We start from the raw sequence: 72,089 nt of genomic DNA, 5'->3' as shown, positions 1-72,089 counted from the left end.
TGGTCTGATCTAGAAGCCTCTTGTTATGTTCTTGTGAATCCTGTCAAATTTCAGAAGGGAGGCCCAGAAAGGGAAGCAAGAAGAAATACCGACGAAAGAAGAATGGCAGACAAAATTAATGGACTACGCAGAATTGGATAAAATGACAGGAAGGATTCGGAACCTGCGGGACCAGAGATTTACAGAAGACTGGAAGAAATATACGAACTATTTGAAGAGCAACTGTAATCAACAAATTACGCTAGTAGGACTACAAGAAGTTTTGTAAGGAGAAATATATGAAATATTGCAAAGAAGAGAGACATTTGTTATAATATTTAAATGTAATAGTGACAGTAAGAAATGTAAACTAAGAGATAAGATTGGGAAATTTTCAGATGTGATTGATGGAAGTCAAAAATGTGTATAAGATATAAAAGTATGTTTAATAATTGTTAAAAAGTTGTGTGTGTGTGTGTGTGTGTGTGTGTGTGTGTACAAAAGAAAAAGAAAATTTCAGAAGGGAAGTTTCAATGGTCTTCCCACAAGGCCAACCATTACAGTTTTGGGGTCCACTCATCCCCCACTCCCAGTTCACTACTGGGAAATCAAAACAGGATGAACTGATAAGACTTAATAAAACATTTTACATGTGTTGAATTAATGAGTACAGGGTGTTTCCTGTCCACTGGGCATTGGACATATTATAAAGGCTTTGTTCAGGCTTTCGCCCTCTCTGTGTGTGCCTGTTCCCACACACAATCCAACATTTTTATAAAGGAGCATAGAATGGAAGTTAATTGCAAGACATCATATTTCTTTTAGTTATAAAGCAATTCAGTAGTTATTTATTTACATGGAACCACAGAGCTACTAGAACTAATTACTGCTTAAAATGTAGGCACCATTGCATAATAAAACTGATTTTTACTCTCAATGATCTACAGTTCTCGCAAAGCAAAATGTTCCTAGGCCTTTGTAGGAAACAGTTGGGCTGTGGTAGGGCGGGATGTACAAGAATATTTAATAATACATAGTAGGATATAGTCTGGGTTGAGTATTCCCTTCCCTAACATTTACTTAATAACAGCTAGTTACATTCAACTGGATGGTAAGCAGTATTTTCCAAAAGGTTGTTATTGCAGAAGGCATTGCCAACTTTCCACAAATGGACTTATATAGCACAGGATAATTATGTGCAATTTCATTTTTTAAAATGAAAGATAAATAATGTGGCAATGCTGCCTTGTGGAGCTCTCTCTATTTCTGCAAAATGTATTATTTAGATATTGGTGCATTCTCTGAGTCAGATGCTTTATGCAGCATGAAAAGACATATTTAAAAATAAATTATGTGGTTTTCCCCCTGCACTAAACTGCTTATTCATACAAAGTGATGAGCTCATCAAGGTGCACCTCTTTGTTTAAGCTGCATATTATATTTTCCGGTACAGAGGCAAAGCATGGATAAAGGAGTATGAGAAAATCAGACATCATATTATAGTTACCTGGCTAATAATAGTAGTTCTCATTATACTCTATTTTGTCTATCATCAAGATTTGCAATATAGAATAAAAAGAACCCTGGGCATGACAGTATTAGACAAGTAGAATATATGCTACATTATTCACAGACCTTGGTGTCATTATTTTCCAAGGTCGGTTAAAGAAGCCGTCCCAGTTTCTGGCTTGATCCCTAAATGTCCTGCTTTTCCTTAGGACATCCCAATTTTCACTGGGGGCAGTGGCGTAGCGTGGGGGGTGCAGGGGGGGCCGGCCGCACCGGGCGCAACATCTGGGGGTTAGGGTTAGGGGGCGCAAATCCACGGGTTAGGGGGCGCACATCCATGGGTTAGGGGGCGCAAATTACTTGCCTTGCCCTGGGTGCTGACAACCCACGCTACGCCACTGACTGGGGGAATATGCTGGAGAAATGTTGGAGGGTATGGAGTTATGCTACCCCTGAGCCAAGGAGATAAGCAACTATACAACCTTTAGAAGAAATCTGAAGGCAGCCCTGTATAGAGAGGTTTTTAAATGTTTAATGTTTTATTATGTTTTTATATATGTTGGAAGCTGCCCAGAGTGGCTGGGGCAACCTGGTCAGATGGACTGGGTATTATTATTATTATTATTATTATTATTATTATTATTATTATTATTATATAAAGGTAAAGGGACCCCTGACCATTAGGTCCAGTCGTGGCCGACTCTGGGGTTGCGGCGCTCATCTCGCTTTATTGGCCAAGAACTCCTAGGTCCGTTACATATTCTGACATTACAGTGGTACCTTGGTTCTCAAACACCTTGGTACTCAAAACAACTTGGAACCCAAACACTGCAAACCCAGAAGTAAGTGTTCCAGTCTGCGGATTTTTTTTTTAAAGTCAAACATGCTCAATTTTGAGTGTTACGCTTCCATTTTGAGTGCCACACTTCCGTTTTGAGTGTTATGCTGAGGTCTGTCTGTTTTTGCTATTTATTTTGCAGTTTTGTTTTTGCGGGTCTTTTCTGTTTGTTTTTGTGACTGTGTGGAACCCAGTTCAGCTACTGATTGATTGCATGACTGCAGTACATTGTTTATTGCTTTCATTTTATGGATCATTGATCTCGTTAGATAGTAAAATCCATGTTAATTGCTGTTTTAGGGGTTCTTTTTAAAAGTCTGGAACAGATTAATCCATTTTGCATTACTTTCTATGTAAAAGTGTGCCTTGGTTTTGGAATGCTTTGGTTTTGGAATGGACTTCCAGAACGGATCAAGTTTGAGAACCAAGGTACCACTGTATCTGAAATGACAAGATGTGAAAAGTAGGTCGCTACTGCCTACCAGGAGGAGTGAGGTAGCAGGGAGGAGCAGGAGATTAGCTCCACTAGTCCATGTGCACCACACCAGTGGTGGACCCTGGAGTCTCAAATTTCAGCGGTGTTCTGTGTGACACCAAAATTTAGTGCCCTCTGCCTCTCGTGTTCCATTCAAAAGCTTAGTTGCGTCCAACCAGAGAAGAATGACAAACCAAGTTGATGGACTATGCCAAAATGGCAAAATTAACTGGGAAGCTCAGAAATCAAGAAGACAATAACTTTTTTAAAAAAATTGGGAAAAGTTTATACGAGGCCATTGTAAGCAGGTTAAAACATTGGCAGGATTTTAACCACACTTGTAATGTAACAGAATGTACAGATAATTTAGAAAGACAAAAATTGGAGAAGTGTTTATACACAGTTGAAAATATTATTAATAGAACCCCTGGAAGGGATGGAGGGAAGTAAGAAGATTCAGATGAATCTTGATATTTGGATTCGGAATTGGTTTTTGTTGTAGGTTTATATTTTTGAAAATCAAATAAAAATATATTTACAAAAAAAGAAAACAAAGCTTAGTTGTGGCACCCCCAAGACTGAGCACCCAGTGCGACCGAACGATCGAGCTCCCCTAAATCTACCTCTGAGTACCTGCCAACCTTCCCCTCCCTCTTCTCTCTCTCAGTAAGCAACAGTGACTCGCCTGCAGGAAGTCAGTATAGCTGCTCTGTTTCACTCAGTGACCCACTTCTGTTTATTGATCGACTGCAAATCATCCAGCGATCTCCAAACAGAGCGAGATTCAAGTTACAAAAGTTGGGTGTCTTCCCCCCTTCTCTGCCGAGCAGTGGCAAGAGCTCTTGGGGTTCTAGGGATTCACCCAGGGTCTGTGTTCCTTTGGAGAATTGAGACATGGTGGAGACTGTCGTAGCTTTAAGAAATGTCTTTTTATTCACCAATTTACACATTCAGTCTGCATGGAGGGAGTCCAGATCTTGTTGTCGTTGTTTAGTCGTGTCCGACTCTTCATGACCCCATGGACCAGGCACTTTTGTCTTCCACTGCCTCCCGCAGTTTAGTCAAACTCATGCTGGTATCTTCGAGAACACCATCCAACCATCTCGTCCTCTGTCGTCCCCTTCTCCTTGTGCCCTCCATCTTTCCCAACATCAAGGTCTTTTCCAGGGAGTCTTCTCTGCTCATGAGGTGGCCAAAGTATTGGAGTCTCAGCTTCAGGATCTGTCCTTCCAGTGAGCACTCAGGGCTGATTTCCTTCAGAATGGAGAAGTTTGATCTTCTTGCAGTCCATGGGACTCTCAAGAGTCTCCTCCAGCACCATAATTCAAAAGCATCAATTCTTCAGCGATCAGCTTTCTTTATGGTCCAGCTCTCACTTTTGTACATAACTACTGGGGAAACCATAGCTTTGCTTGGTCATTTCAAAGGAGCTTGTACCTCACAGCAGTGAAGCCTTGGAGTCCAAGGCATCTCTCCCAGTCAGCTCTGCAGCCAGCCTGCCCAAAGATGGAATCCAGCCCTTTTTTCTCCTTCTCCTTGCCAGAACCCCTTGCTACCAGACTCCCTTTTCCTGTCACCTCCAATACACAGTTACCCTGGCAACCTTCCAAACTCCCAGTCTCTGTTCACACCTCAGGGACAGACAGGGTGATGGGAGAACATCTCCTTCCTTGGAGGTATTTAAGGAGAAGTTGGATGGCCATCTGTCATGGATGCTTTAGCTGAGATTTCTGCATTGCATGGGGTGGGACGTGGTGGCCCTCAGGGTCCCCTCCAATTCTACAATTGTACAATTCACTGGGACCCAGTTGAATGCCTAGAACCAAAAGTAGAAACCCACTGAGGTCAGCACAGCATGTAGGCAGTTCGGATGATACATTGTTTTCACAGAGTGATTACAGTACGAATATTTCTGCTCTAAGTCAGTATCTAAGAAGCACAGAAATGTGTCTCTGTTAATTCTCCTTGACCACTCCTTGACTTTCTAGGTAATCAAGATGGCTTCCTATTGTTTCTTAGTGGCCCTACCTCAGCCAGCTCATTTTGCATAGGCTAGCCCAGGAATTCTCCTGCAGCTTGCATTCTCCCTTCATATCCTAAATAATCAAAATTCTAGCATTTATTAATATCTAGGGTTTAGGGGGTTCCCCACCCCAAATCTATAACAATATAAAATAATTTATATGTATTAAAGTACTAGCACACTTCTGGTCACAACATTCCCCTCCACACAGGTGACAGAGAATTCAAATAATGAATTAAATTAGAATCTCTAAGCAGCACCTGCAACATGATAAATACAATATAGATTCTTGTTTTTTAAAAAAAGAAAACAAAGAAAAGCCTTCCTTCACTTAAAACACAGGCCAAGACGTCATACAGAAAACATCAGCATAACTTTGGCAATGCAGCTGAATAAACTCCTCCATTAAAGCTGTGCAACAGCTTCTTCTACATTAATTCAAGCTGTGTTGCTCCAAGCTGGAAAAGGAAATTCCAGACATGTAGTTGCCTAAGGCCACAGTCAGCCTGAACCAGAACTTGTGATGAGGAGGTTGCAGAAAAGTCAGCGAAAAGAAAAACAGACATATTTGGGTGATTGACCAGCTCATGTTGTGCTGCTCAAAGACACCATTGTTCCTGGTGGCAAACTTGAAAGCTGGTTCCCAGACTTTAAACCCACACAGGATCAGGCAGCTGTATGTGAATAAGTCTTTTAGACGACCCAAAGAGGAGGCTATTTGAGAGTAACACATTTGACAGAAAGAGCCCCCTTCAAGCAAATATCCCAAACTCAAAAGCATTAGAAGAGGCCAGTCATATTATTTGAAAGACTGTTGTGGGGAAGTATATTGAGGAAATGGAGCTGGGGCAATATGAATGCTAATAAACAACACAGACCACGGATACAGATGGTTTTTATATTGATTAGTGGTGGTGGGGGGGGGAGTTAAAAAAAAGTGTGGGGTTTTCGACTGTAGAGCATGGGTAGCCAAGAGGTCCCCTCCAGCTGTTTTGGAATACAGATCCAATCCTCCCTGGATACTGGCCATGCTAGCTAGGTATGATGGGAGGTGGGGTCTCCAAAATCTGCAGGGGTACCACTTTGATTCTCCAGTTGTAGAGGCAGCCCAAGGAACGGCTCCCCCTAAATGTAAGATAGACAGATAGTGCATACCCTCCAAGTATCCTGTTCTAAGTGGGACATTATGGATGGACAGAAGGCGCCTCGACTTCTGATCCCAACCCTGGATGACTTCCAAGGCCACGCTGGTCCGTGCAGCATCTCCCAATGCTCCCCTGAGGCTGAGGAGGACAGCAGACGGAAGGAGGAACGGTAGGGGCTGAGCGAGCGAGCGGGCAAGGAAGGGATCAGAAGCAGAGAAGGGGTGAGTGATGGGGCAGATGGGATGGTGAGGGAGGTGCCCCGAATTGCCCTCCCACCCAAAATGTTGAGGGTATGCTAGATGGAGAGTTAGATAGACCTGCAGGTATATACATTAGACGATAGATGATAGCTAGATAGACAGATAGACAGACAGACAGACAGACAGACAGATAGATAGATAGATAGATAGATAGATGATAGATAGATAGATAGATGATAGATAGATAGATAGATAGATAGATAGATAGATAGATAGATAGATGATAGATAGATGATAGATAGATAGATAGATAGATAGATAGATAGATAGATAGATAGATGATAGGTGATAGATAGATAGATGATAGAGTGGTACCTCGGGTTACAAACACTTCAGGTTACAAACACTTCGGGTTACAAACTCCGCTAACCTGGAAGTATTACCTCGGGTTGAGTACCGCGGCAGCAGTGGGAGGCCCTATTAGCTAAAGTGGTACCTCAGGTTAAGAAAGGTTTTGGGTTAAGAACAGACCTCTGGAACGAATTAAGTTTGTAACCCGAGGTACCACTAAATAGGATCACTGCAACATCAAACTACCTACCTTAGGTTTATCACCTCACGTTGTCTAAGAATAGTTCCACCCTGCTACACTCTATGCTGTTACAAATACTGACAGGTTGGTATGAAAACAATATTTTACATCTGCCTAGTGACTACTCCTTTAAGGGTTATGAAGGAAGCAAGGCAGCATCTTCTATTTCACGCTTTCAGTAAAAAGTTTTCCAAAGTCAAGCATCTTGTACGGCCTTTATCCTAGACCTAGAGATTCTGATCCAGGTGTAATTCAGCAACAAAAGTATGAAGACATGCCAGAATTGACTATTGATTTTTCTTGCCTCCATTCTGTTGGGCTTCATTGTGGATTTTTTTTAAAAAAAAGTTTTCATTGGCATGCACGAGTACATCAAAACCTTCTGCCTCAGAGAAACCTCAACCTTTCAGAAACTGTTGTCCCTGATCCATGCCTTCAGAACCCTGGAATATTTGTGGAAATTCAGCAAACATCCAGCTGGAAAGTCCAAACAGCTCCACACATCTGCATTTCCCCCCACAAGAAAATACAGAATGAAAGGTACCCCCTTTGTGCTTTTTGTTCTCTGTTACCCACCTGGAAAAAAAGAATACCCCCTCCTAATTGCATCAAGAAAATATCCCTCTAGAATTTTTTATTATGATCCAGAGAGGAGGGACCATTTTAGAAGCCACCCTGACAGCCTTTTGGGCTAAAGGGTGGGGTATGATTGCTGCAGATAAATAAACTTACTATTTTCAGTAATCGGGACTAAAACTTATTTATGTCTTCCCCAATATTTCCCAGGCTCAGTTCTTCAGTCCTGTCTGCCCTGTGCCATTTTGCATCTCTTCTATGTCCTGCTGAGTTAGTATTCTTCCCACCTGCTCTCTGGGACCTATTTTGACATTCCTGCAGTATTTTTGCCACAATGGGACTTAAGAATGCTGGGTGCGTGCTAATCCTTTTGACACAGCTGACAATGGCTGCAAGCAGCCTTAAACAGCTGAGCGCTGATTTTGAATGTAGGCATCGAAGTGACAGCAGCAGCTGCATGCATCCAGTCCCAAACTCACATAAACTCTGGGATGAGAATTACAACGGGACAGCTGTTGATGCAATCTGAGTTTGCAGTTTATTGAAGCCACCAAGTAGCATCAGACTTTGACTTTTCACTCTGGTGGGAGCCGAATGTGGCAAGACGTTGAATTGTTTTCACTGCCAGAAGATAATCGATTGCTTTAATAGCCGCTTTGCGCCTCATGTGTTTATCTTTCTGTGGACGTTTTTAATCATTTGGTTTTATCATATTTGTTATAACTTGTGTTACAATCTTGAGCTCTTTCAGAGGAAAGGAGGGATGTGTTTTAAATACATTATAATAAATAGACAAGTCTGGGAATGTGACTATGAAATCCCCTTTGCACGCAATGATTTCTATGCAATGGAAACAGCCAAGGAGATTAAGTTTCCTGTCATATATATATGTTAATAGGTATCTAGCTATCTCCTAACTTATTGCCCTTTTAAAGCTTAATAGGAGCAATATTTTCATGGGAAATTTTAGAGCCACATTCTGCTGGTGATCCCACTTTCCTGAGGAATGTATATGAAATTCTGGAACCTAGGATACTCACTCAGGAGCCAGACCATTGGTCCATTTACCTCAGTATTATCTACTACACTCACTGGCCATGGCTTTTCAAGGTTTGAGACATGAGCCCTTTTAAAAAAATAATATTTTTATTACTTTTCACAATACAGTGGTACCTCGGGTTACAGACGCTTCAGGTTACAGACTCCGTTAACCCAGAAATAGCACCTCGGGTTAAGAACTTTGCTTCAGGATGAGAACAGAAATCACACGGCAGTGGCGTATCGGCAGCGGGAGGCCCCATTAGCTAAAGTGGTACCTCAGGTTAAGAACAGTTTCAGGTTAAGAACGGACCTCCAGAACGAATTAAGTTCTTAACCCGAGGTACCACTGTAAACAAAATCAGTACATTAAAGGAAAATAAAAAAGCTTAAAAAGCATGAAATTTAATATTAAATCCCTCCACTCCCTCCCCTGATTCCTTTGTTTTATCTTCATTTATGCATGTCAATAAAGTCTTTATCTCTAATTACCACCAAGTTTAAACATTGCCGATAACATTACAAATATTTTTAAAACACTGCCGTATTCACTTCTGTTAAGTTGTGGGTGAACATATCAGACGACACAGCGATTCTTCAAACAGCTCTTGTTTATTCACAGGCCAGAACAGAACTGAACTGAAGGGTTCAGCCAGCCTGCTTATATAGAGCTCCAGTACAACGCAACTGTAACAACTTTCTGTAACTATCCAGTCACTGAATGTCACTTTCAATCCCTTATTTGCATATGTGGACCTGAACTATCTACAGTATCCCCCTGCTGGCCCAGGGTGAGAACTTCAGTACATAACAACTTCCTTACAATGCTTTTGTATATATGCATTAGACATTTCCCATTCTTTTTTATATTTGTTATCGTCTTGATTTCTAAGTTCCCCAGTTAGTTGAGACATGAGCCCTTTTTGGCCTTACCTAGAGATGCAAAGGACTCAACTTGGCATCTTCAGCATGCAACACAAGTGCTAAAACAGGGACAGGGAAAATCTAGACTGCAGGCCAAATGCGACCCACCAGCCATGGCATAGTGGGGGGGGGGGCAGTTGCCCTGGGGGCAAAGTTGTTAGGAGGTGCAAGTTTTCAACACCCTGTGCTGCCTCAATCCAGCTGCGCACTTCCATCATTGAGCTCTGTTGAAAATGCTTCTCCATGCGAACCAGGAAGTGACCTCTCCTGATTACTCTTCTTTTCTTATCTCTGCAGCTGCGATCTCCTGGGTGATGTAGACGCTGTTAGGCAGTTGAATGTGCATGAATACTCCACCTGTTTGTTTCTCTCCATGTGACCCTGGGCACTGGCAAACCATGCTAAGCCACTGCCTACTTACCTCCCCATGTGACCCACAGTGCTGTTTTGGGACGTTGTGCTTACCCACCATTCGTCATCCACATGATGTCAAGTGTAGGGTGACTAAGAGCAAGGCTTCAAACCTCAAAGTGGACTCCCAATTGTTCCTTTGCTGGAGCAAGGTGTGTGCAGGTAGGAGCACACCTACTCAAGGAATGGGAAGCCGTTTGTCCTTCCCATCACTGCTTTCCCACCACCAAATATGCAAGCAGTAAGGAGGAAGAATGAAGTTATAACATGAGAGGCTGCTGATCCTTAAGGAAACATCTCAAAATTAGGTAAGGCTTAGGCTGAAGATTTTAAATTTGGTAAGTTGAATCAATTTCTCATCTCCTTGAGTATTTATACTACGCTAAGATTTCACTTTTTGGAATTGTGCTTCCTTTCCCTCACCCCCAACCATTCCTTTTTAAGTAGAAAAAGTTCTATGTACCCAATCTAAGTATAAAATGGGAGTCTTGAGCCTGTAAGATCTGAGTTGGTTTTAAACGAGAGAAAATGAGTTTGCCCCATGCTACTAAAAGCCAGGTCTAAATCACAGGGTTTAAATAGGATACCAATTATACTCTTCTGACCTTTGAGCATCTATTTCATTCTTAAAGTTTGCCAGCCACTGCAATAAAGGCTTCTTGTCACTAAGGGGTTTCTATTCATATAGCAGATTGCAAGTTCAAAGCCTTCTTTTAAAGTAAGAAGCACTGCCCTGGGAATGCCAGCCTTTAAAGTTTGCAATGTCATGGCTTGCAAGTGGCAATGTGACTTTAAAGGGTTTGTTTTGTTTTGGTTTTTTTACATTGCTGCAAAGTTGCTTCCTTTGAAAATAGCCCACAGTAGGTTTTCTGGGACACAATATTATTGTGCAGCTGTCTCTCAAAGTCTTCAACACAACAGCCGAAACAAAACTCAGCTGAGGCCTACCTTCCACTTTGCTTGTCATGGGAATATGCCCTAAGTGCGTGAGCCTGTGAAAAATCAATGCACTAAGTGTAAGCAAGGAGAATGACACTTCCAGTACAGGGAATGGGACAACAGGCTCATCCAGACTTCCTTTTGCAAACTATCCAGGTCCGGGCCTGCGTTTAAACCCGTTATTTCACAATGAATAGGCGTACATGTCAATCGACAGAAATCCCGATTGCTACTTGCTCCGATTCAGTGGTAAAATGCAGATTTTCCCTGGGAAAGCTCTAGGATCATCATCATAATAACAATGACGCCCAGGAACAGAGCTTCAAAGCCTGCACCTGCAGTCCCCCCAAGTGTCCCTATTTTCCAGGGACAGTCCTCAAAGACCCCTGACAGACCCCTGACTATTAGGTCCAGTCGTGACCAACTCTGGGGTTGCAGCGCTCATCTTGCTTTATTGGCCGAGGGAGCCGGCGTACAGCTTCCGGGTCATCTGGCCAGCATGACTAAGCCGCTTCTGGCAAACCAGAGCAGCGCACGGAAACGCCATTTACCTTCCCACTGGAGCGGTACCTATTTATCTACTTGCACTTTGACGTGCTTTCGAACTGGCAGGAGCAGGGATCGAGTAATGGGAGCTCACCCCGCCGCGGGGATTCGAACCACCAACCTTCTGATCGGCAAGTCCTAGGCTCTGTGGTTTAACCCACAGTGCCACCCGCATCCCTGCTTTTCCTTAGGATGTCTCTATTTTCATCAGAGAAATGTTTGAGGGTATGGTAGGATGTCCCTGTTTTCATTAGATAAATGTTGGAGTGTATGGTTATGTGACCCCCCAAGGAGATAAGTAATAATACAACCATTAGAGGACATCTGAAGGCAGCTGTGTATAATGAAGTTAAAAAAAAAATTTAATGTTTTTTTTTATTATTATTTATATATTGGAAGCTGCCCGGAGTGGCTGGGCAACCCAGTCAGGTGGGTGGGGTATTATTATTATTATTATTATTATTATTATTATTATTATTATTATTACCACCACCCTCATCATCATCATGGATAATAATAATAGAATAGGATGTCCCTATTTTCACTGGAGAAAAGTTGGAGGGTATGCACGTGTCCCTAGAAACGCAGCAGAAAAGGCAGTCTGGATGAGCCCAATGTCAACAAGGATCACACAGCCTTCCCCAGTCGCAAACCCAGCCCATATTTGATAGATGCCAAAAGAAATTTCAGTCCCTCCTCTTCAGAGCCATCATATTTTTAAATATGTTTGTGGGATGGGCTAATGAAACAGGGGTAGAGGGGTAGAAAGAAGTTTAAAAGAGCATACGTTTTCTTTTCTTGGTCCTCTACTTCTATCCCTGTCCCACTCTGATTCTAGATTCAGGTAGGCAGCCGTGTCGGTCTGATGCAGTCGAAATAAATTTAAAAATTTAAAAATTGTCCAGTAGCACCTTAGAGACCAACTAAGTTTGTTCTGGGTATAAGCTTTCATGTAATATCTGAAGGTATCTGAAGAAGTGTGCATGCACACGAAAGCTTATACCCAGAACAAACTTAGTTGGTCTCTAAGATGCTACTGGACATTTTTAAAATTTATTTCGACTGCAATTTTTTAATTTATTTGTCCCCCTCTGAGATTCTCTTCGCAGATATCACTATTTATATACACAGATTTTCCTCTTGGTCTCTATCCGGTGCTTCTGCCCAAACATTTTCAATATGGTGCTACTGGTAGAGGCTGTTTTCTGAGTTGATTCAGCACTGAACCCCTGTGGGAAATGTATGATAATCAAATCACCATTCTGCAGACAAAATTGCCCCTTTATGCCATGCCATTAAAGAAGTCCTATTTTACTCTCCAGGTTCTAAGGAAGGATTTAACCGAATGAATCTCATTATTTATTATAGCATCATTTGCAACTAAAATGATTGCCTCCCTCCTGCTTTTCAAAAACGGTGACATTATTTGTTCAACTCTTACTGCTGCAGTTAGACTCCTGGATGGCAAGAGAAATCAAGCAATAATAATAATAAAAAAGACAACACAATATGTAGACAAATAATGCAGCAACTGAGAAGAGAATAGGGAAATTTAAAACCCCAGCAACAAAATTAATTTTACATGCAAGCATTGAAAGAACGAAAAAGCGTTTTGATGACATAGATTTGGTGCAATCAAGATTAAATTTATAACTCCAGCAGTACCAACAGAACATTCCCAATTCAAAGCAGTAGCAAAGTCTCAACCACAAACCACCGACTGAAATTAAATACCAGGGTTTAACATAAAAGATAGAAGCTCAAGTAAAAAGAACACTTTTCACAGAAACACAATCATTCTTTTCACTATGTCAAATCGAATGCAAAGTTTTCATAGAGTTTTGTTTTCTTCTACTGAGATATATATTAGAATAGGAGTATATTGATTTGCCCCTTATAATATTTAGGCTAATTTATAAAATCATAGATTTTAAAAATTCACCTAACAAGTCCAATCAATTTCCCCTTCCTCCATTGGCAACCTACACCACTTTTCACACTGTTTTGGAGGGTACCCCAACTCTCTGGAGCTGGTTTTCATCTGGTTGGGGTGCTGAGGACTGCATAAGGAGGGGGGAACTGGGAAAATGGACTCCCCTTCTCACTAGCAGAGGCAGGCATAAGATCAAAAGGTCTTCAGCAGGTGTGAGGGTATGGGCGTAGCCAGGGGGCATTTCCCCCCATAATCAATCACAATCAGTCAATACAAATATGAGGTTCTGCCCCTTCTCACAAAAGACTGCCACCCAACAAAAACTTGCCCCCTAGCAAAAATCCTGGCTACGCCCATGTGTGAGGGCAATGGTTGGATTCCACCCTCAGTCTAGAAAGTCTCCCTCAATCTGTTGACCACCAACCTGTTTGGGATGACTAACCCCATCATTTCTGACCCTTCATCGTGCATTAAAGCAGGAAGCTATTTAGAAGAGGTTGGAACTGCTGGAAACAAGAACCTCTGCCATGAATTTGGCTTTATGAGGTGTCACCTCAACTGGTTTAGTCAAAGTCCTCCCTGGCTGTTATTTCTGATGGCTTGGAATTATTCCCATGAATACACACCAGATGTTCAAAGACAAATCTGAACACCATCCTCAGGGTACAAAACTTTATGTTGGAGATGGTCTTCTGACTTGGCCCATATGGACGCACACAACAGCATCATGTGCATGTGCAATAATCATGTTTAAGATTGCCGCCACCATCTCATTCTAGCTGGTTAAAAATATTCTCGTGAATGCATTTAAGTTTTAAAAATAGGGGTTTTGAAAATCAACACATGTAGACTCTTTCTGACAAGCACCTGAACACATTTCTAATCTTTTTTTTTATTTTGAAAGGTTTATAAACAGCTTAATCAAAGAACTCTCTAAGCTGTGTGCATAATACAATTGTACATGATAAGATACAGCTAAATGCCACAAAACTGTTAAAAATGAGCGTGCACAAATACATTCACAGGCATATGCAAGCAACTTGTATCTAAGTACAATACACCCCTATAACAATAAATAAAAATTAACACTAAAATACCAGTCATAATTAGGTCCACTATGCAGTTCCTTTCAGGTCTATTATACCCTCTTTCTTTCTTTCTTTCTTTCTTTCTTTCTTTCTTTCTTTCTTTCTTTCTTTCTCTTTCCCTCCCTCTCTTTCCTCCCTTCCTTACGACTAGATAAATCTCCCATTCTCATTTTCACAGTACCTTTCTCCAAGCCTCAAGAATATGCTTCAGAATGAGTTCTCCATATTACCCGGTTGCAGTGATCAGACCTTCAAAGAATTGGAGGTTGTGTAAGATGGGAAGTGCTCTGAAGGTTTCCTAAGAGAAATATAGATGGCAGAGGACCAGGTATCTTTCATTCTAACACAGAACTAACGCTAAAGGCTGTTGCTGACATCCTCTTTGCTTTCAGAGCATAATGACATTTCCCCAAAGCAATTTACGATTTCGCAATAACTAACAACAGGATAACTCTAAAAGTACTTTCATTTATCAACTATAGCACAGGTCAAATAGACCTATGCAGCAGTCGGGCTCTCTAAGCACCAGGGAACTGTTCCCCTGTAACTCAGCAAGTGCTGCTCAGCTTTCTCTGGCCATAGTTGACCTCACTACACTGAGGAGATGACAAAGATGTAATTTACTGTGTTTCAGTCTCCCTTCCAAAGAATGAATTCAGGTCAGCTTTGTTCGTAGAAAGTACAACAGCAGTGCGCTCAAAGCTCAGAGTGCAGAAATCTCCTCAGAACTGAGGACTTCAAGGCACAGCAGGGATAAGTATGAAAATATTGTGTGTCCATGATTCAGATATTTTTGCACATGTATTCTGAACCAAAATTTAAAGAAATCTGGATGCTGTGGAATAAAGCCCAGATAAGCATATCATAAGTTTCATTTACCTGGGAGTAAGGTAAAGGTAAAAGTTAAAGGACCCCTGGATGGTTAAGTCCAGTCAAAGGCAACTATGCGGTTGTGGCGCTCATCTCGCTTTTCAGGCCGAGGGAGCCGGCGGTTGTCCACAGACAGCTTTCCAGGTCATGTGGCCAGCAGGACTAAACCGCTTCTGGCAAAACGGAACACCGTGACGGAAACCAGAGCACACAGAAACGCCGTTTACCTTCCCGTTGCAGCAGTACCTATTTATCTACTTGCACTGGCATGCTTTCGAACTGCTAGGTTGGCAGGAGCTGGGACAAAGCAATTGGAGCCAGTGGCGGAGTTTCATGCTCTGGCACCGGGGGGCGAAGAGCAGGCGGGGGTGTGGCTGGCACATTTCCCGGGTGCATGGCACACCACCTGCAGGGGCATGGCGGGCATCCTGGCGGCACTGTGCGCTGCCTGCAGGGGCGTGGCACCCAGTGTGGGTAGGGGTGCTGCTGGGGGAGGTGCGCTCCTCCTGCACCCCTCTTCCTCCGCCAGTGACTGGAGCTCACCCCATCATGGGGATTCGAACCACTGACCTTCTGATCAGCAAGCCCAAGAGGCTCAGTGGTTTAGAACACAGCGTCACCCGCTTCCCACTTGGAAGTAAGCCACACTGAACTCAGTGAAACATAGCTCTTAGTTAGCAGGTATATGCCACCAATATATATACTTAAATATCTTTAAACAATATCTGCATGTTCATATTCTTATTTTTCCTCTTCTTCATTTCACTATTCCAGCTCTAACCTTCTCTTGAATCTAGAATTCCGCTTTGATGCTCGCCAGGACTGCCGGCATAGGAATCGTCCACTTTCCCCTCACACTGTCTGGACAGCATCTTTCAAGCATTTGATCTCTTCATGCAGGCAATGTCCACCTCACTCCTGGCTCTTTCCCTTTCGTAGGCCACCTTTATAAAGGTGTGTAAATCTAATAATGAAACATATTTTGTAGATATTTTTGCACATTTATTATGATTTTTTTTATATAGAAATGACTTGGTGTATCTGTTTGTATAACATTACTCTTGTTTATAAAACCGAATTTTTTAAAAAGGGTGTGTAAATCTGTATGAATGGATGTGTTTAATCTTGTTTGTTTCAAACCACAAAGCTAGCTGAAAATCCTAGGCGAAGTACGGTATTGAACCAAGTTATATTTGGAACAGATCCTTAAAATGTAATGGAACTAAGTTTGCAATGCCCATTATTTTCAATATGTCTACACTGAGCAGAAGTAACATTGACTAAAACTTATTAATGCTAGACTATTCAAGATATTATGATTATTGTCACCACTACTACAACATTTATATCCCCATTTTCCTCCAATGGGCATAACAAAGTACACTGGGTTTCCGACTTCCTTCAGTTTTTTTCCTCACTACAACTGTCTAGGTAGGTCCCTATCTGTTACTAGGAGCATCACGGACACTGCAAGAGTCAAACGACAGCAGGGAAAAAAGGACTTTTATTTTGTGAAGCAATTGCTTGGACACAAAGGCACAGACCAGCTCATGCTCGGAGTCTGGCCCCAAATTCTAAGCGAACCAGCTTTTTATACAATTGCAGAATACAATACCACCTGATTTCTTGTAAACCACCTGATTTCTTGTAAACCGAAAGTTACGGCAACTTCCTATGTCCTTACATGGGCTTGCCCCCCCCTTTCCTTCCTGCCCCAGCCTCTCCACGCCATGAGCCTCAACACGTGTTCAGATGTAAAACATGTGATTTATACTAATAGCAATAAAATGGGGCTTTGTCTCCTGTGTTACCCTCCTCCCTTTCAACTCGCCTCCTTGTCCCGTCCCCCGTCCCCCCCGGTCTGGGGCCAGAATTCAACCTTGCTCTTATCTTTCACCGCCTAAGCCTAGACATTCCAACGAGAGGCCCATTTGCACCGTAACATTTAAGCAAGAAAAAGCCTTGTTCTTCTGGCTGGTGAAAAACCTCCCCCCTTTGGAAAAACCTCACCTTAAACAGTTTTGGGGATCATATAGAGAACAATATTCTAATGGCCCCTTCACAACCTGTGAGGTACATGAGAGGAAATGGCTGGCCCAAAGTCAGCCCGGGGGGGGGGGGGGGCTTCATGGCTCTGTGGGGATTTGAACATTGGAATCCTATGATTCAAGCTTAGAAATGTCTAACATGGGGGGGGGGGGAGAGAGAGTTGGCAAAGGACAATGGAAGGTCTGCAACAACTTTGCCAACCCCTCCAAGTGTCCCTATTTTCAGGGACAGTCCCAGACTTACAGAATCCATTCCGGTCTCTGATTTGATCCTGGAATGTTCCGCTTTTCCTATTTTCATCAGAGAAACAGTGGAGGATACAAGACGAATGCCTCGCAAGACGAAAAACTCGCTAGTCGAAAGGGTTTTTCAGTTTTGCGTTGCTTCGCTAGACGAATTACCCTGTGGGCTTGCTTCGCAAGACGAAAACGTCTTGCGCTTTTTTCTTAAAGCCGCTTGAAGAGGCGCAGTTGCGACGGACCGTGCTTCGCAAGACGAAAAACATCGCAAGACGAAAAGACTCGCGGAACGAATTATTTTCGTCTTGCAAGGTACCACTGTATGGAGTTATGTGACCCCTGAACCAAGGAGATGAGTAACTATACAACCTTTAGAAGACATATAAAGGCAGTTCTGTATAGGGTAAGTTTTTTTAAGTTTAATGTTTTGCTATGTTTTTATATATGTTGGAAGCTGCCCAGAGTGGCTGCGGCAACCCAGTCAGATGGGTGGGGTATAAATAATAAATTTATTATAGTCACCATCATCATTATGGAATAGGATGTCCCTATTTTCATTGGAGGGACGCGGGTGGCACTGTGAGTTAAACCACAGAGCCTAGGACTTGCCGATCAGAAGGTCGGCGGTTCAAATCCCCGCGATGGGGTGAGCTCCCATTGCTCGGTCCCTGCTCCTCCCAACCTAGCGGTTCGAAAGCACATCAAAGTGCAAGTAGATAAATAGATACCACTCTGGCGGGAAGGTAAACGGTGTTTCCATGCACTGCTCTGGTTCGCCAGAAGCGGCTTAGTCATGCTGGCCACATGACCCAGAAGCTGTACGCCGGCTCCCTTGGCCAACAAAGCGAGATGAGTGCCGCAACCCCAGAGTCGTCCACGACTGGACCTAATGGTCAGGGGTCCCTTTACCTTTATTTTCATTGGAGAAATGTTGGAGTGTATGCACTAGCCATCTGTCAAATTTGGCCCTTTAGGAATGGAGAGATAAGGCTCTGGCCCGCCGGTCAGAAAAGGTGCCCCATCCCTGAGCACAAAAGGACACTGAGGGACTGGAAAGCATAATCACCGGACAGACTTTCAAGCTTGAGAGAAGTCTGAGTAACCAGAGGTGTAAAGGGGAGAGTGTTAAGTTTCCTTATATATAGGCAGTGTCTCCCCCCCCAAAATGTTTCTGAGGCTTCACCACAAATATGTATCTAAATAATTGCACTCTATTCACTAGGACTAAGAATTCACTTTTTACATGCAAGGCAAGACTCTTAAGATGTCAAATACCATATTTTTAATAATAATAATAATAATCTGATTGGTTTTGTTTATTATTCATCTTTTCCTGACAGAGTGTTTCACTAAAAAGAAAATCTTTTTTTCTTCTGGCTACAAAACGACTTAATCTGTACATTATTCTTTATCGGTATAATGGAAATGTCAATAAAATCAGTATTAAACAGTAAGCAGTAGTTTTGTACCCTTGAGGTGATTTTATAAATTTTCAGCTTTTTTATAATAAATAAGACAGATATCTGCTAATTAAATCTATATTCTTGAGAGTGCCTGTGCAAATTAGAACTATTTCCTCTGCTGTATGATGAAAGATATTGCAAAGTCTTAAAATTACTATTTTTGTTCTGGAGGTTCTTATTAGTTTCATCTTAATCAATTTCAGGAAAAAATGGTTAACCTCTAAGTGGCTGCAGTTGGTTAGAATAAATCTGATGCTCACCCTTTTCCTATCATTACTTTATCATTGCTGTGTCAAGAGCTTATGTTCACTTATTCTGTAAGGGAACATGACCTTTTTAAAATGTGGAGTGCCAGTATCAAAGACCTAAATGTATTTACTTAGACATGATTCCCATTGATTTTAGCATTACTTACCTTCAAGTAAGAGCTTCTACATTTGGTGCGAGGATATGTGTCTGGAATTTCATGTATAATTTACCTGAAGCATTCAAATGTGAGCCAGTGGGCTGTATTCTTATTTCTCCAATATTAAATGTTAATCAGTGGTTGTATTTCTATTTATCTAGAGAAGTGCATTGCTTGATGCCCTTGAAATTCACCATAATATCATATTGAAGTATTGAGGGTTCCACTGCCACTCTTGGCAGTGGGCGTGAATTTGCCACAAAGTCCTCTTATCTGAGAAGCCCTGAATAGTTTCACTTGGAGAGGGATGGCTGTTGGTCACGTAAGGGCTTTCCAGCCCATTTCGGAAGGCGTGAGGGTCAGACTTCTTAAGCTGGCACCAACCCACCCAAGGTCTTCCTCCATTCTCTTTGCAACCCAGCCACATGGGCAGGAAAGAAGTGCTATTTTTCTAGAAAAAATGATTCTGGAATTCACCATAAATGCATCCCTTGTTCTCTTATTGGAGTTGACCTTTAAAGCCCTAAACGGCCTCAGCCCAGTATCCCTGAAGGAGCGTCTCCACCCCCATCATTCTGCCCAGACACTGAGGTCCAGTGCCGAGGGCCTTCTGGCAGTTCCCTCACTGCAAGAAGCTAAGCTACAGGGAACCAGGCAGAGGGCCTTCTCGGTAGTGGCACCCGCCCATCAGATGTCAAAGAGATAAACAACTACATGGCATTTAGAAGACATCTGAAGGCAGCCCTGTTCAAGGAAGTTTTTAATGTGTGACATTTTAGTGTGTTTTTAATCTTTGTTGGAAGCTGCCCAGAGTGGCTGGGGAAACCCAGCCAGATGGACGGGGTACAAATAATAAATTACTCTTACTATTCTTATAATGGCAATGGTGGCCACCTGAGCAGGTGCTCTGGGTTCTGCCCAACATTGGGGGTGCCTGACGTCCATGTGTGATGTCACACACACCACATGTATGATGTCACACGGCAGAAGGAGGCCTGACAGGGGCCGTCATGCCCTCAGAAAGGCCCAAGAGGAATTGCCGTGGTTGTGATGAGCTCCATCGGACTCTCCTGCTGCAGTGTCAGGGGGACATGACTGCCTGGCTAGTGAGCCAGGTTCAAAGTGGTCAATTAGGGTTCGAGTTATGGGGAAATTCCTTTCTGCCCAGCTAGGCAATGCAATACAAGGAACTAACTTACTCACTCAAAATCCAAAGCTGTGCCATTTGGAATTTTTATCTTATGGCCTTTGCTTTTTTTATTTTTTCAAGCAAGCGGGATACTAAAACAAAATCGAAGCCTGTTTCAAAAGCAAGGAATGTGTTCTGGAAACTATACAATAGTCTTTCATAAAAGATAGATGACATCTCCTCCTTATCTAGCTGGCTTGCCATTGTGGCTGAGGTTGCATTGAAGAGAGAAGATCAAAGTACAGCAAAAGGTGTCTCCCTCAGACTTCACTAGGGAAGAGAGAGCAAAAGGCAGATACAAAACATCTGAAACCAGAGGCAATGCCTCTAAAATGCTGTATGCTGAGGAGGTCGATAAGGATAAAGGTCGCATGTGCTGGAAATAAAAGATATTGCTTTTCTTCTTGTAATGTCACAAAAAGTGCCTATCAGGATTAGCCTTTTCGGAGGGGAGGATTTGATGTACTAGCAAACTGTTTCTTTCTTTCTAATCTTATGTTTTCTCTGTTCTTAATTTTGTTCTTCTTCTCCATTTTCCGCTCCCTTAAAACTGCTGAATGCCATCTTCTCTCAGATCATTTCAAGACAGCTTTCAATCCTTTAGAGGTGACAGGAAAGAAAAATGGCCACAATGGGATTCTGTGAGAAAGGAGATAATCTCCTCCTGCAAACTGTGTCTCTGTGCACAAGTTCTAATGAGGCATGGAAAATAATTCAGGACCACAGTCGAGAAAATATTTTAAGAGGTCAAAGGTGACAACTAGGTGACATATGTTTCTCATGAGCATATCATGAGAACTGCATGAACCTAAACCAAACTGTGTACCACAAAGTCACCCAGGTACATCAGCAATAAAGATGTCAATCTGTATTAATTGTTCCACTATGAATAATCTTGCATTCCTAGCAATACATTTAGCTAAATCATTGGCTTGGAATTCACTATCCAAAAGCAACATTCTACTGTCAGAAGAAAGAAAGAGACACAGAGATGTTATTTTCTTCTTAGAGAACATTGCACACAGTCCGTCCATTCCTAGGTTGTGGCTCCTCATTTAGGGAAATTTCTCCCAAATGAGGTCCACCAAACACCTTATTTAACATCTTTTGGGCACCAGGTAGAAAATTACTTTCCCATTCTTCCCCTGTCAGGCTTTTGATGGACTTTCAATATGTTTTTGCTGTTAGCGTGCTGCAAAAGCTTTCTATGGCTGTATGAGGCAGGGTGGGCATTTTGCATGTATATTTGTGTGACTGTGTTGCTATTACATTTCCTCCCCCCCTCCCAATGTTTATGTTTTCACATGTGCTGTACATATGTTTTTACACATGCTAGCCACTTAGAGACCTCTGTGTAAACAACAACAAAATCAAAAGTCAAATTAGGTTTCAATGAATCCTGTGCCTTTTAGGGATGTATGAAATCATTGTTTTCTGGGTTTGTCTCCTGCAGCACTGTTTCCAATATGCCACAGTTCGTCTTCTGCCAAAGAATTACGCAATTTGTCTCACTGTTTCCTGCGACGAAATTAGCTAACTCATATAATTTATGTAATTAGTTAGGTAGTCATTATATTATCCAACCCCATTTATTTCAGTGCAAATGAAACACAATGCAAATGTGAGCAGTGGGGACTTAATCAACAACATATCCATTGTGGACTTAAAGCAACAAGGGTGAATACAGATTGCATTCGCACGATGGGCTTAACAAGTGAACATCTGCAATTTCCACTCCTCTTTCCATTTTGGTTGGAATTCTCCAACATCCCTAGTGCCTAGTCTTCTTTCAAAACTAATCTCTAACTTTGTGACCTTACAATGTTTTTCTTATTTCTTCTTTTTCTGCCTTTCTGCCTTTCAAGAGCTCTGCAAGGGCTCATTACTACTGGAAAGATAAATATGCCTCACTTCCAGCTGTTCCATATAGAACATATATATTTTTAATTCACAGGGTGTCACCAGAGACCCTTGGTGAACTTTGAAAACTTGCCTCCGTGGTTGCACAGAGAACGATCATAGTAAGGAAACATACGTGAAAAGCTTCTAGCAACCTTCTCCTTAAAAAAAAAATAAACTTTAAACTTAGCTTCTAATGCTACTTAAACATCATTCTTCTGGAGCCTGGTAATGAAACAAACAAAAGATCCCGCTCCAAGCAGTTAGACTAATTATTTTAGCTTTATGCAGCCATCTTGTGTAGCCTCACGGCAATTTCAAAGGCACAAAGTGCTGAAGACATATGTAAACCACAGTAATCATATTTAATATGTGCAACTAGACATATTATAAATAAATTAACTGGCAGAGGCAGTCCCCTACCTTGAATTATAATTTTATATTCATAAAAATAAATGGGAAACCAATACTCTAAAGACTTGGATACTTTCACATACTGCAAAATAGCCTCAAAGTTTGCAAAATTTGCATAGGAGTCTACAGCACATAGGCTGCAATATGTTTGAGCCATGCCTGGCAAAAACTGTGAGAATGGGTTGTCCACTTGAGTACATGTGCTGCCTCTGCATAAGGGGCACCTTGAGTTGATCAGTGCCCCGATACTCCTTCCATGCTTTCATTTCTGCAGCACATGAATGCCTGCACAGGGTTCTAGTTTGCTAAGTAGCAATATGAGCTTTGGGGGTGGTGGGACATTGGTTTTCCATTGAATTAAAGGTAAAGGTAAAGGGACCCCTGACCATTAGGTACAGTCGTGGCCGACTCTGGGGTTATGGCTGTCATCTCCCTTTACTGGCTGAGGGAGCCGGTGTACAGCTTCCGGGTCATGTGGTCAGCATAACTAAGCCACTTCTGGCGAACCAGAGCAGCGCACAGAAAACCATTTACCTTCCCGCCGGAGCGGTCCCTATTTATCTACTTGCACTTTGACGTGCTTTCAAACTGCTAGGTTGGCAGGAGCAGGGACCAAGCAACGGGAGCTCACCCCTTTGTGGGGATTCGAACTGCCAACCATCTGATCGGCAAGTCCTAGGCTCTGTGGTTTAACCCACAGCGCCACCCGTGTCCCTTGCATTGAATTACCCATTGGTAATTTCAAAATTATCTTACAAAGAATCTCCAAGATTAAAATTGGTGGGCAGACAGACCCTCCAAGTGTCCCTCTTTTCTGGGGACAGTTCTGGATTTAAATTAGCCATCCCAGTTTCTGAGTTGATCCCGGATTGACCCGCTTTTCCTGGGATGTCCCTACAGGTATTTTCATTGGGATATTGAGTTATGCAGTGCTTTTTTTCCCTGTGGCGATGCAGGGGTATGCATACCCCTAAACATTTTGTGAATCTTTGTATTTTTGTCCATTTACTGTATTTATTTTCCCCAATTTGAACTATAAAATGGTGATTTTCTTGAGTCAATATGAGAGTACCCCTAAACATTTTTTTTAGAAAAAAAGCACTGGAGTTATGCAACCCCTGAGCCAAGGAGATAAGTAACTATACTACCTTTAGAAGGCATATGAAAGCAGCCCTGTTTAAGATTCAGGTAGGTAGCCGGGTTGGTCTGACGCAGTAGAAATATATATAAAAATTGTCCAGTAGCACCTTAGAGACCAACTAAGGTGGTATCTGAAGAAGTATACATGCACACGGAAGCTCATACCAAGAACAAACTTAGTTGGTCTCTAAGGTGCTACTGGACAATTTATTTATTTTTATATATATTTCAGCCCTGTTTAAGTAAGTTTTTAAAAATGTTTTATTATGTTTTTATGTATGTTGGAAGCCTCCCAGAGTAGCTGAGGCAACCCAGTCAGATGGGCGGGGTATAAATAATAATAAAATCACTACTACTGGTACTATGGAATAGGATGCCCCTATTTTCACCGGAGGAATGTTGGAGGGCACAGGCAGATTCTGTAAGGTGTGGATGTGTTTTCAAGGTCCAATTAACTTGGGTGCTGTGGGGATCAGAGCCAAAGCCCCGGGCCACCCAATTTTATTCATTCTCTCCGCAGTCTTTTTGTAGCACATACCACAGAGGGTCTTGTACTATTTCATTCTGTGAAGCACTTAAGGATCCAGTTTGACGGAAATATGCAATAAGCTGCGGTGCCTTGGGTAAAGTTCTCCCCATCTCAACTCCAATTTATATTGTTTACAACAGTGATGTTCATTATATTTAGGCATGGCTTATCCTAAGGTGCAGGAAAGTCTCTGTGCAATATTATGTTGGCACTCACTTGTCTTTTGCTTGTTGGCTTCGGTGAGTAGAAAGGCAGAAAATGGGATGGTGTGTAGCTATGCAGTTTATGGGATCTAATATTCTTTCTATAATCACAGTTTAAGTGTCTTGACTCCATCTTGATTGGTTGCGGTTGATTCAGGGTCAGAGGCATTTAAGTAACCAAACTAGTAAAGAATAGGGTTTCCCCCCCTGAAAAGTAGCAGCTGCCCACCCATGAGTTACAAAAACAATTACATTTAATAAACACTGCAATCCAAACATGGCTTAAAGCACTGCAGTTATTTCACGAATTTCCCTGCCATTTGCTAGTCCATTATCACAGCTGCTCACCTTCTGACCCTCTCAGGCAGGCCTGACTGAAAATAAGTAGCTCAAATAGGTCTCTGGAGCCTTTCCTCTGGAGGAAAAAAGCAGTAGCAGGGGATCTGATGAAAAACTGAAGGAGGATCACAGATGAAAGAAAGACCCACATCTAAATCTGTACAAATCCCATCTGGGACTGCAAGCCCTGTAAGGGGTCAAAGCAGTAAGGCATAATCTCCCACCTTGCCTGCCTGCACACACACACAGTGCCATAGCTGTCTTCAGGGACGAAAGAAAGAAAGAATAGGAAAGATATCATGGCTATCTTAGACTGAGGAATGAGAAAAACAAATGGATCATAAGGACTATTCTCATTTCTTTTATTTTATTCATTTATTGCCTGTCTTTTTCCCTGATAGGGACTCAAGGAACCTTACTGCGAAATTAGAAACAGCTAAAAACATAGGGGGGGAGCAATCATTGCAAAACAAGTAAACATTTTAATATTTTCATACGCATGGGAAAGGACAGCGGGTAAGATCTGGAGCCTTATGTGTGCAGGAGCTTCCATGTGCGTGATGAGGATAACCAGGCCAGAATTTCCCAATTCACTGAATACAAAGAGAAGCGAGAAACAGGAAAAAATTAACACGTGCATATCAGAAATGCTAGGATCACAAGAAAACTTCCCTAGAAAAAATGTAGAGAAAAACAAAAACTTAGGCCAACACCAGTGGTTTTATGACCAACCAAAGTAAGGCTGATTTAAGTGTTAGAAAGATACGTTGATGCTGTTTGAGTGATATTTACATTCTTTTGTCACCCTGCTTGTTGGAACAGTCTCCCTTGGGAGGTTGTGGACTCTTCTTCCTTGGAAGTTTTTAAGCAGAGGTTGGGTGGCCATCTGTCATGGATGCTTTAGCTGAGATTGCTGTGTTTTATGGAGCTAGATTTGGTCCCTTCCAACACTATGATTCTGTGACACATTAGATACTGTTCTTCTGTTCTTGAGCCAGTAATTCATAAACACTCCAGCCTATGGAACCAACACAGCACATTAACTTTAAAAAAACACCCCTCGAAAAGCCACTTTTAACATGGGATGAAAGTTTCAAGTCAGCTACATTGAAGAGAAGATGACCTTTTTGCTATTGGGATTTGCTCCACAAAAGCCAGAGAGTCAAATAACTTAGGCAGCAGATATAAGAAGCGTTGAGGCAGGTCATCTGAAGGCGGGCAGCCTTTTTTCTTCTATAAAACAAAGCCTATTCCCAGAATAGAGGAATCATAGATGTACACTGGCCTTTCAATATGTGAACCTGAACTTACAAGAGCCACAGAGAGGAGAAAGCTTGGCGGGAGATGAAAGGAATTTCAGCTCAGCTGTAGGTGACCTTTCCTACCCGACTCCATCGCATAAAATACTATTTCAGCAATGAATTTGGGGCTTAGCAATATAAATTTGAGGTGACTGTGTGATGTGATTGCTCACTCCTTCTGTCAAAGACACCCTGGCTTTGTCATAAGGTTCGCAATGATGTAGGGAGCCACTTCACAAAAGTGGCCTCTGTAGCACTGTTTGAAGTTACATAAGGAGTGCGGGGAGTTGCTTATGTGAACTGGGTCTTTGTGTTGGAATGATGTACATTGGCACAATGGCTTCCAGTATATTCTCTCTCTCTCTCGTCTGCTCTAAATATATGTAGTTCTGGGCCGTTGCCTCAAATTATATGCATTGCACCAGCAGAATCTGGCATTTTATCAACCACATAGCAAGAAACAAGAATCAGGTCCAAGTTGGTTTGGGAGTGTGCCCTTGGATATGAATGACTCAGAAGGAAGGCTGTCACCAACTGAGCTCTATGAATCAGGCTATTTTGAAAAAGCATATTATTTTCAGCTTAGTTAACGGCTGGCAGTATTCATTTTAGAACCTTGTTGTCACTAGAGTATTGTAAAAGAGTGACAAATACAGATCTACTAAACTCCTTCTCTGTAATGACACCAAAATACACTCCTTATAACTCTCAGAAGAGCTTCTGCGAAAGAACTGGTTGTTATATGTCAAAACCGCAGGATGGAGGACAGGATTTTAATTTTTTATTTCTTGCTATCCTTGCTAAGTATCAGCTTATATACTCGACATATTAAATTACTCTGGCAATTTTTTTGTGACGAGCAGTCAAGGAATGCAGTTTCATTGATATTGGGCAAAGAAGTGATGATAGGTGAGCTAAAATAGGAAGCTGGAAAATATACAGTTTATGACAGTGGTGTAATTGTAATTTCAAGCAGGGCATTTTTTCAGCTGGAACTCACCAGAACTCAGTCCTGACACACCTCTCAGATGGGCCATTGTAGTAATAATAATAATAATAATAATAATAATAATAATAATAATAATAATAATAATAATAATAAAATTTATATCCCACCCATTTGACTGGGTTTCCCCAGCCACTCTGGGTAGCATACAACATATATAAAATGCAACAAAACATCAAACATAAAAAAAAATCCTATACAAGCAGCAAACAAACCAATAAATCAAAAGAAACCAATAATAATATTAATAACAATGATATAATAACAATAATAATATAATAACAACAACAATAATAAACAGCCTGCAATTATAAGAGAACAAGAGAGGTGTTCATGGTGTTCTGGCACCTCTTTTTCTAGAAAAATAGCACTAATTTCAAGTAAAGGATGTACAGTAAAGATCAAAGGATGTCCAGGTGTACAAAAAAGAAAAACATTAAAATTGAACATTGCCAATTTAATTAAACAATTTAATTAAACCATTAAACCCAACTACTGCATTTGGGTGTATGGCTGCCAAATCAGTATATGTATCACCTTTTGAAGTTTTTCCAGAACTGCAGCTTGCAGTTCAGTGGGAGCAGTTGCCAAAGGAGAAGTGGATTATAAGCTTTGATGAAGGTGTGCTATCACATAAAACACATCTGCATTATCTTTCAACATTGGATATTTCCCTCTCTCATAGGAGCCAGAACTAAAGGAACATCCAAGAAAAATGATTGTTGGAAGATTCAGGAGAGACAAAGGAAAATACTTATTCCCACAGCACATAGTTAAACTATGAAAGTCACTGCCACAAATATTCAGCTCCATATAACCAATATACTTAAATCTAATTAATGCAATGGTATCTGAAGAAGTGTGCATGCACACGAAAGCTCATACCAAGAACTAACTTAGTTGGTCTTTAAGGTGCTACTGGAAGGAATTTTTTTTATTCTAATTAATGCATGAAGGAGTTAAGACCATAGAGAAAGATATCCTGCTAGACTTGGCTAAGTTACTTTCCCTCACCTTGGGAGGAAGGGTTATCAAGCCTTTGTTCTTTTCATTCCACCATGCGAACTCTACCAGCAAGGAGGTCTAAGCTAGATGCTCCAAGCTTAGACCATGAGGCTTGAGCAAGCCATCTTTATGTTTCTATACAAATAATTTAGAAACATCCACTACTTTGGGACATAGGCTTTACTGCCTGTGTTTTCTAAATGCTGCATGAATTTGACCTTTGAAGAGTTTGTAAGTAAACCACTTTCAACTTACCAAATGTCTGGTCTCTTTCTCTGCTAAGGAAAGAGGGGGACTTTGGAAGGAACTTCGAAGGGGATGTTTAAAGGTCTAACTGCCTATGTTTCCACTGTTTACTTGGCTGAATATTTTCTGGTTTTAAATCTCTGCTGGGTTCTCTCACCAAACAGTACTTGTCCCAAACCAGGATCTTACGTATCCAGGGAATTTTCCTCTTATTTACCATATATATTTTCTTTTAACCAAAACGAAAACCAACAGTGATGGCCACCAGGTTGACTGTCTGTAAAAGAGGCTTCGACAAATTCATGGAGGGTAACTCTTATCAATGGCTACAAGCCACAATGGCTATGCCCTACCTCCACTGTCAAATGCATTATGCTTCTGAATACCAGTTGCTGAAAATCACAGATGAGGGGAAACCTCTGTTGTTGTTTAACACTTCCATTATCCTCTCAATTGCTTTCCTTTCTCTATTTCTCCACCCTCCTTTATTCAAATTTCTGCCAATCTTTAAAATGGCCATTCCTCCCCCTTTTTGTATTCCTTCCTTCTTACTATACTAAAAACTTACCCCTCTTCCATTCCTCAGCTGCCTCATGGGAGAGAGATGAAGAATGTGGAGCCCTCAAATATTCCATAGCGCTTTATGCAAACCTCTGCCATTTGTTTTAAAGCACCTTTTCCCTCTTCTCTCTTTTTTTATAATATTTTATTAGGTTTTATCAATAGAAAAGTTTGGAAAAATACAAAAAACGAAAAAGATACAAAATTACAAAATACAAAAATACATACATTAAACACAAAGATAGAAAAAGAAAAAACACATATAAAAGAAAAACAAAAATTCCCTCTTTCTTAGTTTCTCATCTTTAGTTAACTTATTTTCCTGACTTCCTTGCATCTCCCATTTTTGTATCCCTTTTAGAAATTGGTTCAGCAAATTCATGTCCTATTAATTTATCTATTATTGATCCCATCTTACATTTTACCTTGTTGCTAGAACCCCCTTTTACCTCTTCTCTTCTCCCTCCCCTTCTCTCTCCCACGCCCAATGTTGATGTGCAACCTGCCTTCAATTTTATTCACCTTTTCTACCCTGACTTCCTGCAAATCTAGGATTGTGATGTACAGTGGAACCTTGGTTTTCAAGCATCTCAGAAGCCGAGCGATTCGGAACCTGAATGCCAAAAACCTGGAAGAATCTTCCGGAATGAAGTACGTTTGAAACCCGAGGTTCCAATGTACTACAAACTCTCCAATGGGGGTTATGCAATAACTTCTGTACATTGTATATGTATGTTGCCTATCTACAAATGTTGGCTGGAAGTAATGGAATCCAGTATCTCAAAAACTGATGCATTTAATAAAATTACCAATCCAGAAAGAAATATTTTATATAATATATCCTTTCTTTTGCTGCAAACTAGTGCATTCACCCCTTAGAGACAAAGAAAGTTCGGTTTCATCCTGTCTGCTGAATACAAGCAGTTCTCTCTTGCTCTTCCACAAGAGGATTATGTTCCACATGCCCATGTTTACTTTTTTACTTTGATTTGTCACTTATTCTAGAAAATAGGCTTGTCTATGCTCCAGGTCCAGTTTGCAATAATTAAAGCTAATTAAAAGGTTTGCAACAGAGCCTGCAAAATGACATGATCTAATGATCATGACTTGTTCACTCAGATACCAAAATTGGCAGCGCTCTTCTTAAATATTTTGTAAAATTATTGCAAAAATAAAAAATGTAGAATATTTCTTAAAGCATTTTTATTGTGTTTGTTAGATTAGCTAATATCTATAAATACTGCTGTGCATACATCAAAGGGTAAGATTAGATTAATCCCACCTAAACTAAACATCCCATCAAAGAGGATAGTGAATCCTAGATACAGCCATGAAAGAGTTGCAACTATCCTGAGTGCATTTGCTTATGCTTCTCCTTTCTCCTCCCCCAGCCCCAGAAAATATCTTTTTAAAATCCCCTCTGGCATTGCCGCTCATGTTCTAACTGAAGATGAAGCTTTCAGTCAAGGAGACAGAGTATTTAGACGCTGAGGAGCTGATCCTAATCCCTTCCTACTTTCTTCCATGTAACTCCATTGTGTAAGCAGGGTAGTGCTAGAGTTTCATCCTTATTGCAGATTAATTTCTGACAATGGTGACTGCTGTCACCAGGTGCAGCAATGACAATTACAGCATTGTTAACTTTCTTGGCTGGAACTTTTTCCTCACATGCCTTGACTCATTTGAGGCCTGTTTGTTTCCCCCACCAGAAGTTCTCCAAATAGATGATAGCTAGCATTTTCACATGGTTTCTGTGCATGTGTGAATGACCAGGCCTTCAGCCTTCAGCCAACCAGGTTTGGCATTGCAGCTGCTTTTCAATAGGAGTTTGGCTCACATCTGTGATGGTCGCGCACCATTTTAATTTACCCCAAATGCAATGCCTCAGCCTATATTTCTGTAACAGAGAGAGAACCCAGCCTAATTGATCTACGGAATCCACACGTTTCATGATCCATAGGCTGGAGAGATCTGTCAAGTGATTTAATTAATCTATAGGTTAGGACTTTCCGGTTTGAATAAACTAGATAGATGGCCCGTGGCCATCACAGATGAGGGCCAAGCCAGGTTCCCACTCCAGAGTAGCACTGCCGCCTCGCCACCTCCCAGTGGGTGCGGGGAGCAGGGAGGGTGATGAGTGGTGTTCTTGCTGCTGTGGCAGCAGCAGAAGAGAAAAATCCTACAGAGTCAATGGTCAGGGTTTGTAGTCCTACACCTGGAAGGCATAATATTTGCTACCCTTGTTCTAGTCTGACTTCAAGTTTATCTTTATGTAGAAGAAGAAGAGGAAGAGTTTGGATTTGATATCGCGCTTTATCACTACCCTAAGGAGTCTCAAAGCGGCTAACATTCTCCTTTTTCCTTCCTCCCCCACAACAAACACTCTGTGAGGTGAGTGAGGCTGAGAGACTTCAAAGAAGTGTGACTAGTCCAAGGTCACCCAGCAGCTGCATGTGGAGGAGCGGAGACGCGAACCCGGTTCCCCAGATTATGAAACTACCGCTCTTAACCACTACACCACACTGGCTCCCATGTACAGTTAAGAGTGTGCATTTGGTTTGAAGAGGCACCTTTCCAACAACCCTTTGAGGTGCATTACGCTAAGAGACTGGCTGAAGGTCACCCAGTGAGTTTTCTCGGTCCCACTCTGCTCACCCTCTAAGCTCATGAGCATCCACATTTGAACCTACCTCATTGCTAGACTTTGGTATTTTCTGCTATCTGCTGTGAACCCCTTTCTGTGCCTCCCTTCTCTTTTCAGACAAATTCCTCCCAAAATAATTCAGAGAGAGTTGGGTAAGCAAATCGCTTCCTCTGAAAATTTCAAAACTACCCTTTCAGGCATGCACACACCCCTCTGCACCTATCTGAAATTTAAATTGACCCCTTAGACACAATCCATTTGTTGTAACACAGTTAAAATGAACTTCCATAGTGAACATACGATACAATTTCAGATTTGACTGTTTGACTGAAAGTAAACCAGTATTTGTGTTTGAATGATGATACTGAAAAACAATTAATGTTGCCTTGCGTATTTCTAATGTGCATCATGTTATTGGTGCTTTGAAAATAAGAAACAGAAGCAAGGCTATAACAGATATTGGATTATCTCAGAACACCCATTAATAATTGGTATAGCAAGAATAATATGAGACAGAGAAAAATCAGAAACAGCAGCTCTGTTCAATTGATTCCAGGAAACAGCCATAACTAATAGCTGCAATACAAATGCTTATGTCCCCCAAACCAAAAGATGTTATAAATCCTTAGAGCCTAAGATTGAATAACTCACTGGCTTTGGGAAGAATCACAAGTACTTTACAGATGTTAATGTTGCCTAGTCTGTGAAACATCCTCTGAGGGACTCCATTACCTCCCATGGTTACTTGTTCTGCTGTTAACTTATCATGAGAATAGTCGGCAGTAGAACAAATTACAAAGGGAAGCCCATCAATCAGGGATAGCTGTGATTAAAACCAAGCCTATAGAATCCACCATTTTCAATGGTGTACTATAACTTCCTTATTTATAGTCCAATAGAGTCCAATTTCAGGCAACCACAGACATACCTGGATTCGAAAGGTGGTTAGATCTTAAATTCTAGCACCTTTTTGTAGTCAGTAAAGACTGAGTAGATCTGTGAAGAGTTTTATGAGTGTCAAAAGGATGTTCTCTCTCCTAGTTGATGACCAAACAGAGGCATAGCTTGGTACATTTATTACTGGAAGGCAACATCATCAGTCCATGGTCAGTCACAATAGATAATAAGGCTAAAAGCTCTGTCTAGGTGCTCCCTTCTGATGCACCTTACTATATTCCAAGTTTAGCTCCTCTCTCACAATGGAATGTCATTCATGATGGTGGATGGGAAAGATGGCACTTCCAAGATGGAGTCTATGGGATGCCAACCACCATCTTTGCCACTGAAGGTGGCATGAGTTGTAAATCCGTGGAGATGATCAAAAGGATGTCCAGTCTTGGATTCAGTGCTAAGATTTCTTTTAGATGACCATGCTGCAAATTTATTTCCCCTCCCTTCAAGTTTCTCCTCCAGATCAGGCCTGCACAACATGATCCACCAAACTAATTCCATCAGACAAGTTTTGGGGCCTGTCCATTGTTTGACAGCTCTCTTGTGGTGTTTATTCTTCTGTTTTGTTTCATAGCCTCCAGAAGACCCAGCGGACTCACAGATGCGGCACAGTGAGCTGTGCTTGGCTTCCTAGATTTCAACAAGTTGCACAGACCTGCTGAAAAACACAGTTTTTAAGAAAACTGGGCTTTAAAAGATTGGAGCCCCAAAGCTGCGAGCTAGTGTCTAAATATAAATCCAAATATCTTTGATGCTTTGTCTTACATTCAGTGTAGGACAAAATAACCAGATTATGATCTAAATATTGTCATACACAATAGCTGCAGGTATGGCTATATCAATATGAATAGCAATTTTACGGCAATATATATTCACTTCCAGCTATTCGTGCCTGAATCTTATGAATAAAGGCTAACCTTGGAGCCTATCATGACAAAAGTATCTAAACAACACAGGCATTGGAAAGAGGCATAAGTACAATAGCCAGAGTTGCATTTTACATTGTAGGGAAATTGTGGGGGGGGGGTGGACAGGCGAAATGTATTTTTGGTTTATGCACTGGGACTCTTGATGGCATATTGTGATTATTTTTCCACACTCGCACCTGATCCCAACGTTTCCTCAGCAGGAGTTACGTACTCAAAAGTAGCATATAATTGAAATAACTTGTACGCTGAATGTGATGTGAATGTTTTGAGTTAAGCTAGACAGGACCAGGTGGGCAACCATTTCCATTCCTTTACTCTGATGTAGACATTAATTTTCCTTACGGTGTAGGGTTTCAGTCAAGAATGTTTATATTTTCAGCAGGTAAAGATGCCCCTCCTTCTTCAAGCTTTCAGGGAGAGGTGAGTCACAACCAGGGACGCGGACTTATAAAAAATATTGGGGGGGCCCGGGAAAGCTCATGAATAATAAATAAGCTCAGGAATATGCAAATAAAGTGGCGCCACCTCCTCGTGAGCGAATAGGGGAGAGCGTGCTGCGCCTATTAATCAGCTCCGGAGCGGAAATTGGGTGGAGCTTTTGCTCGGGAGGAAGGGCAGGAGGCATGCAGCCCGACCCTGTGCATTTTGGGCTGGGGGAGGGGCGGCGATGGCGCTCTGCTGGAGGGGCGCCGGAGATTATTGGGGGGGCAGAGCCCCCCCCCAAACGAATTTTTGAGGGGGCTCGGGCCCCCTCAAGCCCCATGGAGTCGGCGCCTATGGTCACAACGGGCATTGAGAGCGATCTGTTTTTGCTGTGGCTGCTTTGTAGTTTTCTATGAGGAAGTGGAGGCAATAGGAAAGATTGGCTGTACTTGCATATTTTCTCCAACCAACAGCTCCTCCATCTTGTCTTGAGCAAGTTTCCATTTCTTTGCTTTCATCTAGGGGTGGGCAAATCTTTCAGTTTAAATGAGAAATCCTAGATTGCTCCTTTTCCACAAAGGTTTCTTTAAAAAAAAATAGTTTGCAAAAATATTCTAAACATTTTGAGTGCCTTCCTCTTAATTCACTCATTTATAAGAAATCATTCCTAATGCACTTTTGCATGTTATTTACACCAATATGCAACTTTTGCGTACACTTTACCCTTGGCATGCTTTTTCGTACACAACTTTTTGGTTGGAGAACTTCATCAAAAAATTTGGTGAAGTGAGAAATTCAGATAGCTCAAGAAGTGTGAGTTATGTAGGGTTCATATTAACATGAAAGCTGAATGAATTTCTCCCCCTTCCATACTCTCATTTAGTCTAAAACTGCCCTGCCCCATACTTGTTCAGCACTTCTTAGACTCAGAAAATGGAAACAAGGCAAAGATTTGCATAGACTCTTAGCATAGCTGTGACATTTCAAAGAAGACATCCACATGGTAGGTTCATGTAGATGTTGGGAAGCATGATGGGGAATAGTTAATTTAATTTGTACAAAGAAACAAGAGCATTGCCTTGCTGATATTTACCGTGGATTAACTATCATGGTATCATTAGCTAACAAAAATATTGTGACTTTAGACTCACTCAGTGATTCTTCAAGTTTGTCTAGTACTACTTCAATCAACATCAAAGGTAAGTATATTTTCTTTGGTTTGAGACCTTGCAACATAGATCACTGTATCATCTTAAAGGACTTCTAAATTATGAAAGAAAACCCATCTTTCCTCTCCTCCCACCTCCCTATCCCAACTCATAAATCTGCCATGCCCTTTAAGCAATAGTACTGCTTGCACAGTTTGTTATTCAGTACAGAGTCAATATTTGACTAATTCATTGAGAAGTGTCTCTCAGAATTATTATTTCAAATTCAGGTCAAATATATCTTGTTTCCACTAAATCAAGACAAAAAAATATTTTATGTGGATATACAAAAGATTTGGTTGCAGTTTTTATGGGGTATGATTGTTTTTTCCACCCATAATTTCCAGATGAGGAATCTTGAAATATCATAATAAAGTCATTATTTCCAGTCCAGTGTCCTTATACGCTGTGGAAGGACATTCAACATACATAAATTTCTGAATAAATTATTGAAATCTACTATCTGCATCATTGCGGAAATAGCAGAGTATTGTGCCACTGATTTCTGAATTTATTGCCTTTAACGTAAGTCATCAAAAAGTTGATGAACCAAAGCAGGTCTGGGGAATCTGTGACTGTCCAGGTATTATTGGACTGCAATTCTTATCATCCCTGAGCATTACCAAAAAAGAGGGCAGAAATAAGGCAACATATTCAAACTTTTATTAACACACAAAAACAGAATAACCAATAGACACCATACTGATTCCCAAAAGTGATCCCCAAAGTCAACACAAGAACAATTTCATTACCCATGGGCAGCAGCAAGCTCACAGCATAACTTCACCTGGCTCCATGTTTGTTTGCTTATTACAATTGTATTCTACCTTCCCTCCAAAGAGCAGAAGGGGACGTCCATGTTTTTCTTCCTCCTCATTTCATCCTCACATGAGGAAGGTTAGGCTGAGAGACTGACTCGCCCAAAGTCACCCAGTGAGTTTCATCCCTGAGCAGGGATTTGAAGTCTGGTATCCCAAGTCATAGCCCAACACCATCACACCACACCACACTGCTCCATGAGCACAAATATTAACTGAAAGGCTAAAGAGTCAATGGCAGAGCAGATGAGGACACTGGGGCCTGCTTTAAACCAAGTTCAGCAAGGTTGGGAAAGCCTTGCCTTGGCTTCCTCTTCAACCTTGTACTTCATGCAGCTCACTGTAGCTCTTGTCGCTCCTTTGTGCATATGAGCATAATATTCCTTGACTCTAAAAACAGAGGCTAAAAGATATATATTGACTTTCACAAATAGCAGCGAGGCATAATATATTGGTTCATTTTACACAAACGGCTTACATCTCACTTTATAGCCCCTCAAAGTGGCTTGCAAAATATTCTCAAAACAAAAGTCCTGCTCGAATCAAGTATTGCAAAAACAGAAATTATCCAATGTCCTTATGTAACCAGGATTATCCAGGTAATGTTTCCTGAACTTGACCTTGTCATCCAGCTCTGGTTTCCTACCACACAGCAGCTCCCACCAAATTCCTCTGGGGCTAGTGAGTGGGACGAAGAATCAACTGGATCTCACTCAGCTGGTGATGAAAGCAGCCACCTCTTGCTAGTAGTTGCCTGATGGCAGTTCCAACCCAAATCCCTTGAAACAAGGAAGGGAGGCTGAGTGGTTGGTTCTCACTCAGCCTGCAAGGTATCTCTATCAGGAGATGCTCCCTTGAATTGGTCCCAGCTGCTACAGCACAGAACAGATTTCTGAAATATTTCTTGCCCACAGCAAAACAATATATGCTTGGCTTTCTTAAGCACAAACGTTTCTGTGTAATGCTGCAGTCAATTTCCTTTTCGACAATTGATTTTATTATACCCTATAGTCGGGCACCTACAGTGAATTTAAAGATTATCAGCAATATGTATTCTTGGAAGCAAAAAACTCCTGCAGTCTTAGAAGCAGTTCTGCTGGCTCTTCCTGTAACTGCAGTTCAAAATTTAATATCCCCAGATTAAAGAAAGCATCTCTGTGCATTTCAAATGCTGAGAGAAGCAAAATTTTTGTAATGAACAAATAAATGATAAACATTACAATGAAGCTCATAAAAGGCCCAATATGTCTATCTGCAGCGCACAGCTTAATAGAAAATTGGGCTGAACTAATTGGAATACCTTGTTCTGGAAAATCCTCCGTCCCATTTATATTTATGCTAGTTTTTATCCTAAAAACAACCTAGCCTATTCTCTGCCTTCATTTATACAGAGTAAGTACCTTTGAATGTGGATCAGCAGCAGAAAGACATTTGAATCCCCCTTTCCCAGCATTCAAGTAGATAAATTGCTCCACTTTAACCCCTCCATTGACAAGTAGCCATTCAAACAATGGATTTTTAGACAAGCACAGGGAGAGCTAAGACAACCACATCAATGTCCCTTTCCTTGGGCTCATGCGCAGATATCCGCATGGACAAAAGATGAAGAGCTGAATGCCAGATATAATTCGACTTCTCAGGGAAATGCATTGAGTAAGCTAAAACAGGTGATTTTACTTCTTAATTTCTTGAGTGACAAAGGGCTGATTTACACACATATTTTGCACATTAGGTGCAGACAACTATATCCCACATGTTCAGTGCTTGCAAACATACTGTGATGCACATGCAATTAAGAAGCCAGTAATGCGCTGTGGGTTAAACCACAGAGCCTAGGACTTGCCGATCAGAAGGTCGGCGGTTCGAATCCCCGCAATGGGGTCAGCTCCCGTTGCTCGGTCCCAGCTCCTGCCAACCTAGCAGTTCGAAAGCGCGTCAAAGTGCAAGTAGATAAATAGGTACTGCTCCGGCGGGAAGGTAAACGGCATTTCCATGCACTGCTCTGGTTCGCCAGAAGCGGCTTAGTCATGCTGGCCACATGACCCGGAAGCTGTACATTGGCTCCCTCGGCCAATAAAGCGAGATGAGCACCGCAACCCCAGAGTTGGTCACAACTGGATCTAATGGTCAGGGGTCCCTTTACATTTACCTTTAATGTGCTTCCAGCTGCTGTGACATTTTAACCACATCCATGCTTTATGGTTGGCTGTGCATTTGTGGGTTGTTTAGTAGCACCACTTTATAAAGAATGAATGGGGGCGGATTGCCTTCCTCTGTTGCGACATGGTCTAAACACCCAGTTTCCCACATGGCTGGATCTGTGTCAGATAGTAACAATTTAGGAACCTGCAGAATTTCTGCCAGCTTGAATTAAACTGGTGTAAATTCAAGGCAGAGGCAGCACTGTAAACCTGAACTATAGAGCAGAGGTTTCAAAACAACTCCTGAATAGCATGGAAGGAAGTATAAACACGGCAAAAAACCCATTAGTCCATGGATGTATAAGGGAGCGGGTGGCGCTGTTCTCTAAACCACTGAGCCTCTTGGGCCTGCCGACTGGATGCTTGGCAGTTCGAATCTGCATGATGGGGTGATTGCTCTTTCCCAGCTTCTGCCAACCTAGTAGTTTGAAAGCACACCAGTGCAAGTAGATAAATAGGTACTGCTGCAGCGGGAAGGTAAATGGCATTTCAGTGCGCTCTGGTTTCTGTCACAGTGTTCCATTGCACCAGAAGCAGTTTAGTCATGCTGGCCACATGACCCGGAAAGCTGTATGTGGACAAATGCCTGCTCCCTCGGCCTGAAGCAAGATGAACGCTGCAACCCCATAGTTGGCTTTGACTGGATGTAACTGTCCAGGGGTTCTTTACCTTTTTGCCTTAAGGGAAAGGTTTCTGCATCTACCAGCAAAAAAAAAATAACAAATTTTGACATGATATCATTCTATGACCTCACTAAATGGCATGCATCTAATTGTGTGACCTGGCTCCATTGAAAAATACTGGCTGCATTGAAATTCTAATGTTGTGTAATGACATTGGATGGCCTCTTGTGTTTGATCTGTTATGGCTGTTTCACACAAGAGAGAGGCAGAAAAATGAAAAAGAAGTCTCTTTTGGGACTATACATTTCCACCAGTCTGGATCCTTCGGACACATTTGTAACCTGGGGGAGCTACAAACATAAGCAGCCTTTCTCTCCTTCCACTCACTCTTATCCATTTGTTATGTCTCTTATCCTTCCAGTTTTCTCAGCTGACTCCTTTCCGTTCCCATTCTTGTGTTACAGAATAGAATTTGACGAATGCATGTTGGGTCCTAATGCCCTACTGTTTCATTATTGCCTATCCTTCTTCCCCCACAGCTGCTGACTGCCCTTTAGCAGGGATGACCTAATTATACCTCCAGACACACTGCCCAGACTTGTGCCCCGGGCAGGTCACTTTGGTGCTGCTAATGCAGACGTTTGACTTCACCCCTGGAGGCATACTCCATTGTCTCTCAAGACAGACAGATGCCAACAATGAGATTTTAAGAATAAAAATAAAACACCATGATTTTAATAATTGCCTTCAAAAATCGAGGACGATTCATCCACCACTCCTTATAATTTAGTCAGTAAATCGAGCATTTGCATCCTCATTTAATACATAACATGCTGCTAATTGCCCAGTAATTGCAGTTCGTTAACAGGGAGAAGGCAAGACAAAAATGCAGGAATACATTTTGATTTTATTATTATTATTATTATTATTTTGGTTCCCATTCTCTGGAACCAAATGACAAGGGCAAAATCATCACATAACTGCCTTATTTTATGATAACAAATCTATCTGACGATGTTTCCACACCATTTATTACTTTACAATTAAAAGTTTTCTTTCTTTCTTTCTTTTTTTGCACCCTAAAAGTCATGCAAAAGTCCTGTTATCCTAGTTTATCTGACTGGCTCAAAGACTCATTTTTTTTTTAGTTGTTTGTTGATTGGCTAAAGGTACTTTTGCGATAGCCTTTAATGGCATTTCCAGAGCAGTTTACAAGAAAGAATGGAAAGTTAAAATGTAAATGCAAACTAACCATAATAAACTAAAAGGCATTAATGCATTTAAGTTGTGTGTTTTTAGGAACTGTCTAAGCCCATCTAAAAATAGGACAGAACGTATATAGTGAAAGCATTATGGGCAGTAAAGGTGAATCAAAGTCTCCTCCAAAAGCCACCCATTTATTATGCTCTCCGGTTCTAAGTGTATTGGTTAAGTGAGCAATTATTTTTCATTGTGTCCTGACAAAAGATCAGGGACTGCATAGAATCATAAGAATGGTTTACTAATGGATGATCTATGACACATTCAGGTGAACATGACATGTTAATTCCCCAGAAGGCGAAATGATCCCATAACCCAAATGGATTGGTGACACACATATTTATAAACATGTCCCCTGTTTTCATCACTTTTCATTCACTTGGATCAGTTGGCTGCGCTGCTAAAGTTCAATTGATATTGTCAAGGTATTTTAATTTACTCTAAAATGGTTTCTCTGCCCACAGCTTTTTATGCTATAATGGCCCATTAAAAATTCAAAACTGAAATATGCTCCTCTACGGATTGTTACCTTCCTTCCTCTCACCCTGGTTTTTGCAATTCAGAGAGATTCATCCTCCGGACTGAACCAATACCTTTTCCTTTAGCATATATATTTTTAAAGGATATGGAAACTTTGAAGCATTAAAAATTACTGGAATTTAGGAGCAGAATTTTTACTGCCCTTCCTCTGAAAGCCTGAAAGCTGAAATTGGATAATTGCTATCACTGCACATCCTTTTTTCCCTTCTAGCTTTTGATCTTGACAAACCCTCTCCCTAATTTCCACATTAAGCACATAAAAAAGGAAGTACCCTGGTGCTCGGATTATCAGAAAATAGTTAGGGGCGCCCTTAATGAAATTTACAAGCTCCCATTTTATCCAAAGCAATGGAGGGAGGTAGGGAGAGAGAGAGAGAGAGAGAGAGAGAGAGAGAGAGAGAGAGAGAGAGACCCACCCACATGATCCTGACACACAAAAAAATGCACAAACTCTATGCAATAGAATTAAATACATTTAGCCCCCTCCCCCATCTATCTCCATAGGCAACTATAGGGTTGTGGTGCTTATCTTGCTTTCAGGCTGAGGAAGCCGGCATTTGTCCACAGGCAGCTTTCCAGATCATGTGGCCAGTATGACTAAACCGCTTCTGGCACAATGGAACACCGTGACAGAAGCCAGAGTGCATGGAAACGCCATTTACCTTCCTGCCACAGTGGTACCTATTTATCTGCTTGCACTGGCATGCTTTCGAATTGCTAGGCTGGGACAAAGCAACTGGAGCTCATCCCATTATGCGGATTTGAACCACCGACCTTCTGATCGGCAAACCCAAAAGGCTCAGTGGTTTAGACCACAGTGCCACCCACATCCCTTTAGCCCTCTAAAATCTGCATCTTACTAAGTTATCACAGAAGGTATGGGGACATGGATTTCTCTTGCAATTCCACTGTGTTTTACTCAGAGTAGACCCATTGAAATTAATAGACTTCAGTTAGTCATGTCTGTTAATTTTGTTGTTGTTTAGTCATTTAGTCGTGTCCGACTTTTCATGACCCCATGGACCAGAGCACGCCAGGCACTCCTATCTTCCACTGCCTCCCTCAGTTTGGTCAAACTCATGTTGGTAGCTTCGAGAACACTACTCCAACTATGACTAGCATTCAGCAGAGCCATAAGCCACAGTTCTCTCCAGTTGATCACAGTACAGCCACACGAATTACAACTGCTGAAAACTTTCAATGATAGGAATTATAATAGTCTTGTTAACAAGACCAAGCAGATACTGAATGCATGGAGAAGGACAGGGAAGGACCACATCTGAAAGTTCAGTCATGTAGAAGATGGAGCAAACACTGTCTCTGCTGGTCTAGGACATGACCTGAATGAATGGACTCAAGAAAAGTCACTGTTGCCCCTTTATCACTCTTTCATGCATTCCTGAAAAGGAATGACTATTCTTAAAGTCTGCATGAGATACCACCCAGATAGTTAGTTTCTGGGAACACAGAACAATATATCTCAATGAGAAGCCAGAGGAGACAGTCTTTTCCTTTCCTTACTACAGCATATTGGAAACTGACAGGCTGAAGGGCAGAATGGCACATTCCTAATGTGTCAACTGTGTATGAGGGATGGTAGTGGAATATGAGTTTATGGATTGAACTAGAGAAAAGGGGAATTTGCTGACCCGAACCACTTCATTGTTGAGTGTTGTGAAATTCCCTTGTCACCCATTTGTTAGGCTTGTGTTTGTCGATGAAGTGCGGTGGTTTATAGCATGCAATGAACCACACGTAAGGTTTGTTGGATTTCAGTGGAAATCAAACTACGTATTTCCTTCCTATAAGATTCAGCATACCTCTACTCCAATTATTAGGGCTGTGATATGTGGAGTACAGAGAGCATTGTGGCATCTGATCAGAGAAATTAAATACCATACCCTGGACTTTAGCCCAGGCTAACTCCACACAACTTTTAGGACCGGTTATTGCAGCTCACACAGGGCATTCATCATGTCCAGGATCAAGTTCCATCACTATGTTTGTTTGACATGCCTGCAAAGATTCTGACAGATCATGAGCCACCTTTACAAACCCCATAAGAGCCCAGCAACATTGGAATGAGTGGTTATTCAATTACAGAAGTATGACGTATAGGTAAGAAATTGCTGGCCCTGTTAGGGACTCCAGCTGAGCAATGAAGTCACTGTTCCCCGTGATTAACTGATGATATATCAGGTGGAAGAGGACAAAGGGAGATGGTCATCTCAGGTGGCAGATCCTGGGGAGATGACAGGAAAGCTCTCTGGCCATTCCTTATGAGCCCCCTGGCCATACCCATTGTTGGGAGGATATACCTGTGAGTTCCACACAGCCCTTTGCCACCTAAATTAGAATGTCTCACTTGGGCGTGGTAAATGGAGCTCTTCGGTTGTCAGTGTTGGAATAAGATTCATCTGCCAGATGTGCTTATTTGGAATGGGGAGGGTGCCACCTTGCCCTCCACTTTGGCCAGCATATGTCCTATCATGCCCCAGGTTGATGAGTTGGGTTCCAGATCAAGAATGCGGGTGTTATATATGCATGTAATATTTAAGAAAGCCACATCCTGTCTTGCCCATATCTCTCTCACAGTTTGACTGTCTCTGTGTCAACCACACTCTAGACTATGTTAAAACTGGAACAAGTGTTGCTGTTTTGAACACTTTGGTACATCCACTTGCTTCTGGAGCCCAAGGACAGGCTGTCTGGGAACCACATGTGTATGTGTGCTACCAGAATCCACAGAAGCAGTTGCCTTATACTAATTGGTTCAACTACCTTGGTACTGTGTACACTCACTAGCAGAACCTGCAAGAGTTCCAGCCCTATCTTGAGATGCCAGGTCCTCAATCTGCAACTTTCTGCAACAGTTGCTCTGCTCTCTTCTCCACATAAACATGGCACCGCTTCACCCTAAATGTTGTGACTGGATCTTTTACCATTGCCACTTCTCTATAGTTGAATCCAATCCTCTACCCTCAAGTTCATCCATTTAATATACAATGTAGTTACTTATAAGAAAATGACTACAATACAGGTTTGCCTGACCACCTTGGTTGTAGGTCCTATAACTGATTCCAGCTACAAAAGCTGAGACTGCTGAACAGACTCTTGGGTCTTGTCTGGGTTTCGTTTTTTTAATTGGGAGGGTTTGTTGCTCTAATTGATATTAATTTTTGTAACTTTATTTTTAGATCTTAGTATGATTTATGTGACAATTGTTCAATTTGGTTGTGCACTTTGTAATGTGTTTTATTTATTGTTTATGGCTACTTTTGTTATATTTGTAATTATGTAATGTTTTCATGTTGTAAGCCTCCTTGAGCATGGTTTGGACTATGAGAAGGTGGCCTGAAAATAAAAGGATGTATGTGTGTATGTTAAATGAGAAATAAACAAAAAAAATCAGTGGTGGCGGCAAGCTTCAATTAAAATCCTTAAGTCACATGGGGCTAACGTTTAAGCATTTTCTGAAAGAAATGGTTGGTTTGCACTAAGAAGGTACTGTTTATTTCAGCCTGCACAGTCACCCTTCATGTGGTTTTCAAAACTGGCCTCAGTTGCTGAATGGGTTATTCTTCCACCATTCATAAAGCAACATTGAATTCTGCATTCTTCCTTGAACTCTGGAACCCAGACTTGGCTAGAGACATCACTCAAGCAACAATGCTGAGCGAATCTGAAAGGTTTTGAGTTTGATTCTAATTGCTGTGTGCAAAACTGGAACTCATACTGACAATGTGACAAAGCAAATGTGTCACTTCCCGTGCAATATTTACATTAAGTAAATACAAGCTTTTCATTTACGGAACTAATCTGCACATGCTCCCCACCATGCTGTTTCGTGCCCAGTAACATCTTTGAAAGGATTGGGAGGCAACATACTGTACTGAAAGGCTTGAAATTCTGCTATATTGCTTTGGGGGAAAGAAGAAAATTGTTGACGTGACCCTTGCTTAGGGCCTTTGCAGATGATTTAAAATGTGGCATTCTGCTATTTGCATTAGTGCAACTCCACTTTCTAGCGGGAGGTGTGGCCCTTCTGCAAGGGTAAGCCACGAAGTTCTTTCTGACCCTCCAATTGTACCTATTTTCTGAGGACAGTCCCAGATTTACAGAAGCCATCCCAGTTTCTGATTTAATCCCAGAATATCCCACTTTTCTTTAGGCCATCCCTATCTTCACCTGAGAAATGTTGGAGTGGAAACCTCTATTGTTATCAGAGAAATGTTGGAGGGTATGAAATAGGATGTCCCTATTTTCACCGGAGAAATGTTGGAGGGTATGCTATTTGGGGTGTTGTGAGAAGGAGATATGCATTCTAGAACCACAGTAGGGAAAAATATGGCATTCAAATATGAGCTATGCTTTTCTTTGGATGTATATTTGTAGGCATATGGTGTGTGTATATCCAGCTTATATCCAGTGATGTCTATGCTACCCATACATAACAAAATATGAGTAAGAGTGTAAAAAGGACTGGAGAGCTTGGGATTGAATACTGAATGGTGTAACAGTAATCTTCAGCCTCATCATAAAGAGGTGATATACTTCATCACGATGTCTTCTCCTACAACTTACATTTCACTCACAACCTACAATCACAATGGATACCCTAACTAAGGGGAATATTGCATTTCTCTAACAAAATATGGCAGCCCGGACATTGGGATACATGACCAGTCTCCACAGAAAAAGAAAAACTACTGAAGATGTCTGTGTTGCTCATCTCAAACTAGGAGTAACTATTAGGCTTGTATAGCATATGGGGAGGATCCGAGATCTTGGGATACTGAACAGAAGAATATAAAGGGGGTCTTCAGTTTCATCTTTCATCTACCAATGGAGGAGGGTGGGCATGTGAGGGGCATATGAGGAAAACATGGGGAATTATAAAATCATTTACCTCTTTATCTAGCAGTGTGCTCAGTTCCCTTTTTTCTGGAAGATAAATCTTTCAGAAATGTTGCTACCAAACGTGTCAACCACAGCTGTCAGAAGATGCACTGCCGAGATGTGTAAATGAGATCTCTCTTTCATTTCTATGGTAACCTCTCTGTGTGAATAGAATTCATAGACTCCAAATATCTTGGCTGGTCTTTTGTAGGCTGATCTGCCAACAAAAAGGTGTGGAAACAATAATGCAAGATGTGCAAAATGTAGCAAATGGAATGTGTCAGTCAAAAGTAGCTAATCGTCTAAAATTTACATCTATTCTCCAAGTTGTGAACAAAAGAATAATGCAGATTCAAGCTTACATAAGCTTAACTCTTGAGGAACCTTGACAGATTTGGTTAAAATTCAGATTATATATATAGCGAGATAAAAAGAGTGATTTGTATGTCAGCGGGAGGAACATTTTAAGAATGGTCTCCGGAGCATCTGTTATCTCTGGCTAGCTCACAGGTTCTATACACGAAATGGTTGCAATATATTACAAGGTGCTATAAAAATAGGTATGCATGCCAAGAGCACAAATCCCTTTGCCTAAAAAAATGTGCCTGTTTGTCTTATGTGGAGAACATTGCTATAGTTAATATGACATACAGAAAGATAATAATAATAATAATAATAATGAATTATCTTAAAATACCACACTTTTTGCTTTCTAAACATTCAAGATGGGCCTCAGAACTCCAGCATTGAACCCAACCACTACTGAAGTTCAATATTTTGCACCTTCTCACTAAATTAAGAAACAGTAGCTTGTGTTTTTGTGCTGTCATTAAACTACAAAGGAATGATGGAGCTAGTACTGTACCAAATCACAGCCTCCAATTTTTCAGAACTTCTCCTTTCCCTGAAAGCCTCTTTCTCAAAGTGCTTAATAATTTCTTTCTAATTTTGGTGGGTTCAGATTCCATCTTACCTTATTCGTTGCAATGTGGCTATGGGTGGTGCATGCGCTTTTCTTTCCGTCAAACACTTCGCCGGCAACATAAAGTTCTTTTGGCGGCTTACAATAAATACAGTCTAAAACCATTATTGAAAATGCAAAATTAAGAACGTGCACTTTTAGGGGATTGTCAAGAGGGTTTTGGACAATTTAGGAAGGAGGGGAGGTGAAGAAACGAAGAAAGAAGAGCGCTTTCCATAGCCACATATCCTGGGTTTAGTCGACAAAAACAGATAGTATGATAGTTGCCCATTCAACCTTCTCTGAGCTATAGCAACAGTAATAGAGACAGCAGCTTTATCATGTTATAGCGTTCGCACTAGTTAATGAAGCATCATCGCAAGCTATCAGTATAAGTGACAAAGCTAGCCCTGGGATATTAGGGTTTCTCTCATGTCGTTTCCTTCTTGCTCTGTAAGTTTTACAAAACGACTAGTGAAAAGTCTGTGAAATGTCTTGGGTACATCAACTGGTGTGAAGGGAGGCCCCCAGGCCCTTTCCCCATCACTCCTGCTTCATTTTCTCCAGGAGTTTTCTCTCCCACTAAATCTGTATTTCTTCTACCCTATGTCTAGATGTAGGACTGGCTTAGCAGGAATCCATTAAAAGAATAAAAAAATAAACACATCCCTTCCATACTGGGCAAACATTTCTGCCACAGCAGATCTAGGGAGTTGTGAGCGTCTTTCATACTAGGAATGGGAAATATGTTTGGTTAAGTTCACATTTAAATGCTAATTTACTTAATTTGCACTGGGCTCATCTGGACTTCCATTTGTGCGAGTGGTTTGTAGGCACAGATCCAGGTGGAAGCAAGGGGGGTTGGGGGGGGGTTGCCCCATTGAGATAACCCACTGCTGAATCGGAACAAATGTCAATGTAGTTTTAGTTACAGATAGGTAGCCGTGTTGGTCTGCCATAGTCAAAATAAAAAAAATCCTTCCAGTAGCACCTTAAAGACCAACTAAGTTAGTTCTTGGTATGAGCTTTCGTAGTTTTAGTATTTAATGTAGTTTTAGTATTTGTTCCATTTCAGCACCCAAAGCATGGACCTGTGCCTACATATTGCAACACTAATGGAAGTGTGGATGAGCCCATTCCTGAAACAATATGCAACCTGAAAGCGAAATTTTGCAGTGCAGTAGTCCAGCCAGGAGTACAAAATGCACTTACTAGGCTAAAATGTGCACATTTCTGAAAGTAACATACAAAATGCATTACAGTGGTACCTCAGGTTAAGTAATTAATTCGTTCCGGAGGTCCATTCTTAACCTGAAACTGTTCTTAACCTGAAGCACCACTTTAGCTAATGGGGCCTCCTGCTGCTGCCATGCCGCCGGAGCACGATTTATGTTCTCATCCTGAAGCAAAGTTCTTAACCCGAAGTACTATTTCTGGGTTAGCGGAGTCTGTAACCTGAAGCGTATGTAACCCGAGGTACCACGGTACATTCATTGAAGCCCCTTGCTCAAACATGTAAAAAAACCAAAATGTATTAAGCCATATATATTAGGATAAATTTGCACTAGGACACTGATCAGTTTCACAATGATTTTATTTTATTTTATAAAAAGTCGCAAAACTGACCTGGAAATGTGTAGAAGGAAAAATGAAAGAAACCGAAGTGTCTGTTTTGACCATGTCTACTTCACATACCCACAACTATGCAAAGCCAGTTTCCTGTCTCATGATTTGCACTCCAACTGGTTCCCATAAGCCCCTGATCCCATTGCAACTGGGACTGTTCCCAACCTGCCCTGGTCCATGCACATCTTTGCTTCTGTGTTCCTTACATCCGTTCCTGCACCCCATTTCCTTCCCCTTCCCTTTTTCTCATGGCTTGCATCTTCTTCCTCCTCCACCATCTCTTCTGGATTCCACTCCCACCCCCCAAAAAAATCACATGAAACTTCTGCTCTTCCCATAGAGACACTGGCTTTACCTTTCAAGGTTCAGGAGGTGTGGTTCATTTCATGAAGGCAGATACCAGCGAGAAGGGGGGGCGAGTGTGAACCAGTGATCAGAAACATGAAAATAAAGTCTAGCAATGGAATGACTCAGATTTCCCTAATACCAGATGCTGAAATAAACATTCTGTCTCACCTTCCAGTCCTTTTACCAATAATCAGCTTACAGCACACAGCTTAGCTCTTTCCCATCGGTGGGCTTCTCTCCACCTTTTTCTCCAACATCATTATTTTTATATGGCAATTTTGAGATAAATGTTAAAGATATATAATCCTGGGGTGAGAAAATTCATAAGCATGGAAAATAGCTCTGAATGAAGATGTAGACGCTAACACAATGAATAAGAAACCGGAACAATAGCATTGCATTGTTAGCTTTCTCACAGAGATGCTTTGGGATTAAATATGTGTGATGTACCCAGATAAAACTTCAGCAACTAATAACAGAATCTAGCTCCATTGTATCCTGCTGTAAAGGAGGAAACAAATGTTTGTTTGTTTGTTTGTTTGTTTGTTTGTTTTGTTTTGTTTTGCAGCAGCAGGGCTTGCTGGGGCCCGTTGCACAACAATGTTTACAGGATGAAATAACTGAAAAAGCCTACCCAAGAATTTACACACACATACAGGGCACAGAACTACTGGGTGTTTAATGCTCCAGACATAGAAAGGAAGGCCTGAAGTTGCACCCCCTGGGCACAGACAACGGGAGCTGAGCCCATGGCACAGACTTGAACTGCTGACCTTACGATCGTCAAGCCCAAAAGGCTAGGTGGTTTAGTCATGTGGTTTAGTTATGTGGGTACACATAACTGACACACAACAAAGTGGCAGTTAAATTTCGGGCTGGCGGTTGAAAAGAATAGTGGAGTCAGGTAAAAGGGATTATTTTACTTTACTGATGTTGTGAATGATGGCACTGAACGTGAGTCAAGAACAAAGAAAGTGGTTTTCTCTCTTCCCATATAATCCTTGCAACAAACCTGTGAGGTAAGTTTGATTTGGAAATGGTGACTGCCCCCCCCCCAAGGTCACCAAGTAAATGAAGTGATCTCTCTGATGTATCTACAGTGAGCTATAGAAAAGTAGGGCTTTGCTTTAGTAGTTGTTCTCATTATTAATATTACCTGACCCTTTGCCTCTTGCTGAATTAGCTGAGTTTTGTCCCATTGATTTGCACTTTATTATGTGTCATATTAATTGTGCTCCCCTCCCCTATTGACTGCTTCCTTACTACCTGCCAGAACTTTGCCTTTTATCTGTCTATTTACTGCTATCTTATTATGCGCCCCTCTTTTATCTACCCTACTCTTTATGGCTGCTTTTCATCAGCATTGCTAGTTGTCTTGCCTTTCCATATATTGATCGCCTCTCTGAATCCCTGATTCTACTTTTTTCCTGCAGTTATGCCATTCCTCTCTACATTCATATTGTTAGGGCTGCTTTGTTAAGCTGATGGCTTGCTAATAGTCAAGGATGACCAGTTGATATGTCCCTAATAGGGGCTAATGGTTAGAATAGTTTCCCTTCTGAATGGACTATTTGCCCGCAGGATGGGATCTGAGAACAGAGATATGTGCAGAAAGACCTGCTCCCTTCATTGCAGGCCTTTTTCCATCAGGCCTGAGAGGACAAGGCCCTGACTGTTGGACAGACTCCAGCTACATAAGCTGAGGCTGCTGAACAGACTCTTGGGTTGCAGTGTTATTTGGGGGCAGGGGCTGTTGCTCCTTTTGCCGTTGTTTCTTTTTTTAAAAAAAATCTTTATTTTAGATCTTTATGATTTATGTGGAAATTGTTCAGTTTGGTTCTGTGTTTTTTAATGTTTTATTTATTGTTGCTAACTACTTTTGTTGCGTTGAAGTTATGTAGTTTTTCATGTTGTAATATTATTAATAATAACCCTAAGAATTTTATTATTTATACCTCACCCATCTGTTCAGATTGCCCCAGCCACACTGGGTGGCTTTTAGCACATATAAAAACCACCTTGAGCATGGTTTGAACTGTGGAAAGGTGGCATACAAATAAAATTATGTCTGTATGTATGCATTGAAGAAGAGGGGGAGAAAAAGTATGTGAAAGAGAGCGGGGGAGCTGAAATGTTTTTAGCTAAATGCACCTAATTGGCCACTGTGATAATAGTATAAGGCAGAGGTTTTCAACCTTTTGGAGTGCACAGCTTCCTTGACCAACTACATACTTTCTGCGGTACCACTGTGTGGCTCAGGAGCCCAGTTATGTCACCCCTTGCCTGCAGAGCTGGCAGCCTCACCCTTTTTAAAATCACCCTCCCTTTTGGAGTATACCCTCAGCCTCCTCTCCTCTCCCCTCTCCTTGGGAGTCCTCCAGGCAGCTGCTGCCAGTGTCCCGGCCTCTGAGCTTGCCTCCACCCCACCCCCAAAAGAGATGCCTCCTCCCACTGCCCTACTGGGGCCTGGGACTTCTCTGTCCATTCCCAACAGCAAAGCCTGGCAGACTGCCTGGCTGAGCTGCCTCACCCACTTGCTTGCTTACTCCAAGGCTACCTCAGCTCCCGGCAACTAGCACCCCCTGGCCAGCCCAAGAGGCACCATTTGCCTGCAGAGCTTGTAGCTGTAGCTGCTGCAACAAACAGCTGTGCAAGCCTTTGGGAGGCAGAGATGCAAGATGGCGTCAGAGGAGGGAAGGAAAGAGGGACAGAGTCCAGTGTTACCTGTGGCACCCCTGAGCATCATTCAAGGCACCTGAAGGTGCCATGGCACATTGGTTGAAAACCTCTGGAATAAGGATTTGACTGGGCAAGAAGTAGCTGAGGTGGGTGGGTGTTTCTGTGTGTACTTTGGGAAATATGAGGCAAGACTGTGTATAATGAGATCAGGGGTTCTCCAACTGTGGTTCATTCAGGTAGTCTGTGGTGGCAACCCCTCAGAGAAATCTCAGCTCTGCCAGAGACAGGGAACTCTGATCATGCAGGGTTCTGCATTTCAGGGTTAGGCTGCATGCAAATACAGGCTCTGCAGATATTCTTCCAAATGTATGGCCTGTTAGAGACGCAAAACCAATAGACAATAGACATTGTCCCACTTTCCTCTCTACACAGTTGGAGCAAATGTCACAGTGATAGCACTTCATGTACAAAAGGCTCACTGGGTGCCCTTGGGCCAAACACTGTTTCCCAGCCAAACGTACCTCATAGCTTTGTTGCGAGAATTATATGGGGAGGAGAGAACCAGATATGAGACCTTGAGCATCACCATCAGAAACCACCATTGATGCTACCCAGCTTCTGGAGGAAAAGATGTGTTGCTCTTTGGGGCCTGTGGAAATCCACTGCACCTTCAGCAAAGACTGGGTTATGTCCAATGCTGATATGGTTTAAATAAATACCCTGAGACTCTGGCCCACCTTTTGCTCTTTGATTTCCATTAGTGGCTTCTTTGTGTATTCAGCAACAATTCAGCTTTTATCACTTATGCTTTCAACAACCCAGTATTGCTTCCTTGGTGGTTTAAAAATCCATCTAAGTCTTTGTTTCTTCCTCCTTTTCTCAAGCTTCTTGCCTGATCATTTTTTACCGTGTGGGTTTTTGTGTGTGTGGCTTCTTTTACCCTTGGCTTCAAACTTCCTTCTGCTCACGAGTGCCAGACAAGTTATTTCCCACCCCTAGTCCTATCTATTTTTCAAAACACTTATTTCCTCTACTACTTCCAAAATACTCCATCACAAAGGATCTTTGTACTGATTTGAAGATTCATCTGATCAACCAGATGCACTCTTTTTAACAGAATATAAAATACATGGACCAAACCCTGAATAAACACAGTAGTCCACTGAGAAAATAAGAAGAGTCCTACTGGATCAAGGCCCACCTACTCTAACATCCTGTTCTTACAGTAGCCAACCAGATGCCATAGGAAGCCCACAAGCATCACCTAGTGCAACCGCACTCACCCCACCTGTGGTTCTCAGTAACTGTTATTTAGAGGCATATTGTCCCCAAATGTGGAGACAGAACATAGCCATCATGGTTGGTAGCCACTGAATCATCATCCATCATCCATGAATTTGTCTAGGGTACCATAATTACATCTTGCATGGTGTAAAGAAGTGCTCTCTTTTGTCCATAAATAAATTCATGACAATCTCCTATAAGCATCTGCATACTATCCCTTGCTTTTTCCTGTAGGACTAATTGCAGTCATTAACCGTCATTTACAGTAGTCAACAGAAACAAACAAACAAACAATCATTCCAGTAGCACCTTAGGGACCAACTAAGTTTGTTACTGGTATGAGCTTTTGTGGGCATGCACACTTCTTCAGAATCTGCATGCACACGAAAGCTCATACCAATAACAAACTTAGTTGGTCTCTAAGGTGCTACTGGAAGGATTTTTTTTATTTTGTTTTGACTATGGCAGACCAACATGGCTACCTACCTATAAGTAGTTAACAGGTTTACCATACCCATTGAGCCAATCACCCATCTCCTCCTGCTCTTCTGAGAAATACCCCACCCTCCCACTATATATAAGGGTGTGGTGACTTCTGCTTCAGTGTATCTGAAGAAGGGTGCATGCACACAAAAGCTTATACCAGAACAAACTCAGTTGGTCTATAAGGTGCTACTGGACAATTTTTATTTTTTATTTTGACAATTATATCTATAAGGTCCACTTTAACATGCAAAGGTTCTCTATAGTAATATGTACTTGTCTTCATTTTCAGTCAGCCCATAATGGGATGCAGGTCTACGCATGTCATTACAGGGCTAGGAAAAATATTGTGTGACTAGAAAAAAATCACCTGAAGAGAGAAGGTATAATAATGAATCAGTCTGGTATAGTGAATGAAGTTTGGGCTGTTGGCAGGCAGCTTCAGGAACTCTGCACTCCTTTCTTACGTTTCTTTAAATCAGACAGCCCTTGAAATAGAGGACACATGGCCACTCCTGGAACACTTCAACTGCATTTCTTCCTGTTAGTAGCCTCTTTGTTCAGCAAGCATGTCCAAATTAGGAAGCATATTTCACAATGCTGATGCTTTTAGTGATCTGATAACACTTATAAGTAATTAATTGTGAGGAAAACTTTCCTCTCAAATAAAATGGTTAGGACATTTCCCTATGCATTCACAGCCAAAATCTGCTTAAGGGTTGCTTTCATGTCATTTTTATTACATTTTACAATATTTTTTTGTAGGAGTCAGGACTTTCCACACAACATATGGGCCTTTTCATTGGTTACCAGAATATTAACCTAATATGATCCATTTTGGTTTATTATTTTCACCAATATATCCATTTTTTGTGCACACTTTATCCTAGTATATGCATTTTCATAAACATTGCTTGGCTGGCAAACTGCGTAGCAAAATTCAGTTAAGCACAAATTTTTAAGGATGGCTGTGCTTCAGTTCCCATCTTGCTTTGGAAGGTACAAATTTGGGGACTTCCGGGGGCGTTTAGTCGTGTCCGACTCTTCATGACCCCATGGACCAGAGCACACCAGGCACTCCTGTCTTCCACTGCCTCCTGCAGCTTGGTCAAACTCATGCTGGTAGCTTTGAGAACACTGTCCAACCATCTTGTCCTCTGTCATCCCCTTCTCCTTGTGCCCTCCATCTTTCCCAACATCAGGGGCTTTTCCAGGGAGTCTTCTCTTCTTATGAGGTGGCCAAAGTATTGGAGCCTCAGCTTCACGATCTGTTCTTCCAGTGAGCACTCAGGGCTGATTTCCTTAAGAATAGATAGGTTTGATCTTCTTGCAGTCCATGAGACTCTCAAAAGTCTCCTCCAGCACCATAATTCAAAAGCATCAATTCTTCGGCGATCAGCCTTCTTTATGGTCCAGCTCTCACTTCCATACATCACTACTGGGAAAACCATGGCTTTAAACCATGGATTCAGAGATATGGGTACCCAAAGTAATGTGCACACAGATCGTTGGATCATGAACCTACTATTGCCCTTTTCAGTCTTATCCAGGATACAGCTCCCTGTGCAAGTCCCCCTGAAAACAATGAGTCTTAAGCTGCTGGACTGTGGAAAGGAACATAAACTTCAGAGGCATTACCTGCAATCTTCAGATGTCATTACTGTTTTCTTTCCATCCTTTCAGGATGAGATCCACATATAGCTGGATCCCACAATGGGATGATTTAAGAAATGTCAACTACGCAGTCTGATTAGAGCAGGGCGGCTAACCTGCAGTCCATGGGCCACCTAACTGCAAAGAGATTTTTTGTGACCTTCATATCACCATTTTAAATCATGAGTTCCTAGTCTCCAGAATCAACCTTACCACATAATCCTTACACCTTGATTCAGAACTAATTTCAGTGCAATTTACTTAGAATTGTAGCCGTGTTGGTCCACAACAAATCTAGTGTTCGCCTGCTTCATCCCTTGGTTCAGAGCTGGGGAACGTGTCGGGGAACTCTAACTTTCATCAACCCCAACCAACATGGCCAATGGCTGGTTTGCTAAGAGTTGTAGTCCAGTAATATCTAGAGAGTCACAGGTTTCCCACACCTATCCAGTTCCTCCATAAGACCTCCATACACTTTTAATGGCTTTTTCAAATACCCCCCTACTATTTGGCCAACTGTTCTAAAATCAATATAAAACAATGTTTCACTCTTTCTTCATTACAAATTTGCTCCCACACTGCTCACTTTCCTCAACCTGATGTGTGATTTGATATAACTGGCTCCTTGCAACCATGGGGTAAAATCATATTATAATGGGAAAATAACGTCACCTACTGCTACCCTCAGGTTCATATTTACTGCCGGTGCCCTCCTGTGGCAACAATGATGGATTTATTGACAGCAGGCATTCAGAACCTCCCACCCCACCCCAAAAATCTCTTAAGGAGAGATAATTGGCACAGATGCTAAAAAGTGTCACAGAGAAAGCTTGGGCTAAACTTTCTCCAGTTGCAAGGGCTTGAATGCATTGAAACAAGGCACAATTTAGGGGAAAGCTGTCTACATATAAAGACAAAGGGCAGGGCTCTCTCTTTCAATGTGGCATAGTCAAAGTCTCATAAGGCTTAGCCTTAGTCTTAATCCCCTTCAGTTGAAACTTCCTTGGCTAAAGGCTCATCTGCCAGCGCTCTGTCACTCCAGCTATTTCTCATGTCAAGCAGTGATGAGCAATTTACTGACACATTAATCCTGTATCACTCCTGCACCAGACTGACCTTTGGCCGAGTTTCAAGAGAATTAGATGTGATATATCCACTACTCAGGACTACCAGAGAGAGAGAGAGAGAGAGAGAGAGAGAGAGAGAGAGAGAGAGAGAAGCCAAATAAACTATAAAGCATTCAAAAGGATTGTGGCCTTTGTCAAGATCAAAAGAAATGTAAGTATCATCACTTTTCATTCACAAGAAGCAGCTTATTTTTAATACAAAAGCAGCACAAAGCTTATTAATGAAGAGAGAAAAAAATAAAGCCCTTTCAATAACGTTGAGACAAATATGTTCCAAAAGATTCACAGCTTCCTCTAACTCTGGCATATTATCTGACATTTGTAACCAATGCCCCCAGTAGTTTGCTGCCAGAGTTTATAAGATCACATAAGGGCAAAATTTATCAGATTTTGTTCCATCACTGAGTCACATCATCTGCTCCATTCCTGATGCAACAGTGGCCATCTCTATTGCTATGCAAAGTGTTCAACTTTTGCCCTAAGTGCACCATCAAATCTTCTGATGAGGATATCCATACAGCATTCACCAAAAACAGGAGGGGAGAAGCTTGACACACAACTGGTACACACAACCTTGCAATTGGGAAAAAGCCTTAGCTCAGTGGTAAAGTCTCTGCTCTGGGTGCAAAATCCTAAGCGCCTCCAGGTAGGATTGAGAATGGCTTGTGTCTGAAACCCGAGAGAACCACTTCTAGTCATTGTGGATAATACTGAACTAAGTGGACCAATGGTCTGGTTCAGTATAAGGAAGCTTCCTATATTCAGACTTTTAAAAAATCCTTGCATGAAAATTCGCTTTTTAAAAAAAAAAACCACTCACATTTTATGAGATGTCCCGGGGCTGCCTTTTAACTCCCCCCCCCCATTAACAAGTTCTAGGTGCTGTTGCTGAACACCTTGTGGATGGGAATAGACTGTGGAAGAATGGGATGGAATGGTGCACAATTCAACCCCTTGATTTACTTGTGGCAGCAGCCATCCATCTTCAAAGTTCAGAAGAGAGGCAGTACTCCATCATGTCCAGTCCTCCCAGGGACAACTGCAGCCTGATTCTGAAAGTGTGTGCCAGCTGATATCCTTTCTAGCTGTTCCACACGGCTAGGAGAACTTACGCAGTCTGAAATCATAACCAGCAGGCCAAATTGTGGATCCAACATTACAAGCTCGGGCAAAAGTTCTCTGTGATTTTGAGATTTTGAATTTTTGTGCATGCATCTTGGGATGGTGGCGTCTGCAATATGGCATTCCCCACCTTCCCAAAGAAACACAGTGTTCCTCAGAACCTATGGACCTCAGAGTACTTAAATGTTTTGTATTCAGTGTGTTGAACAAGGGAGTTGTTCCTTTTACTAAAACTACATATCTTACTTGAACTTGAGCATCGAAAAATCCTCCGAACAGTTGATCTGCCATATACAGAAATGAAAATAGCTTACAAGCCTTTGCAGTGGTAAAATTAGCCTTCATTTGGATGAAGAAATATGCTTTCAATTTAGCATCACTCTTACACTTTTGTTAACACAGAAACAATATATGCCAGCTAAGGTGAGTTTCACACCTCTACAGTCTAAAAATTATGCAAGGGAATGTGCCAGATTTATACTATTTCCAGTTCTCATTAGAATGGTTCATCTTTTCGATAAGATTAATGCTGTGCAAGACATGAAAATTAGATACCAAAAATATTATAACGTCTCATATATTTATCAAGTATACTACCTTGACCTTTTCAGTATTCTAAAATGGGATTGGTTTTCAACATCCCTTTCACATCCAGTGAGGGGAAAGCATGAATGGCTGTACAAAATCAACATACATAAAGATGGTAAAAATATTCACATAACATACCCACACACTGTGTGTTTACGCACACACACACACACACACACACACACACACCTCATTTTGGTTTGGTGCTGTTTGAAAGTGTCTGCTGCATGGAAATAGAAAATAAAACATGGACCCTTAACTTAATCGGAGCAACTTTCATGTCCTCTTTGCTAGGAAAACATTTGTGGCTGATACCAATTTCAAAATGTCAAAAGCTGAAAAATGTTCCACTTAATAAAGCACAGTGCAGTCAACTAATTTATTTCTTCGATAAATCAGTTTGGAAGGTTGCCCTCTGTCAGAAAATCTGTCAGTTTCCTATAATCCCCTCAGCTTGCGGTCCTTGCCTAACCCTGAATATAACCCTCCAATGACTATCCGAAACCTACATCGGACATGAAATATTTCCCACACAAAGCCATGTGTAAGTTTTCATGTACGACACTGAAATCTCTGTTTCATTGCAAGTGTGCCTGCAAAAGGCCCTGGCTTTTCAGAAGCCTACAGAAGAGTAACTCTCTACTATTCTCATGTAGAGGTTGTTGGTTGTTGGGAGTTTGTGTCATCAGGCATCTACCAGGCTCCATATATCATCATGGTACCCACAGCTGGTCAGCCGAGTCAGTAGTGATCATTGCTCATTGGGACTGGTAGGGCAGAAGGCAGAAGGCAGAGAGACCAATAGTAGGTAGGGCGAGAGCTAATGAATGGCAGAGCCAACTAATTCAAGTTGTGTCCCTATCCTCTAACTGCCTGCTAAGTTCTACTAGGGCAACACTGAGGCCCATGAGGAGGAAGCTGACAGGCTGGTGGGGGCTGACTGAGAGCAGATTGGGGTTCATAAGGCAGTGATCCATTTCTCCAAATGAAACATCCACCACCACTGGCACTGCTGCCCTTCCCACTATTGACACTTGCAAGTAAATATGTGAGCAAGGAGGAGGACCAGCAGTTGATCTTCCTCCTGACCTAGTTGACCTTTTCTTCTCAAAAATTGGGCCAGAGAGGGAGAGGAATGGTGGACAAGATGTGGGGACCACATAGGGGATCTTTTCCAAGGATCCCTCTCCCCGCCTCCAAAAAAATAAAATAAAATCTGGAGCCAACAGTGTTTTCACACAATGTTCTATATATTAGTCTTCTTCTTTAATTACACAGAAATGCTTTCTGTGTTGGAAATCTTCAGTGTTTAAGGTGGAGCTGCAAGCTTTGAATCCAGTCTTTAAAACTGTGTGTATCGTGGCCAAACTATATGCAACACTCAGTTGTGTGAATCTTCATGCACTTGCATGAATATTTTCTCTGAGGGATGATATTTTTCTAACCCAAGGAGGAAGGGTCAGGCAATGAAGAGACAGGCAAATGCATACCCACATTTTGTTCCAGTATGGATAAACCCCTTATCTCATTCACTATGGGGTATTTTTCTAATCAGAATACCTCAGTTGCTACTGTGGTATTACTTGAATTCCACAATATTACACTGTTTATGTGACCATCTGAATGAACTGTTAAAGACATACTTAGCAATGCTCCTGCTAGGTCTTCACTATTGATTCATATTGCCTACACACTGCATACAGTCTCTTTAGCTACAAGAAAACTGAGTAGAATCACAGAATCACAGACCTGTAGAGTTGGAAGGGACTATTAGGGTCATCTAGGCCAACCTAGAGAACCTGGAGAAAGCAAATATTTTCTTGACTTCTCAGAATGTAAGCAATGCATTTAATAAAATCAGGGAATTGGGAATTGAAAGTTGGTGTATGTTCCAGCAACCAGCAATCTTTTCCATTGCATTTCCATTGCATATATATATATATATATATATATATATATATATATATACACACACACAAACATATATATATATATATATGAATGAAATGGCTATAGCAAATTTATAGCTCAGGACACACATATCAACTTGATTCTTCTTCATGCCTTGTTATGGAAAATGCTTAATATTCCATACATTATGAGCTCTAAACTGATTATTTCCTGTACAAGGCGGGGTCACATATGGGACAGTGAAAGTCTAGTGTATGTTTCATATAAATTTCATTTGTTGGTCAGTGGGGGAGACAAATGTAACAAATTCTCCACCATTTTTATATACTCAGCACTTTTCTCCCTCCCTTTATAACCAGAACTGCAGGAGGTTGTATAGATTGTAACATATGCTTTCCATTTATTTAGGTATGTGTATGGTGATGCTATACATAACTTATTTTTAGTTAATTTTTCAAGTCATCCTGCTGACTCTTGAAAAGGAGGATCTACTACATTTGACAATTTCCATGTCTTGTCCTACCTAATCCCACATTTGGTTTTAGTCTTCTCAGCCAGCCAGAGGTCATATATCCAAAGCCATTGATTTTGTGGCTGAGCTGGCTGTTTTCTTTCTTGGGGTGTGTGGGGGGGGAGTAGTTGAAGAACTAAGTAGACAACCACACTGTGTTTCATTTTGCTTCATATGATTTTTGGCATCTTGCAAAGCTCTCGCCCCCTCCTTCCCAACCCACAATCTTTCAGACTAGAGATTGATTACTGCAGAAAAGCAACAGTAAGAATCTCCGAGCAGAAGTAAAGCTGTCAAAACAATCTAATCAATTTTAATATATCAAAAACACCTCTCTAAAAGTGGCTGTGATGAAATCTTACGGACAAATATTAAATGTTCCTAACATAGAATCTGCTTAGCAAAACACAGCACTTGCTTTTTTGGCTCATCTAGCGCTTGGCACAAATCATATATAATGATTTCTTTTCCCTTTATTCATTGAAAATACCTGCACACCGCCTTTCAGCCCTTAAAAGGACCCCCAAATGCAGTTTATAACCAATAAGGGCAACAACAAAGGCATGCGGGAATAATGAATGAATAATGTTTTAAAAGGAATCCTGAATTAAATTTTGAAATCTCTTCTGAAGACTGTGGACCTTGGAAACATCCTTCCTTTTCATTGGATGGGATCACTGATATGGTAAATTAGGATGTGAATTGAGAGAGGCTGTGAAAGCTTGAAACCAAGAAAGATGGAGGTTGTGGGTGGGTGGTGCCCATGTCCAGGAGATAGGCAAATTGCCTGATCTGGAAGTGGTTCCACTTCCTCCGAAAAAACAAGTGTTTAGCTTAGGGAAACTCCCAAATGTCACCCAAGTATCCTCTGCAGCTAGGAGTGCCTTCTACCAGCTTTGTCTGCTTCATCACCTACGCGGGTTCTAAACCACTGAACCTCTTGGGCTTGCCGATCGGAAGGTCGGCGGTTCGAATCCCCACGACGGGGTGAGCTCCTGTTGCTCTGTCCCAGCTCCTGCCAACCTAGAAGTTCAAAAGAACGCTGGTGCAAGTAGATAAATAGGTACTGCTGTTGCGGGAAGGTAAACAATGTTCTGTGTGCTCTGGCTGTTGTGGGATCCCATTGCGCTAGAAACGGTTTAGTCTTGCTGGCACATGACCCAGAAAGCTGTCTGTGGACAAACGCCAGCTTCCTCAGCCTGAAGTGATATAAAAACCACAACCCCACAGTTGCCTTTTACTGGACTTAACTGTCCAGGGATCCTTTACTTAAAAAAAAAAACCCCAAAAAGAAACACCTACTCCTAGAGAGGGATGGCCTGGTGTCATGGCACTGTTAGGCTGTCATTGAAATTTTACTCAATATTGACCCAGAGTAAAAATTGGCAGAGTAAAACTTAAACACTTTGCAGGATTTCCAAAAAATGGACTAGAGGCAATTACTGTAATATTTCATCCAGCAGAGCTTTACTGCTAGTGAAGGCAAATGAGCATAATGGTCGCGTCCAATACATTCAGGGTTGGCACTGTCCATAAGAAATCCAGTTGCAGCAGACTTAACTTAAACTTACAATAACTTATAATAAGTCTAAACCTTAACACTAAGCATTCTGCGTACAGAACACCACACCAGAAGGAAAAGAGATAGAAAGAGAAAGTGAAGCCCCGGCTCCTTCTGGCCCCACTTTTATAGTCAGCATGACCTTGACTGAAAGAGATAACCGAACCAATTTAAGCCAGCTTTTGCTTATTTCTTTCACACAGAGAAGCTTCCAGAACGCTATGTGGAAATGTGGATAACCAATTTTAACTTTGGAAAAAATCAGAAAGAGAAACTGAAACTGGCATATTTACCCATTCCTAAAACAGAGTCAATTGTGTGTTTGAGGAAAGTCCTCATGAAATTGTAGATATCATCCACTCCGATCATAAGAATCATGTGTCACTTACCTACATTAGGCACAAGAGATGGGAAGAAACCTCACAAATTGGGTCAGGAGAATATTGGAATCATGAGGAAGGATTCATGGGAATGCAGTGAGTTGACTATTGTGTCATGAGGATTCAGAGCAGGCTTCCTCAACCTTGGCCCTCCAGATGTTTTGAGACTACAATTCCCATCATCCCCGACCACTGGTCCTGCTAGCTAGGGATCATGGGAGTTGTAGGCCAAAAACATCTGGAGGGCCGAGGTTGAGGAAGCCTGATTCAGAGTGACTGAGATGTTACAGATCTCTAAGTGTAGATTCAGCCTTTGTCTTATAGAATGCTATCATGATGTAAATGCTATTTTGTGTAACTGAACTCATATGTGCATTTGTACTCCTTGTTGAAACAAGTGCTTGAGATTTAAATAGTCTAGACATTGGCATTGCGAAGGCCATTTTAAAAATATATTTTATTTTCTGCATTATCAGTCCTCTAAAGGAACAACAGGCCTTGCTCTTTAATCTTTCAAGGGACAATATCCCGAAACAAGTTTAAGCATGGATCTGTCTTACAAGTCAGGAAAGCTTGAAAAATTCATAAGCCAGGAAAATGGGTCAGTGTCAACGATGTATTAATTTTTCAGCACAAGAATGTAATTCTCGTGTGCATCCCTTTCAGGCTCTCTTTGATGTAAATAGCGGGATAATTGGAGTGAATTTTTGACTTTGGAATAGAATCTGCGCTATCACAATTTCTAATGTTCCAGGTTTGGAGTACAAAGGAAATTAATGAGACCTTTAAAGCTACACCGCTTCGTGTTTCTCCTTGGAGTCTTGTGGTTATGATGAGCAAGAAGGGTTTTTTGTTTTGTTTTCTTTTTGCTAAACTGGGCTAAACAAGAAAGGGAGAGCAAGCTCCAGCGTCTCAGCATTTCAAAGAAATACCACAGGGAGCCTGCATCAAACCACAAAATCCCTACCCTTCATTACCATTGTTTTCAAGCAAGCACTGGATGGGAGGAGGGATTAGGGAGGAAAGGATTAGATGGTTTAATATCTCATTCATTGCTTTGTGTTCTCAGAACTCTGTGAACGCCAGGGCTTTGCAAATTATGGAAAGGATGGATGACAGCTCATATCACTCATTATGCAATCACTCACTGGTAGCGCAACCTTGGAAAAGTCACCTGCACTGTGTGGTACAAAGAATCTCCGGTCTCCGGCATAATAAACTCAAGTATGTCACCTCTAGCTAATTATCTTGTTCTATAAATCATTCTTGGAAATTTACGCCTCACCCCCTGACTTTCAGGGATATGAATTAAAAATAAGAAATGACACAAGGAAAGATTATTATGTGGGTACCATTCAAAATAATCTTCCATTCCACTCCAATAATATTGGTCATGATCTAGCCAAAGCAGAGCAGTTTTAAGACACCATGACTTCATGTACACACGCAAAGGGAGTTAAAGGGCTATTATTTGGCAGGACCTTGACCTAGGCTCTCCAAATGACTGAGGCTACTACTCGAAGCCTGTAATCCTATACCAGCTTGCATGGGTGAGCCCCACTGAACTCAGTACGGCTTCTGAGTAGGTATGCATATGGTTGCTTTGTAAATTGAGTTTGGTTTCTATCAACCACAAGCACATTTGTGACATTTTGTCTGGTGTTTGGTCCTCAGAAGCATAAGTTGAATACAGCAACTCAATCTGAATGTTCATTCATTTATCGACTGACAAGGCCATTACTCTGTCACCGTAAAACAAACACATGTTTTTACATCAATGGTTACTATATGAAAAAAGGGCCATGAGAATACATTGTATAATCCAAAACTGTCCTATTTCTTAACTATGTAGGAAGGACAGGAAAGGAACTGATTGTTCACTTAGAGCCAGTGTGCTATAATATAAAGGCAGGTGGACTTAAACCAGGGATAAATAAACCAGCTGAAATCCCAACATAGCCATGAATCCTACTGGTTGACATTGTTCCATTTATCATATTTTAGCCTAATACCCAAGGTTAATGTGAAGCAAAAATGGGGGTTCCACAATATTTATTTTTTGATGGGGCAAAGTGAACCTCTATCAAATCACCACTTTGCTCAACGTTTTTCCTAAACTGAAAATCCCATATTTCTATGTTTATGGGTGGAAGAGATACATTAAAAAAATGAATTCCATTTCAAGAATTTACAATGATCTGTGTTGCCCACTGTATTGAAACAAAACTGATCATTACAACCTGGACCTAGGTCCATTCTGATTCATGAAAATCAGCTGAGATATGCTGGGTCATGTATTGGCTGGATTTGCCAATGCCTCATGGAGGGCAAGGGAGAGAGCAGATCAAGCAGCCTTAAATCTGCTGTAACTAAACATATGCTTGGGAAAGAAAAAATTACTTGCTACTTGATATTCTGCCTGTTTACTCAGAATATTACCTCACTGTGTTCAGTGGGGATAACGTCCAATAAATGTGTTTATGTTTGCAACCTTAGACAGGCAGCACTCCATTTCTCTGTCTCTCGTTCTCTCTGTATCTTTGTTCTCTCTGTCTCTCGTTCTCTCTCTCTCTCTCTCTCTCTCTCTCTCTCTCTCTCACACACACACACACACACACACACACACACAGCTTGTGCAGCTTTAGATACTCCTGAAGATAGTTTTGGCTTTTGACCTGGATTTAGCGCTGAGACTATGATGGCTTTGGTTCATGTTTTCAACCTTGGAACGAGAGATGACATTTTACCCAGCTGATCCTATTGTATGCTCTTGCTGCAGCTTTTGATTCTGTTGATCTTGATTTGCTACTGATCCTATGAGATCTCGCCACGGCTTTCAATTTTATCTTGTGTGAAAGATTTGACATATTGACTCTACATTCTGTCGATAACTGTATCTCTACAGTTGCAATGGCATGGATAGAAGCTTTCTCAGTGGCTGCTCTACAGCTGTGGGACAATAGGAAGCTGCCTTATATCTAGTCAGACAATTGGTCCTCCTAGCTAGGTATTGCGTGTCAAGGCCCCGCACCCCCCATTTGATGAATAAGACACGTGGACACCAGTATTTTAGGCTAATGGGCTAATAAAGGCCACAAATGTATTAGTTACAGAATGTGAATGGTATTGGCTTAGGCATTGGACCCAAACCGACTATATCTGGCTCCTGTCCGCCATGCAGGGAGTCTCACAAGGGTTAACCACCAGTAGGGGGAAGCCCTGTTGATATACATAAACTCGGAGGTCCCCTCAGGGTCACCAGAGAGGACATCCCATGGTCCTAGCCTCTACCAAGGCTTTGGACAGGAACCACGACCCCTGGATTCCTTTAACGGAATAACCTTAAAGGGGAGGGGCAGGTGATGACCACAACCTCCCCTCCCATAGACAAGCTTTTCCAATGCCAAACCTTACAAAGTTGTGATGATTAGGCGAAGACCAAGTGACTGGTGCCAATCTGCCAAATGGGATAATTCCTACCAGGCCCCTTCAACAGGCAACCAACCGAGGTCCATAGCAAGGTCAGGGTGTTGAATGCAAGACATTTTGCATGCAAGGCAGGTGAACTACCACTGAGCTATTAGTAAAGGTAAAGGGACCCCTGACCATTAGGTCCAGTCGTGGCAGACTCTGGGGTTGTGGCGCTCATCTCGCTTTATTGGCCGAGGGAGCCGGCGTACAGCTTCCGGGTCATGTGGCCAGCATGACTAAGCCGCTTCTGGCGAACCAGAGCAGCACATGGAAACGCCATTTACCTTCCCGCCGGAATGGTACCTATTTATCTACTTGCACTTTTGATGTGCTTTTGAACTGCTAGGTTGGCAGGATCAGGGACCGAGCAACGGGAGCTCACCCCGTCGCGGGGATTCAAACTGCCGACCTTCTGATCGGCAACTCCTAGGCTCTGTGGTTTAACCCACAGCACCACCCGCATCCCTTCACTGAGCTATTACCCTCCCCCAAAATATTGTCTGAGGAGCCTTGGCGTAGCTCAAGCTTGAAAATATTTTGCTTGCAGGCATTTTTTGTACACAGGCTAAATCATTCCGTCATCTGGTATTTTAAGTGTACATTCCATTCTTTCCCTTTTCCTTTCATATATGCTGTATATGATTGTATGAGGGCAACCTAGTCCAAACCACCTTCACCACCCAAAAAACCTCACCCTGATTATTTAGCTTAACTAGCTGTCAGAAGAGTGGGTTAGGAAAGTGTCTGCCTCTAGAACATTCTGCAATGCCACAAGAAGAAAGATCTGCATTTTAATGTGATTGGACAAACCAAAAAATCCATAATGTGTAGCACCATCTACATGCACAGATTGGACCTGGAATGTAACACAATCTACACATGTTTACTTAGAAGTAAGACACACTATATTCATTGAGACTTACTCCCCAATAAGTGGGTTTATGATTGCATCCTTCGTGCTCCCTGTTTGAAGTGATATTGTGGAGTCAAAACCTTTCTACCTTTCTGTTCTGTTATCCTTCACTACTTATTTTAGTGCAGCCTGCTCTCAAATGTCAATCTGATTCTATTAGACTTTCCCCAGTATTTAACATAGAAGGATTGGTAATGTACCTTAGAACAAAGAATAAGTCCTTTGGCCAGTGATGTTGTTGTCAATATTTCATGTGCTCTTCTCTCTCTCTCTCTCTCTCTCTCTCTCTCTCTCTCTCCCTCTCTCTCTCTCTCTTTCCCTCTCTCTCTGTTGGAGAGACACCAGTGAATACACAAAGTTTTGCTTTCTTTTTCCTTTTTCCAATTGCCTTTATTGGGATTCATGCCTTAGAAGTGATATCATTAATTTTCAAATTTGTTTCTGATGTTCACTGAATGCCTGAGTGCTGCGTTGGGCACATGCAATCAATGAATGTTAATTTCAATAATGAGAGAGAAGTGGGTTTTACGATCCTCCTTCCCTGCCACATGGAGACCTGGTACAGCATGTCTCTTTTGTATTGAAATCTGAAAGCCACAGCCATTGCTGAGGTTCTGAGGACATCGTGCCTATTACAATAATCTGCAAATTATCTGGGACACAATTATTGGAAATATCCTTCTGCATTACAGTAAAGCAAAATTAGATTTAAAAAGAAACACATTAGCATTTTTTAAAACACACACACACACAACTCATTTATTTGGCTTAAAATAACAAATTGAAATAATGCAATGTGCTTGCACAGCATGGTTTCAAGCTTCACATCAATGAGTTTTCTTAGCCTTCCTGGGAGGAAGCTGTAAAGTCATTGGTCTATCTAGCTCACTATTAAATGCACTGACTGGAAGCATCTCTTCAGGGTTGGCCAAAAGGGTTTGAGGGCTAACATTGTACTGAACATGGTGCAGTTAGTGATGATTTTGTTTGGTCTGCATTTTAAAGTTAACAGACCTTATTCACCATTCTCGGGCATATAAGCAGATGAACAGTGAACAATTTGAGCGTGCATGTCCCTGAAGTTTGCAATGCAGGGGTGTTTTTTTTAGTGTATAAAATTGCATAATTCATGAGAGAAACAGGCACATTTTTAAAGAGAAATCTGCATGCAAAAATGCATACAATATACATGTGAATCTTCTGTGCATTAAAAATATATATTCCAAAATCCAGCCAGAAGAGACATAACTAAACTCATGTGAAACTGACAAAGAATGAAAATAGGCTGATCCATCTATTCCAAGGTACAATTTATGGTACAAGTCTTTCTTATTAGGCTTGCTACCTACAATAGACATAAATCATAGTTATGGGGATTGGAGCAGGGTAGGGACTGGCAAAAGAAACATGAAGATAGGGTTGTGTGAGGACAGAAGGCAGGACCAACGCTTTGCAGACTAGGGTCAGCCTTCCAGAAAGCACTTTGCTGAATATGTGAGCTTACTTTCTCTCCCCCCCCAAAAAAGCTGCATTGCCAAATCCCATGAAAGACATTAGTGCCTGATTGGTCAGCAACAATCTGCTCCTTACAGATACACAGTTTACCTGACTAAACATCAGGCATAAAACAATTCACTATTCAGAGCCTAGGAAGACAAGGCAATTACATAATGAGAATCAGTTCATGCATGCAACTGGCCATTTTTAATCCATGCAGTCATATATTGGATTCAAGACCCCATGCAGAAAAGGCTGCTGCGAACCAGGAAGCTATACTGCCATTTCTGTGGTTTTGACAGTTGAAAAAATATCAGTCATGATCCAGAAATCATGGACTTGTGAGTTGGAAGGGACCTGTGTGCCTGTAAATATTTCCACGCAACTTTCCCCCTCACTCTTGGATGGTTGCATGCAAATGCACATACAAAATTACATGGAAAAGGGAGCATAAGAACTGTAAGATCTACCTTTTCAACATTCTTATTGATTTGGGAAGAAGAAAGGTAGAAATACTCTGCAATACCAGTCAAATTATCGATCTCACACCAGTTCTGTGTCTTTCTGAAGTACGTTCACATAATGAAATAATTCACATTTCTGCCTTTTTGCAGCTGCTTCCCATACTACCTTACATTTTCAAGTGCACTAAGTTATGAGGGCTACTCTGTATTAGCTATTTCTCCTCCATTTGAGTTTGTGAAGTCCCATCAGCTCTTACCGTAGAGCAATTTCAGTCTCTCAAGACTTGGACCCACAAGTGTATTCAATACACAATCATACACTAACTGAACCTTTGATAATTTCACAGTGATTCATATTTTTGCAGGCACTGGACAGTGATCGAAGGATTATTCTTAAGAGATATAGAGAACCCTTGAAGAAAGTCAGTGAGAGTGATCTTTGGACGCTATAACACCAGTCTCCATGAAACGCAATTCTGCTTAAGAGGCATGTGTGTCCGAAATAACTATTTCACATATCCTAATTGTGCATGTCTCCCTCCACCTTTCTAGCAAAAGGCTTTGAGAGTACTAGGCTACTCTTCATCAACCTGGGACAGTTCATTCAGTAGATAATGAGACTCTTAATCTCAGGTTCGTGGGTTCGAGCCCTTCCTTGGGGGGGGGGGGGAGATTCCTGCATTGCAGGGAGTTGGACTAGATAACCCCCTTCCAGCTCCACAATTCTTTGATTCTATGATTCTAAGAAGATGGGAGCACAAACTCAACTGTCGTATATGCAGATGTTATTCAGGTTCAGCCAACAACATCTCCAGTTAAGGGGAGTTCTTGTTGTACAAGATGCCTTGCCTGAAACTCAGAACAGCCATTACCATTCAGATTAGACAAAACTGGGCTACCTGGACTTATTATAAAGCAGTTTAAGATTTTCAGTGTGTTGCTTGGAAACACATAGAATGCTACCCTGTGTATAAATGGGTTTCATTTCACATGGACCTTGGAACTTAAATCTGCTGACCTCTTACACTTGCCAAAGAGGGTCAGTTTTTCTGTGGGTGTTACGCCAATGGGAGCAAAAGGCACGAGACAAGCATACAGATGCAACAAATAAATGAATTTGCTTGTTGTTATTGGGAGAGAATGGCTCTTTATATAATAAATCAGATCCTGATTAGCCAAAGCAGTCTCATTTGTTGAGAAGTGCAAGTAAGGAGAAAACTCAGTCCATCTTGGGGCTTTTTGTTTTATTAAAAAAAGAATCCTTTAGCCATTCACTTTATATATTCTTAAGAAAAGGGGGAAAATGTGTTCTCAAGAAAAAGGTCTGAACCTCACTTGTATTCATGTTGAGACAATGACCCTGAAGAATTTGCATTTGACTTTTCAACAAATGAGACTGTTTTGGCTAATCAAGGATCCAATTTATTAGTTTATTTTAGATACAATTTATATTCATTACATTTAGGCATGCATATTAGATGAAGCACACACAGATGAGGCAAAGATTAAAAAATTTAGAACCTATTTTATAACCTCTGAGAGGAAGCACATAATGCGTCTTTCTAGATTTCAATTGTTTCTGTTTATGCTTCTTAAATAATTATTACTTAGTGTTAAGCCATCAACCTTCCTCCAAGGGTGCTTCAGTGGAAATGAAGAAGCATGCCTGGTCAAAGGACAAACACAGCTTTGAGTGAGATTCCATCTTCTAGCAAAGTTTTGGATGGTGATCACTGAGCCACCAGCTTGATGTTTCTGCTACCCATTACGCCTTCTTATGAGTGCCCTTCTCTGCCATGTAGGAGACCCGGCTGCATGATTCAAGATGTGCAATGGGAAAGATTTGTGCAATGGATCTCAACCACATAATTACATCATTTACCTGCAGCTCTCAGTAACATGAAAACACATTGCAGGAAAGCAGCTTCCACATGGCTGGGGTGTCTGTATGTGTGCAGCTGATTATACAACAACTTAGGCAAGAAAGAGCCACCACTTTGGAACACCTGCTCATTTTTGTTTCATCTAGCATGAAACAAAACAACACCTCAGCCCTTCATGTGATATTTTCCATAAGTACTTCGCTTTTCATTCAAAGGACCTTTTACCTCTTTTGAACATTGTCTTGACAAGACTAATCTTAAACATGCTTTAAACATTTTGGTAACACCTTTCCATCCCTCTGGAATCATTTGATGGGCCTTCTCCCACAACATGGGGCGACCATGTATGTGGACTGTGAACAGCAGAACAATGGGCAACTGTTTCTAATACATGGATTTCAGCTGATACACATAATGCCAGCCATATTGTTCATGGAATTATTTCCCTTCAAGAAGAAATAATGTAACTCTAGGACTGTATAGTCATAAACCAAAATTCTCTAGTGAGTCAAGTAGTGCCAGTGCCTCAAACGGCTGTAGGCAAAAATGTTTCCAAGTTTCGCTATGTGAAATTTAAAAACAAACTGGAAATTGAACTTCTAGGCCTTTCTGCGTGTGTCCAAGTCACAGTGGTCCATCCCATTTGTTTCTGCCAGCCATCTTCAACCTGGTACCCTTCAAATGTTTTGGGTTATAACTTCCATCTTCCTTGGTCATTGGCCATGCTGAGTAGGGCTGGTGGGCATGGGGGGCATGTATAACCAATTCTGGAGGGCACACAGTTGGAAAAGATTGGCTGGCTTATAGAATCCTTTTTTTTTCCTCAGGTGAAAGACCATAGGATATCTGACTCTAACTACTGATCCCCAGCATCCCACTCTCCAAAATGGCATCACTTTCTTTTTTATATCCAGCTTTTTTTTAAAAAAGATATCTGCTCCAACATTAAAATGTTTATTTATTGTACCAATTAAAAGAATTGTTTTGTGCCAGAAGCTATCATTTTGCCAGGGGATTCCATTCCCGGCCCCCACATGCATGAGTGAAGTTTGCATAAGCACGTTACACTTCAGTTATGCCCTTCCCTTGTTCCACCCCCATTCTGCCCTCTTCCTGGTCCAAAAGGACCTGCATGTCAGCACTCACATGTCAATTAGTAAAGGGACCCCTGACCATTAGGTCCACTCGTGACCGACTCTGGGGTTGCGGCGCTCATCTCGCTTTATTGGCAGAGGGAGCCGGTGTACAGCTTCCGGGTCATGTGGCCAGCATGACTAAGCCACTTCTGGCGAACCAGAGCAGTGCACAGAAACGCCGTTTACCTTCCCACTGGAGTGGTACCTATTTATCTACTTGCACTTTGACATGCTTTTGAACTGCTATGTTGGCAGGAGCAGGGACCGAGCAACGGGAGCTCACCCCGTCACGGGGATTCAAACCGCCGACCTTCTGATTGGCAAGTCCTAGGCTCTGTGGTTTAACCCACAGCAGATGTGCCTAAAATGGTCGCCACCTGTACTGGGAAAATAGATAATCAAAGGTTTGAGTTTCAGCATATGACCCATTTGTTTTGCCCTGCCATATAAGAGACTTGTTATGAGTGTTACCTACACCAGGGGCATCTAGTTCAATAGGAGCTGTAGTCCCACAACAGCTGGAGGGTGTCAGTATTCTCAGCACGCAGTCAGAGGTAACTGGCCTCACTCCAGGCAATCGGCTGAGATACTTGTTGACCTTCCCGTCTGCGTCTCCCGGCAGGATACAGGCAAGGCCATAAATCGGCGATCCTCCTCAAACGTGAGAAGAACACACCCTCTCCTCCCTCCTCCCTGCTTTCCCCCAGGGAGGGGAAAAGAGACAGACAGGAGTCTATTTACATGTCTTTATTCCTGTCATTCCAGCAGTACAGAGAAATGTGTCTGCACTCTCCAGACTCCAGCAGTAGAGTCACGACTCCACCCCTGTACTTCCAGTACAGGTCAGATGACACTCTGAGCTAACATCCGGTGCTCAGTGCAGAGAATAGACTGCCCCCTTCTTCCCAACAGTACAGTTC

At 41.6% G+C, this 72,089-nt stretch overlaps 1 long non-coding RNA gene across 1 annotated transcript; it reads right to left on the bottom strand.

Moving 5' to 3' along the window:
- Nucleotides 1-32,777: 32,777 nt before the first annotated feature.
- On the bottom strand, nt 32,778-61,918 carry LOC310688580. The gene is made up of 4 exons (XR_014517051.1): nt 61,811-61,918; nt 55,722-55,771; nt 45,582-45,788; nt 32,778-33,328 (listed from the first exon to the last, which is right to left on the bottom strand). It is a non-coding gene; the product is annotated as an uncharacterized lncRNA (long non-coding RNA).
- Nucleotides 61,919-72,089: the final 10,171 nt, after the last annotated feature.

The sequence above is a fragment of the Podarcis liolepis genome, assembly GCF_965112155.1.
Source record: "Podarcis liolepis genome assembly, chromosome: 11".
Taxonomy (NCBI): Eukaryota; Metazoa; Chordata; class Lepidosauria; order Squamata; family Lacertidae; genus Podarcis; species Podarcis liolepis.
This window is presented reverse-complemented; position numbering and strand designations above follow the sequence as displayed.